Genomic DNA, 72,089 nt, shown 5'->3' on the forward strand with positions numbered 1-72,089 from the left:
CAAAAATTTGGGAGAATTGAATTGAAAATGACCTAGAACCTCTACCATGAGAAGTGGCTTTCTTAAAGTGAAAAGATGCCAAGGGAGATGAGCAATCAATCACTTGACCTGTACAGATAGGATTTCTCTGAGCCACAACAATAACTAGATTAGCAAAATATCCACAATGGCGAAATAGTGGAACTGTCATGTTGGAGGTTTCAAGTGCTTTACAAATAGACTTAGGGCACTCTAAACAAGAGGTAAGACAACCACTTGGGCCTGGAGAGGGCAAACATCCAAGAGGTGAACCTGCTACTGCCAGCATCCGAAACAAGTATACTTTCTAAATATCTATCTCTATACACACAGGCAGATATAGTTCTCACCCCTCATCAAGGAAACTTCTTTTTACAATATATGAAGACTATCATAAATTCCCACAACTTTTCAAAATGCAGAGAATAATTGTCTATAAGATGGTGAATCCCAACGATGCACCAGCAATGAATCCCTTTAATCTAAGGCTTGGGAAAACACAGAAAATGGAACAGAAAGCCCCCAGAGGTCCATGACCCCTGTTGATAGGATATATTCCCTAGATGTGACAGGGAAATATACCTATGAACTCAGGAAAATTTTACATGGTCTTATACATAGATGAAGGAATACAGCAAGTCAATGTGTGTTGAAAGAAGGAGAAACAGGTGCTTCAGGAGGATAAATCCCTTATTTGTTATCCAGTGCTCAACTCGGGATAAATTTATGTACAAACAGAATTTAATGGACTCAGTAGTTTATATATACATATGATCATATATACATAGCAGTGAAAATTAAAGAAAGAATCATAAACATGGGTGGGGATGAAGGCAATGGAGGGGGAAAGGGAGAATGGAAATCACATAGTACAGTGAAGGCACTATGAGTTTCTCAAAAATAACCACTACTGAAAAAAAAGAATTGTACAGAACAACACATTTTATGATCTCAGTAATTGATTTTGCACGTGAAAACATTCTGAAAGCTAAATTGTATTAGAAAACAGTTTAAAGTAATCATCACCTCTAATTCAAAGTACTTTTTACTGAGTTTCTGGTTTGTGGTCATGACCTCAGGTTCACAAATCTCCAGAATGATCTCTGAAAAAATTCACAATTTCTCAATACAGCAACCTTTGTACTGGTGTTACAATATTTCTTCCAATCAGAAGCTCACTTCAGAACAAAGTTGGGGATGTTAATGATTTTGTTGCCTTCAGTGTATTTTTTCCTCTAATTATTTGCTATTAGCTGAACAGGTGGCCAAGACTGAAATCCTAACAGCACCCACGATTAGTTCTTTCCAATGTCAGACTATGTTTGGTTTGAAGGAATACCTTTCTATGGTATATTTTTTAAAAAAGAAATAATTAAAGAATGTCATGATAAATTTGTGATCAGAGATGAAGACACAGTCATACTAACTTACCCCAAATCAGGTAAGGACAATCCATGAAACTTATCCTGAACTGTCTGGGGGAGTTTAGGCTTTTGATCTTCATTGATTTGGGTGGTGATTAATAATGAAATAAGTAATTTTGGGGCATGGAGAGCTATTTGAGAAAGCATTTCCACTCAGAGAATGATCTCTAACATAATCTGTGTAATCAGAGGCATGGTTAGTGTCTTAGCTGCTCCTATGAGCAATGAGAGTGGATCTTAAAGCAGACTCTGGAAATGGTATGTCTCTATATGGAAGAGAGTAGAAGAGAAAGAATGATGAGAATAAACAGAAGAAATAAACAGCATAAAGAGCATCAAGAGAAAAAAAGAATGAATGTAAAAAATATATGATGGAAAAGACAATGTCAGGTAGAATAATTAGTGTGAACACTGTCCATGTAGAAGAAATTGTCTCAAAATTCAAAAAAGAGGTATCATGGGCATTTGATGGATGGTCATTCATGGGAGTCAGAAGCAGGAAACATTTGGCAAGTATTAGGTTGCTGAAATCAAAGGGAAATGACATGAAAAACCCAAAGGTGGTGGACATAGGAAAGAGATTTAGACAATAACCCAGGGAAAGAAGCTAGAGAAAATTCCATTGATAAAGGAGCATAAAATCACAAACACAAATCTGTTTAGTAAATAGTGAATCACTAAGTGATTTTTTTGCCTTAAAAGTAAGTGGCACTCATACCTACACTGCATCATAGATGCATCTCAATGACATTGTATTAAATGAAAGGAGCCAGTATCAAGGACAGAGTCCATGATTCATCTCTGGCAAATATTTGGGATAGTCAAATTCATCCAGAATGTAGAGCGCTGATGGCTTAGGACTGGGAGAATGTTTAATAAGCAGATTGAGTTTACTGAGTATAGAGTCTCAGTTTTGCCAGGTGAAGCATTGGGAGCATGCTGAATAAATATACTTTGTAGTCACACCCTGTGGATATTGTGAACAACACATGTCTGTGTGCATGGAAACAGCTGTTGTGTAAATTGTATGGTTGCTTGTATATTACACTCTAGGCTTTTCAAAAGTACTCTTGAAATAAGTGACCATAACTTTTTTTCTTGTTCAGGAACTAACTGGATAATTGAGACTGTCTGCTTGATTCAGACCAAGGGGAATCCCAAATGGTTGCAATCTGTGCCCATCTGGGAACGCTCACCCTGGATAGAGACTCCACAAGGATATTCACTACTAATGAATAAGGAAGGACCACGCCTCATCACCTCCCACCTTCCCATCAATCTTTTCCCCAAGTCTATCTTCAGTTCCAAGGCCAAGGTCAGTATCCAATAGTTGTTGAAAAATATTTGACCAAATGTTCATTTAACTTATTCTATCTTGATGGGCCCTGGAGCTCTGCCTGAAATGCACTCTGATTGTATATGTTGGTGGAGGGAAGCTGGGATTCTCGTGCACTATTTGGTGTTGCTGTGTCTCTTCCTCAGACTACATCAGAGTGCCAGGATATCAACCACCACACAGTGATGTTGGGCAGATATCTGAGAGAAAGTTCTGATATCACACTAGAGCACTCAGGAACTACACATACAGGTCAAGCAGAGTTCAAACTCTAGTGGATAGTTGATATTGCTGTTTTGTAATCAAAGACAGTTAGCTAACCTTGATTATACATATAGAAAATGCCTAGTGGGTAAATTATCCGAGGCAGAATTGCTCATAGAAGATGCAGCCTGACCAGGCATCAGTGCTCTAGTCATGGGGATTTTTCAACAGTCATGGCTTATCTTTTCCCACTTTATCTTGCTGTGTCTAGCTGTCTACTGAGATGAGTAGCCACAGGAATTACCTACATCACTCACAGAGGATCTCCAAAAGAGATCAGATGTATCCAGTTTCTGGCCTATCATAGCTCCTTATTATTAAGAAATTTTTCTGGAAGTTCCTCCACACTAGAACCTGAAAGTATTTTATGCTTAAAGTACAAAGGCATACTTAGAAAAAAATTATCACAATCAAGTTGTGACCATTAACCTATATGTATTTGTCTTTTTTTTCTTATTAAGAAAAAAATTTATTCATTTTACATACCAATCACAGATCTCCCTCTTCCCAACTTCCATCCTTCTAGTGTCCCTTCCCCTAACCCATCCCCATACCCTACTACAAAATGGTAAGGCCTCCCATGTGGAGTCAGAAGAGCCTGATGCATTCAGTAGAGGCAGGTCTAAGCCCCTCCCCCTTCCTCAAGGCTATGCAAGGTGTCCCACCATAGGTAGTGGGCTCCAAAAGGCTTGCTCATGCACCAGAGATTGATCCTGATTGTACTGCCCAGGGGTCCCTAAAGCAGATTGCACTATACAATTGTCTCACTCATGCAGAGGTCCTAGTCCAGTCCTGTGGAGGCTTCACAGTGTTGGTCTAAATTTCATGAGTTTTCATTTGTTTGGTTTGGCTGTCTCTGCAGGTTTCCCCATTGTAATCTTGATGTCCCTTGTTTATAGAATCCCTTTCTCTCTCTTCCACTGGACTCCTGGAGCTCAGCCTAATGCTTGGCTGTAGATCTCTACATCTGGTTCCATCAGTTACTGGAGAAAGGCTCTATGCTGATAGTTAGGTTATTCACCAATCTGATTACTGGGGGACACCCTCTCCATTATGGCTAGTTTTCTAAGCAAGGATCATCCTTGTGAATTCCTGGGAACTTCGCAAGGAAGTTCTCCCTATTCCCATTTATCATGATATCTCTTTCCTTACTCCCCCGCTATGTCCCTATTCCAGCACGAACCTCCTGTTCCCCTATGTCCTCATCCCCCATTCCTTGCCGTCCATTAACCCCCCTTCATCCTCAATTTTCTCATGTAGTTCTCATCTATTTCTCCTTCTCTGGGTAATACATGCATCCTTCCTAGGATCCTCCCTGCTAGCTGGCCTTCCTGGAGCTGTGGGTTGCAGTCTGGTTTTCCTTTGCTTTACATCTGGTATCCACATATGAGTGAGTACATACCATGTTTGTCCTTCTGAGTCACTCAGGATGATATTTTCTAGTTCCATCCATTTGCCTGCAAACCTCATGTCATTGTTTTTCTCTGTTGAGTAGTACTCCATTGTGCATATGTGCCACATTTTCTTTATCCATTCTTCAGTTGAAGGACATCTAGGTTGTTTCCAGGTTCTTGCTATTACAAATAAGGATGATATGAACATAACTGAGCATGTGTCCTTGTGGTAAGATTGAGCATTCCTTGGGTATAAGTCCAAGAGTGATATAGCTGGGTCTTGAGGAAGAGTAATTCCCAATTTTCTGAAAAATTGTCATACTGATTTCCAAAGTGGCTGTACAAGTTTGCACTCCCAACAACATTGGAGGAGTGTTCCTCTTGCTCCATATCCTCTCTAACATTACCTGTCATCAGTGTTTTTGATCTTAGCCATTCTTACAAGTGTAAGATGGTATCTCAGATTTGCATTTTGATTATAACTAAGGATGTTGAGCATTTCCTTAAATGTCTTTTGACCATTTGAGATTCTTCTGTTGAGAATTATCTGTTTAGCTCTGTAGCCCATTTTTTAATTGGATTGTTCTGTATTTTGATATCTAGTTTCTTAAAGAGACTATATATTTTTGCTATAAACCCTCTGACAGATGTGAAGATCTTTTCCCATTCTGCAGGCCATCATTTTGTCTTATTTACCTCCTCTAATGCCTTGCAAAAGATTCTCAGTTTGAGGAGGTCCCATTTATTAATTGATTCTCTCAATGTCTGTGCTACTGGTGTTATATTTAGGAAGTAGTCTCCTGTGCTAATGAGTTCAAGACAACTTTCTATTTTCTCTTCTATCAGGTTTAGTGTAACTGGTTTTATAATGTTGTCTTTGTTCCACTTGGACTTGAGTTTTGTGCATGACAATAGATATGAATCCATTTGCAATCATCACTTGTTGACATCCAGTTATGCCAGCACCATTTGTTGAAGATGCTTTCTTTTTTTACATTATACAGTTTTGGCTTCTTTGTCAAAACTCATGTGTTCATAGGTGTGTGGGTTAATGTCAGGGTCTTCCATTTATTCCATTGGCCTACATGTTGGCTTTTATGCCTATATCAAGCTGTTTTTATTACTATAGCTCTCTAGTAGAGCTTGAGGTCAGGGATCATGATGCCTCCAGAAGTGGCATTATTGCACAGGAATGTTTTAGTTATGCTGGGTTTTTTGTTTTTCCATATGAAGTTGCATATTGTTCTTCCAGGTCTGTGCAAAATTACATTGGGATTTTGATGGGGATTGCATTGAATGTATAGATTGCTTGTGGTAAGATTGCCAATTTTACAATGTAAATTCTACCTATCCATGAGCATGGGAGATCTTTCCATTTTCTGATATCGTCTTCAATTTCTTTCTTCAGAGACTTAAAGTTCTTGTCATACAGGTCTTTCGCTTACTTAGAGTCACTGCGAAAAATTTTATATCATTTGTGGCAATTGTAAAGGGTGCTGTTTCTCTGATTTCTTTCTCAGACCATTTATCATTTGTATATAGGAGAGCTACTGATTTCTTTGATTTAATCGTGTATTCTGCCACATTACTGAAAGTGTGTATCAGCTGTAGGAGTCCCATGGTAGCAAAAGTTTGACTTCTTCCTTTCCAATTTATGTCCCCTTGATTTCCATTTGTTGTTTTATTGCTCTAGCTAGGACTTTAAGTACTATATTGAATACATAGAGGGAGAGTGAAGAGCCTTGTGTTGTTCCTGATTTTAGTGGAATTGCTTTTAGTTTCTCTCATTGTCATTTGATGTTGGCTATAGGCTTGCTATAATTGCCTTTATTATGTTTAAGTGTGTTCCTTGTGTATCTAATGTCTCAAAGACCTTTATTGTGAAGGGGGTTTGGATTTTATCACTGGCTTTTCAGCATATAATGAGACAGTCATGTGGTTTTTTTCTTTCAGTTTGTTTATTTGGTGTATTATATTGACACATTTTCATATGTTGAACAATCACTGGGATAAAGCCTATTTGATCATGGTGGATGATTTTTTTAATGTGTTCTTAGATTTGGTTTGCCAGTATTTTATTGAGATTTTTTTGCATCAATGTTCATGAGGGAGATTGTCCTGTAATTCTCTTTCTTTGTCATATCTTTGTGTGATTTGGGTACCAGGGTAACTGCAACCTTATAAAAAGATTTTGATAATGTTCCTTCAGTTTCTGTTGTATGGAACAATTTGCAGAGTATTGGTATTAGCTCTTCTTTGAAATTCTGGTAAAATTCTATACTGAAATCATCTGGTCCTGGACATTTTTTGTAGGGAGACTTTTAATGGCTGTTTCTCTTCTCTTAGGGTTTATAGATGTATTTAAATTGTTTATCTGATCTTGCTTTACTTTGGTATGTGGTATCTATACAGAAAATTGTCGGTTTTTTTAAGGTATTCCAATTTGTAGAGTACAGGTTTTTGAAGTATTACTTTATGATTCTCTCAATTTCCACATTGTTGTTATGACTCTCTTTTCATTTCTGATTTTGTTAATTTGGATGTTCTCTATCTGCCTTTTGGTACTTTTGAATAAGGACTTTTCTATCTTATTTATTTTCTCAAAGAACCAGCTTTTTGTTTCATGATTCTTTGTACTGTTCTCTTTGTTTCTATTTTATTGATTTCTGCTCTCAATTTGATCATTTCCTTGCATCCATTCCTCCTGGGTGAGTTTGTTTCTTTATGTTCTAGAGCTTTTAGGTGTACTGTTAAGTCACTAGTGTGAGATTTCTCCAACTGATTTATGTGGGCATTTAGTGATATGAATTTTCCTCTTAGCACTGCTTTCATAGTGTCCCATAAGTTTGGAAATGCAGTATATTCATTTTTATTAAATTCTAGGAAGTCTTCAATTTCTTTATTTCTTCCTTGACCCACTGGTGATTCATTTGATCATTATTAAGTTTCCATGTAATTGTAGGCTTTCTGTAATTTTTGTTGTTGTTAATCTAACTTTAAGCCATGGTGGTCCAAAAAATAAGGGAGTTTATTCCAATTTTTTGTATCTACTGAGATTTTCTTTGTGACTGAGTATGTGGTCAGTTCTAGAGAAGATTCCATGGGGTACTGAGATGAAGGTATATTCTTTTTTGTTAGGGCAGAATGTTCCATATATATCTATTAAGACCATTTGAGTCATAGCATCTGTTAGATCCCTTATTTCTCTGTTAAGTTTCCATCTGCTAGATATGTCCATTGATGAGAATCAGGTCTTGAAGTATCCAACTGTGAATGTGTGGGGTTTGATGTGTGGTCTAAGCATTAGCAATGTCTTTTACATAAGTGGGCACCCTTGTATTTGGGGCATAAATGTTCAGAATTGAGACTACATCTTGATGCATTTTTCCTGTGATAAGTATGTAATGTCCTTCCTGATCTCTTTTGATTGATTTTATTTTGAAGTCTGTTTAGTTAAATACTAGGAGAGCTACACAAGCTTGCTTCTTAAGTCCATTTGATCAGAAAGTTTTTTGCCAGTCTTTTACTCTGAGGTAGTGTCTGTCTTTGAAGTTGAGGTGTGTTTCTAGTATTCAGCAGAAAAAATGGATGCTCATTGCATATTCACTCTCCTAGTTTGTATCTTTTTACAGGCAAATGGAGTCCATTGATATTAATGGATATTAATATTGTGATTGTTAATTACTGTTATTTGGTGGGTAGTGGGTGTGTATTTCCCTTCTTTGTGATTTGCTGCTGTGGGATTATCTATTGCTTGTGTTTTTTGTGGATGTATCTGACTTCTTTGGTTGGAGTTTTCCTTCTAGTCCTTTTTGTAGGGCTGGATCTGTGGATATGTGTTGTAGAATAATGCTTTGTACACTGGTTTGATAAAACAAACCAGTAGCCAAGCAAAAAGTATAGGTGGGCCAATCAAACTCAAGGAATGCTGGGAAGAGGATGAGCGGGGACAAGAGTCACCAGCCAGACACAGAGGAAGCAAGATGACAAGGCAGAACTGAGAAAAGGTACCAAGCTATGTGGCTAAATATAGATAAGAATTATGGGTTAATTTAAGTGTAAGAGCTAGTCAGTAATAAGCCTGAGCTAGTGGCCAAGCAGTTAAAATTAATATAAGCTTCTAGATGATTACTTTATAAGCCTTTGAAGAACCACATGGATGGGTAGGACACAGAAAAGCTTCCAACTACAGATAGGTATTGTTTAAGTCTAGTTTTGTATTACAATGTCTTGTTCACTCCATCTATGGTGATTGAAACTTTTGCTGGATATAGTAGTCTTGTCTGGCATCCATGGTCTCTTAGTGTTTGCATTACATCTGTCCAGGACCTTATGGTCTTCAGAGTCTCATTGAGAATTCAGGTGTTATTCTGATGGGTCTGCCTTTATAAGTCAATTGGAGTTTTTCCTATGCTGCTGTTAATATTCTTTATTCTGTATGTTTAATGGTTTAATTATGATGTGGCAGGGGACTTTTTGGGGGGTGGTCTAGTCGATTTGGTGTTTTATAAGCTTCTTGTATCATTATAAGTATTTCCTTCTTTAAGTTGAAAATGTTTTCTTTTGTGATTTTGTTGAAAATATTTTTGGTGCCTTTGTGTTGGTATTCCTCTCCTTCTTCTTTCTCTATCATTCTTACATTTGAGCTTTTCATGGTGTCCCAGATTTCCTGAACATTTTGTGTTTTGGCTTTTTTGGCATTGGTGTTTTCTGTGACTGAGGAATCTATTTCCTCTATTATATCCTCTATGCCAGAGATTCTCTCTTCCAGCTCTTGTTTTCTATTGGTTATGCTTGCATCTGTACTTCTGTTCATTTACTCAAATTTTCTGTTTCCAGTATTCCCTCAGTTTGTGTTTTCTTCATTGTGTCTATTTCAATTTTCAGGTTTTGAACTCTTTCCTTCACATTTTTAATTGCTTTTTCATGGTTTCCTTTAGGGGCTGTATTAATTTCTTCCAATTTTTTGTTCATCTTTTCCTCTATTTCTTTAAAGTAATTTTTTATTTCTTCTTTGAAGGAAATGAAATTAAATCATCTTCAGGAACTTATTTTTAAGGTCACTTTCTTCTGCTTCTTCTTTTTTATTTAATAATTTAATTTTACATATCAGCCATGGATTCCATTACTCTCCCCTCGCAACCTCTCTCCCCAGCTTTCCCCCCAGCTCACCCCTCATTCTCATCTCCTCCAGGACAAAGACTCCCCTGAGGATTGAGTTCAACCTAGTAGATTTGGTCCAGGCAGATCAAGTCCCCCTCCTCCCAGGCTGATCCAAGTGTTCCTGTATAATCCCAAGTTTCCAAAGAGCCAGCTCATGCACTGAGGACAGGACCTGGTCCCACTGCCTGGATGTCTCCCAAACAGATCAACCTAATCAACCGTCTCACTTATCCAGAGGGCCTGATCCAGTTGGGGGCTTCTCAGCTATTGGTTCATAGTTCATGTGTTTCCATTCATTTGGCTATTTGTCCCTGTGCTTTTTACAACCTTGGTCTCAACAATTCTGGCTCATACAAAGCCTCCTCTTTCTCACCAATTGGACTCCTGGAGCTCCACCTTGGGCCTGGACCTGGATCTCTGCATCCAGTTCCCTCAGTCATTGGATGGGGTTCCTAGCATGACTATTAGGGTGTTTGGCCACCCTATCACCAGAGGAGGTCAGTTCAGGCTGTCTCTAGACCATTGCCAGTAGACTATTGTGGGGGTATCATTGTGGATTTCTGTGGACCTCTCTAGCACTTTGCTTCTTCCTATTCTCATGTGGTCTTCATTTACCAAGGTCTCCTATTCCTTGTTCTCCCTCTCTGTACTTGATTCAGCTGGGATCTCCCGTTCCCACAAGCTCACTTTCCCTCATCTTTTGCCCTTCATTACTCCCACTCATGTCCAGGTTTTTCATGTAGATCTCATTCATTTCTCTGTCATTGGGTGATCGTTGTGTCTTTCTTGGGGTCCTCTTTTCTAGGTAGCCTCCCTAGAGTTATGAGTATCAGTCTAGTCATCTTTGTTTTACATCTAATATCCTCCTATGAGTGAGTACATACCATGTTTGTCTTTCTGAGTCTAGGTTACCTCACTCAGGATGATTTTTTCTAGATCCATCCATTTGGCTGCAAATCCCATGATCTCATTGTTTGTCTCTGCTGAGTAGTACTCCATTGTGTATGTGTACCACATTTTAATTATCCATTCTTCAGTTGAAGAGCATCTAAGTGGTTTCCAGGTTCTGGCTAATACAAACAATGCTGATATGAACATACCTGAGCATGTGGTATGATTGAGCATTCCTTGGGTATATGCCTAAGAGTGGTATAGCTGGATCTTGGGGGAGATTGATTCCCAATTTTCTAAGAAAGCACCATATTGATTTCCAAAGTGGTTGTACAGCTTGCATTCCCACCAGCAGTGGAGGAGAGTTCTTTTAGTTCCACATCCTCTCCAGCATAAGCTGTCTTCAGTGTTTTTGATCTTAGACATTCTGATAGGTGTAAGGTGGTATCTCAGAGTTGTTTTGGTTTGCATTTCTCTGATGATTAGGGATGTTAAGCAATTCCTTAAATGTCTTTCAGCCATTTGAGTTTCCTCTGTTGAGAATTCTCTGTTTAGTTCTATAGCCCATTTCTTATTTGGACTGTTGGTCATTTTGATGTCTAATTTCTTGAGTTCTTTAAATATTCTGGATATCAGTCCTCTGTCAGATGTAGGGTTGGAGAAGACCTTTTCCCATTCTGTAGGCTGTCACTTTGCCTTGTTGACCATATCCTTTGCTCTACAAAAGCTTCTCAGTTTCAGGAGGTCCCATTGATTTATTGTTTCTCTCAGTGTCTGTGCTACTGGTGTTATGTTTAGGAAGTGATCTCCTATGCCAATGCATTCAAGACTACTTCCTACTTTCTCTTCTAGCAGGTACAGAGTAGCTGGATTTATGTTGAGGATTTTGATCCACTTGGACTTGTGTTTTGTGCATGGTGACAGATATGGATCTATTTGCAGCCCTCTATAGGTTGATGTACAGTTATGCCAACACCATTTGTTGAAGATGCTTTCTTTTTTTACATTGTACACTTTTGGCTTCTTTGTCAAAAATTATATGTTCATAGGTGTGCAGGTTAATGTCAGGGCCTTCAATTCGATTCCATTTGTCCACATGTTGGTTTTTATGCCAGTACCAAGCTGTTTTTGTTACTATATCTCTATAGTAGAGCTTGAGGTCAGGGATCATGATGCCTCAAGAGGTTGTTTTATTGGACAGGATTCTTTTGGCTATCCTCGGTTTTTTGTTTTTCCATATGAAGTTGAGTACTATTCTTTCCAGGTCTGTGAAGGATTGTGTTGGTATTTTGATGGGGATTGCACTGAATGTGTAGATTGCTTTTGGTAATATTGCCATTTTTACTATGTTAATCCTGCCTATCCATGAGCATGGGAGACCTTTCCATTTTCTGACATCTTCTTCAATTTTTTTTTTCAGGGACTTAAAGTTCTTGTCATATAGGTCCTTCACTTGCTTGGTTAGTGTTACCCCAAGGTATTTTATAACATTTGTGGCTATTGTAAAAGGTGATGTATCTCTGATTTCCTTCTCAGCTTCTTTGTCAATTGTATATAGGAGGGCTACTAATTTTTTTAAGTTGATCGTGTATCCTGCTATGTTGCTAAAGTTGTTTATAAGCTGTATCAGTTCCTTGGTTGAATCTTTAGGATCACTCAAGTATACTATCATGTCATCTGCAAATAGGGAAAGCTTGACTTTTTCCTTTCCAAATTGTACTCCCTTAATCTCCATATGTTGTCTTATTGCTCTGGCTAGAACTTCAAGCACTATTGAATAAGTATGGGGAGAGTGGACAGCCTTGCCTCTTTCCTGATTTCAGTGGAATTGCTTTGAGTTTCTCTCCATTTAATTTGATGTTGGCTGTTAGCTTGCTGTAAATTGCCTTTATTATGTTTAGGTATGTTCCCTGTATTCCTGATCGCTCCAAAACTTTTATCATGAAAGGGTGTTGGATTTTGTCAAATGCCTTTTCTGCATCTAGTGAGATGATCATGTGTTTTTTTTTTCAGTTTGTTTACATGGTGTATTACATTGACGGACTTTCATATGTTGAACCACCCTTGTATCCCTGGGATGAAGCCTACTTGATCATGGTGGTTAATTGTTCTGATGTGTTCTTGGAGTCTGTTTGCCAGTATTTTATTGATTATTCTTGCATCAATGTTCAAGATGGAGATCGTTCTGTAGTTTTCTTTCTTTGTTGTGTCCTTGTTTGGTTTAGGAATTAGGGTAATTGTAGCCTCATAGAAGGAGTTTGATAATGTTCCTTCTGTTTCTATTGTGTGGAACAATTTAAACATTATTTTTATTAACTCTTCTCTGAAGATCTGAAAGAATTCTGCACTGAAACCATCTGTTCCTGGGCTTTTTTTTTTGATTGGGAGATTTTAATAACTGATTCTATTTCTTTAGGGGTTATTGGACTATTTAAATAGTTTATCTGGTCTTGATTTAACTTAGGTATGTGGTACCTATCCAGAAAATTATCCATTTCTTTTACATTTTCCAGTTTTGTGGAGTAGAGGTTTTTGATATATGACCTGATGATTCTCTGTATTTCCTCAATGTCTGTTGCTATGTCTCCTTTTTCATTTCTGATTTTGTTAATTTGGATGCTCTCTGTGTGTCTTTTGGTTAGTTTGGATAAGGGCTTGTCTATCTTGTTGATTTTCTCAAAGAACCAATTCTTTGTTTCATTAATTTTTTGTATGTTCTCTTTGTTTCTATTTTATTGATCTCAGCTCTCAATTTGATAATTTCCTGGCATCTATTCTTCCTGGGAGAGTTTGCTTCTCCTTTTCTAGAGCTTTCAGGTATGCTGTTAAGTCACTAATGTGGGATTTCTCCAACTTCTTTATGTGGGCATTTAGTGCTATGAAGTTCCCTCCTAGCACTGTTTTCATAGTGTCCCATAAGTTTGGGTATGTACTGTCTTCAATTTCGTTGATCTTTACGAAGTCTTTAATTTCTTTCTTTATTTCTTCCTTGACCCATTGGTGATTCAATTGAGCATTATTCAGTTTCCATGAGATTGTAGGTTTTCTGTAGTTTTTGTTGTTGCTGAAATCTAACTTTAAGCCATGGTGGTCTGATAGAATGCAGGAGGATATACCAATTCTTTTGTATCTGTTGAGATTTGCTTTCTGATCAAGTATGTGATCGGTTTTAGAGAAGGTTCCATGGGGGTGCTGAGAAGAAGGTGTATTCTTTTTTGTTAGAGTGGAATATTCTGTAGATATCGAGAAAGTCCATTTGAGTCATAATATCAGTTAAGTCCTTTATTTCTATATTAAGTTTTGATTTGGAATATCTGTCCAGTGGTAAAAATAGGGTGTTAAAGTCTCCCAGTATTAATATGTGGAGTTTTATATGTGGTTGAAGCTTTAGTAATGTTTCTTTTACATATGTGAGTACCCTTGTGTTTGGGTATAAGTGTTTAGAATTGAAACTTCATCTTGGTGGATCTTTCCTGTGATGAGTATGTAATGCCCTTCTTGATCTCTTTTGATAGATTTTAGTTTGAAGTCTATTTTGCTGGATATTAGGAAGGCTACATCCATTTGTTTCTTAAGACCATTTGATTGGAAAGTCTTTTCCCAGCCTTTTATTCTTAGGTAGTGTCTATCTTTGAATTTTAGGTTTGTTTCTTGTATGCAGCAGAAAGATGGGTCCTGCTTTCATATCCATTCTGTAAGCCTGTGTCTTTTATAGGTGAATTAATCCATTGATATTAAGGGATATTAATGACCAGTGATTGTTCATTCCTGTTACTTTTTGGTGGTAGTGTGTGTGTACTTCTCTTCTTTGGAGTTTACTGCTGTGTCATTATCTATTGTCTGTTTTTGAGGGTGTATCTGATTTCCTTATGTTGGAATTTTCCTTCTAGTGCTTTCTGTAGGGCTGGGTTTGTGGATAGGTATTGTTTAAATCTGGCTTTGTCTTCGAATGTCTTGTTCCTTCCGTCTATGATGATTGAAAGTTTTGCTGGGTATATTAGTCTGGGCTGACATCCATGGTCTCTTAGTGTCTCCATTACATCTGGCCAGGTCCTTCTGGCTTTCAAAGTCTCCATTGAGAAATCAGGTGTTATTTTGATGTGTTTGCCTTTATAAGTCACTTGGTCTTTTTCCTTTGCTGCTCTTAATATTCTTTCCTTATTCTGTATGTTTAGTTGTTTAATTATTATGTGGCAAGGGGACTTCTTTTGGGGGGGGGGTCTAGTCTGTTTGGTATTCCTTGTATCCTGATAGGCTTTCCTTCTTTAAGTTCAGAAAGTTTTCTTCTATGATCTTGTTGAATATATTTTCTGGGCCTTTGAGTTGGTATTCTTCTCCTTCCTCTATCCCTATTATTTGTAGGTTTTGTCTTTTCATGGTGTCCCAAATCTCTTGGACATTTTGGGTCATGACTTTGTTGGCTTTAGTTGATTGATGAATCTATTTCTTCTACCATATCTTCAATGCCAGATATCCTCTCTCCCATCTCTTGCATTCTGTTAGTTATACTTGCATCTGAAGTTCCCATTCGTTTACTCAGATTTTCTATTTCCAACATTCCCTCTGTTAGTGTCTTCTTCATTTTTTCTATTTCTCTTTTCAGGTCTTGGACTGTTTCCTTCATCTCTTTCATTGCTTTTTCATTATTTTCTTTCAGGACTTTATTGTTTTCTTCTGCTTTAATTGTCCTCTCCTCTGGTTTTTTATATTGTTCTTCCCATTTTTTTGTTTGACTTTTCCTCAACTTCATTTGTAATTCCCTTTATATAAGCCTCTACCCTCTTCATGATGTTATTCATAAGGCTGGTTTCTTCTGCTTCTTCCATTTTGTGATGTTCAGGTCTAGTTGTTGGAGGAGGGCTAGGTACTGGTGATGTATTGCTCTTCCTTTTGTTGTATGTACTTCTGCCTTGACATCTTTCCATTTCCATGTGGATTTGTTTTTGGTCTTATCAGCGCACTTGGTCCAGACAGAGTTGACAGATTCAGGAAGTCTCTCTCTTGTCCAGTTTGGAGCTCCAGGGCAGGATGGTAGCTTGGGGCTGGTCTCTAAGACTCAAGAAGTGGCTGGGGTATTGGGTGGATGGGCTTGGGGCAGGGTGTGGAGATTGCAGGGTCTGCCAGGGGGTCTTGGAGAATGGGAGCCTTCCCGGTGAGGGTGGAGAGGATCCTGCTCAATGGCCAGAACCTGGGGCCAAGTTGGGCAGATCTTCCCCGGAATGGCTGGTGCTCAGGGATGGGATCTAGGCTAAGCCCAGGCACTCACCTCTTGTCCAGATGGGAGGTCTGGGGCAGGATCTTCTTCTGCTTCTTCTATGTTGTGATGTTCAGGTCTTGTTGTTGTAGAACCACTAGGGTGTGGTGATTCCTTATTGCTCTTTATGTTGTTGTATGTATTTTTGCACTGGGGTCTACACATCTCTTCCTCAAACACATGTAAGAGGTGCCTCTGTATGAGTAAGCAGCTCTTATTTCAATGGTCCAATCTATGCTTCCTGTGTCTGTGTCTGAGGGCACCACTCTGGGTCCAATCTTAGCTCTTGTTCTAATTGCAGCTGATGGATTCTGTGTCTCAGAGAGCTGCTTTTGGTCCTATCAGGCCTCTTGTCCTATCAGGGCTCTTGGTCCAATGAGAGCTTGCAGATTCTGTGCCTCATGAAGCCACTTAGTTTGCAGGGAGATGGGTAGGTTTGGGGTAGGGAGTGGGTCTTATAGATTCCAGGGTTCAAGGGGAGGTTTTGGTGAGACAGCATGCCCTCAGGATTCTCCCTGCTTGCCAGCAGCTGTGGCAGCCAATGGTGGAAGTTCCTGGAGACTGATTGTTTCCCAGGGCATAGGTTCTTGTGGTGTGACTCTAGGTGGGAGGAAAGTCACTCACCTCTTGGTCTAATGAGAGCTGGCAAATTCTGTGTGTCAGAAAGCCACTTGGGTCACAGGAGGATGGCAGTATTTAGGGTATGTCATGGGTCTTATAGATTGCAGAGTCAGATGGGGAGTTTTGGTGGTGGTGCCTGAGCCTGCCCTTGGAATTCTTCCCTGCTGGCCAGGCAAGTGGGACAGTTGGGTGGGTGTTCATGTGTGTGTCTTATCTGGATTTGACAAACGAATGCTTGTAGAAATTAAGGCTTAAGAGATGAATTCTAGAATAATATCACAAAGAGCATCAGTATAATATGTAAATTTCCTTTTATTATTTTTTTTGTTTCTTCTATTTCTGAGATTACAATGTAAAATAATTACAAATATCATCCCCATTCTTCATCCTCCCCACATGGTCACCCTTAAAGCCCTCCTTTCACTTTTTCAAATTTATGCTCTCTTTTTCATTATTTGTTGTTATATATATATGCATATGTGTATCTACATATTCCTGAATACTTTAGTACAACAAACTTAGTCTGTACAATGTTACTTTTATGTATATTTTCATGACTAAGAAATTGGCATTGCATAACTAGTTGTGATGTGATTCCCAGGGCCAATCTACATCTCTAACTTTCAGCATTTCTTAGTTGCTATAGGTTTTTATGTTAATCATTGTACAAAGAAACATTAACATTAAACTGCATCATTATTATTTTTGAAAGTTATATTTGGTAGTTACAATTACAGCAACCAATTTTTCAGATAGATTTAGCACAGTACTCATTATTCTGTGTATATAGGTTGCTCTTTCACAGTGGATGGATGGTCTTTCACACTTTAAGATATTGATCTTTACAGCTATTGAATCAATCTTGGCTTTTGTTGTTTGTGTGGTTTTTACAGTATTAGTTTCCTCAGTAATTTTGCTGTTACCTCTTTGTAAATCAATAAATTTAGAAAAGCAGATTCTGACTATAGATATTTTGCACTTCTCTTTATATTTTATCTGAAGAAAAATAACAAATGTTTTTAGAAACCTCATTAGTATTTGGTTTTCAGTTTATATAAATTGTGTCATTTAAAAGGTTGGGACTGATTATATTGACCTTCATGTACATATTTTTCCATTTAAGGTGATCTATGTCATCAGAAATCCCAGAGATGTTCTTGTGTCTGGTTTTTTTTACTATGGTAAGAAAAACTTTATGAAGAATCCAGTGTCACTGGGGACTTATATTGAATGGTTCCTCAAAGGAAATGGTAAGTGTCCTCTTAAATATAGAAGTTGAGGTAGGATCACCTACATTTTTTAAGACATGGTAAGATACACTATAAGCTGGCCTTGAACTCCCCATATAGCCAAGGATGTCCTTGAAGGTCTGGTCTTCCTCTATCCACCTCTTGAGTTCTAGGGCAATAACCACCTACAACTATGTTCTGTTTATTTAATGTTATTTATTAAGTTATTAATAAATAACAATGTCATTTATGTTATCTAAATTGGTTACAGTGCTATCCTATAGTATACTCATTAGTTTTCACTTGGCTCCATCCTATTCCTCCACATTAAACCAATCTGTCGATCTGAGGCTCATTACCATTTCAGACCTAACTGTCATATTTTTCTGTTCTCACACACCACCATATAACAGAACAGACAGACCTTGGTCCATGACATACTATCCTGGCATCATTTGTAGTATCTAGTCTTTCCAGCACTAATGTAGATGTTATAGTTTCTGGTAGTTTGAATAAGAAATTTTCCATATAAACTCATGTATATTAACAATTATTTCCCAGCTGATGGCACTTTTTCAGAAGACTTATGAGGCACAGCCTTGCTGGCACAATATATCATTGAATGTGGGCATTGATAGGTTAAATTATTTTTTTGGCAGGGGGCGTGTTCCAGACAGGGTTTCTCTGTGTAGCTTTGCATCTTTCCTGAAACTCACTCTGTAGCCCAGGCTGGCCTCGAACTCACAGAGATTTGCCTGGCTCTGCCTTCTGAGTGCTGGGATTAAAGGCATGCACCACCACTGCCTGGCGAGAGGTTAAATTCTTAAGCCACCTCAGTTTCCTGCCTCTACTTGCTGCTTGTGGTTTAGGAGATGAAGCCCTAGCTTCCAGTTTATATAGTGCTGATGACTACTTGTTGTCATTGCCTACCTTCTCCCATCATTTATTCTAACCCCTCTAAATATATAAGAAAAAATAGGCTCTCTTTTCCTTTCTTAAGTTCTCTTTGTTAATAGTGTTTTGGAGATGAGTCTGGCAGCAGTGACAAGCAGAAGCAGGTAGGCCCACGGCAGCAGACAGCAGAGACATACAGGCCTCACAGCAGCCCACAGAGGTAGACAGGCCCGGCAGCTGTGGCAGAGAGACATACAGGCCCGGTGGCGGCCCGCAGAGATAGACAGGCCTGGCAGCAGCGACAAGCAGAGGCAGGGATGCCACTAACACCAACAGCTGGGGAAGAAGCTCTCTCCATGGGACAGAACCAGAACGAGTCTGAACACTCCCTCTGAGGACAACCCAGGGCCCAGCTGCTGATCCTGTGAAACCCAACAACTTGGAGGTGTTGCTGAGACTACCCTGCTCAACTGAAACCCATCTGGGAGAGGATTCAGATGCCTACAGTTTGAAGTCTGAAGAAGCAAGATCAGCTGAGGAGTTAACAAATGAACAAAACTTGACCTGGGAACACAGAAGAAGGCACTACCCAGCCACCAAACCAGATCACCAGAATCATAAGTATATAATTCACCAACTGAAATCAGCTGCCCCTGAAGAAATAGCCCAATAGCACCAATATAACCAAGAACCCCTACTAAACCAAGACTAAAAATTAGAACAAGGGAGGCACTCTCAGACACAGACACCACCTGCACTGAGCAGAGGAAGAGATGAGTAGACGCCAGTGCAAAAATACAGGAAACAACATAGAGACTTATATGGCAACATGAGAACCTAGTGATTCCACACCTGCAAGACCTGAAAATACCAAGACAGAAGAAACAGAAGAAATTAACACTAAAAATGACTTTAATAAGATAGTAGAGGCCCATAAGAAGAAATAATACATTCCCTTAAAGAGGAAATAAAAACTTTCCTTAAAGAGGAAATGAAAAACTCCATTAAAGAAGAAATAAAAAACTCCCTTAAAGAAATGGAAGAAAAAACAAACAAAAAATGGGAAGAAATCAAAGAAAGCCAAGAAAAAGCAATTAAACAGTTGAAAGAAACATTCCAAGATCTGAAAAATGAATTTGAGACAATAAAGAAAACACATGCTGAGGGAAAGCTGGAAATAGAAATCCTGACTAAACGAGCAGGAACTACAGAAACAAGCATAACTAACTGATTGCAAGAGATGGAACAGAGAATCTCTGACACTGAAGACACAATAGAGAAAATAGATTCGTCAGTCAAAGAAAACACTAAAGACAAAAAGTTGTAACACAAAACATCAAGGAAATTTGGGACATCATGAAAAGACCAAACCTAAGAATAATAGGGATAGAAGAAGGAGAAGAATACCAACTCAAAGGCACAGAAAATATATTCAACAAAATCATAGAAGAAAACTTTCCTAACCTAAAGAAAGAAATACCTATGAAGAAGATACAAGAAGCTTACAGAACACTGAATAGGCTGGATCCAAAAAAAATCCCCTCATCACATAATAATCAAAACACTAAACACACAGAACAAAGAAAAAATATTAAGAGCCACAAAGGAAAAAGACCAAGTAACATATAAAGGCAAACCCATCAGAATAGCACCAGACTTCTAAATAGAGACTATGAAAGCTAGAAGATCATGGACAAATCTTATGCAGACACTAAGAGACCACAGATGCCAACCCAGAATATTATACCCAGCAAAACTCTCAATCACCATAGGCGGAGTAAACAAAATATTCCAGGATAAAACCAGATTTAATCAATACCTGTTCACAAACCCAGCCCTACAGAAAGCACTAGAAGGGAAAATCCAACCCAAAGAAGCTAAACACATCCATGAAAAATCAAGCAATAGATAATCCCACAGCAACATACAACAAAGAAGGAAAACACAACACAACCACAAAAAATAACAGGAGGTAACAATCGCTGGTCATTAATATCCATCAATATCAATGGACTCAACATACCTATAAAAAGACACAGGCTAACAGAATGGATAAGAAAACAGGACCCATCCATCTGCTGCATACAAGAAACACACCTTAACTTCAAAGACAGACACTACCTCTGAGTAAAGGGCTGGGAAAAGGCTTTCCAAGCAAATGGACCTAAGAAACAAGCTGGTGTACCTATCCTAATATCTAATAAAATAGACTTCAAACTAAAATCAATCAAAAGACATCAGGATGGACATTACATATTTATCACGGGAGAAATCAACCAAGATGAAGTCTCGATTCTAAACATTTATGCTCCAAATATAAAAGCACCTACATTCATAAAAGAAACACTACTAAAGATTAAAACACACACCAAACCCCACACATTAGTAGTGGAAGATTTTAACACACCACTCTCACCAAAAGACAGATCTACCAGACTGAAACTTAACAAAGAAATAAAGGACCTAACAGATGTTATGACTCAAATGGACTTAAAAGATATCTGCAGAACATTCCATCCTAACACAAAAGAATATACCTTCTTCTCAGCACCCCATGGAACCTTCTCAAAAATTGACCTCATGCTTGGACACAAAACAAATCTCAACAGATACAAAAAATTGGAATAACCTCCCATATTTTATCAGACCACCATGCCTTAAAGTTAGACCTCAACAACAACAAAATTTATAGAAAACCCACAAACTCATGGAAACTGAATAATGCCCAACTGAAACATCAATGGGTCAAGGAAGAAATAAAGACAGAAATTAAAGATTTCCTAGAATTCAATGAAAATGAAAGTACAACATACCCAAACTTATGGGACACTATGAAAGCAGTGCTAAAAGGAAAATTCATAGCTCTAAATGCACACATAAAGAAGATGGAGCAATCCCATACCAATGAAATAACAGCACAACTGAAAGCTCTAGAACAAAAAGAAACAAACTCACCCGGGAGAAATAGACTCCAGGAAATAATCAAATTGAGGGCTGAAATCAACAAAATAAAAAACAAGAGAACAATACAAAAAATCAATGAAACAAAGCGTTGGTTCTTTGAAACAAACAACAAGATAGACAAACCCCTAGCCAAATTAACCAAAAGGCAAAGAGAGAGCACCCAAATTCACAAAATCAAAAATGAAAAGGGAGACATAACAACAGACAATGAGGAAATCCAGAGAATCATCAGATCATACTTCAAAAACCTGTACTCCACAAAAATGGAAAACCAGGAAGAAATAGACAATTTTCTAGATAAATACCACATACCAAAATTAAGTCAAGACCAGATAAACCATTTAAATAGACCAATAACCCCTAAAGAAACAGTCCAAATAAAAATGGGCTAAAGAGCTAAACAGAGAATTCACAAAACAAGAATCACAAATGGCTTAAAGATATTTAACGATATGTTCAACATCCTTAATCATCAGAGAAATGCAAATCAAAATGACTCTGAGATACCACCTTACACCTGTAAAAATGGCTACGATCAAAAACACCAATGACAGCCAATGTTGGAGAGGATGTGGAGCAAAGGGAACACTCCTCCACTGTTGGTGGGAAGGTAAACTTGTACAACCACTGTGGAAAGCAGTATGGCAGTTTCTCAGAAAATGAGGAATCGAACTACCTCAAGACCCAGCCATCCCACTCTTGGGCATATACCCAAGGAACGCTGATTCATACCATAAAGATACATGCTCAGCTATGTTCATAGCAGCACTATTTGTAATAGCCAGAACCTGGAAACAGCCTAGATGCACGTCAATGGAAGAATGGATGAAAAAAATGTGGTACATATACACAATGGAGTACTACTCAGGAGAGAAAAACAATGAAAGCATGAAAATGCAGGCAAATGGATGGAACTAGAAAAAATCATCCTGAGTGAGGTAACCCAAACCCAGAAAGACAGTCATGGTATGTACTCACTCATAAGTGGATTCTAGATATAAAATAAAGAACAATCAGACCACAACCCATAGAACCATGGAGGCTATATATATAGTATGGAGGTCTCTAGGACGACTGTGGCTTATAATAAATTTTGGTTTTACTCAATTATTGAAAAAAATAGCCAAATGAATGGAAACACATGAACTATGAACCAAAGGTTGAGGGGCCCCCAGCTGGATCAGGCCCTCTGAATAGGTGAGACAGTTGATTGGCTTGATCAGTTTGGGAGGCAACTAGGCAGTGGGACCAAGTCCTGTGCTCATTGCATGAGTTGGCTGTTTGAAACCTGGAGCTTATGCAGGGACACTTGGCTCAGTCTGTGAGGAAGGGCCTGGACCTGCCTGGACTTTGTCTACCAGGTTGATTGCAGTCCTCGGGGGAGGACTTGTCCTGGAGGAGGTGGGAATGGGGGGTGTGCTGGAGATAAGGGGAGGGGGTGGGAGGGGGGATAATAGGGGAACCCGCGGCTGATATGTAGAACTGAATGATATTGTAAAATAAAATAAATAAAATTTAAAAAAATAATAGTGTTTTGATCACAGCAATAGAAAAATAACAAATAAGGTTTTCTTCCTACCACACATCTCATTTGTGGGTTTCTTAGTCTTTTTTTTCCACATTGGCTTCCCATAGTCTGGCCATGCACCATTTTGTTAAGATTTATAGTTCCCAATATAATAAATCCTGTGTTTTTATTTGTCTCAAAAATAATTTCATAGACAACTATTTTTATACTTTGTCCTTATTTTAACTTTTATTGGGATATTTTAATTATATATAGTAAAGTTTTTCATAAATGACATTTCCACACTTGTGTGCAGGTGTTTTCTTAAGAGTAATGGCCCAATAAACTATCTTGTCCTGTTTCCACACTTTCTTATCCTTTTCCTCTTCTCAACTAGCTGTCCTTTCTACTTTCATGTCCCTTTCCTTCATGTGTGTGTTTGTGACACACTGAATCCCATTGTGTTTATGAGAGGTACTAATGAAGGAATCATTTACAGGAACATGGGTACCTTAGCTTAGCTACTTTACTGGAAAACTACCTCTTCTTTCACCAGCACCCATTAACTACCTATAGATTCTGAAGTGAGGGTGTCTCCTGAGTCTTGCCCTATAACTAATCTTAACTGCTTATTAATCCCAAGGAAAAGGGGTGGTGGCTTTGGAATCACATTCTCTCTCTTTAATAGAATATTGAAAAGCACTGTCTTGCCTAGGTCTTGAGCAGTAATCACAGATAACATGGGTTAAATGTGCTATGTCCATGTCATGTCTAGAAGACAGTATTCCACATCATTCTATCCCATCTTTAAGATTTTACATCATTTCAATCCCTTCTTCCTCCATGTTTCTTTAGCCTATATGGGAGTACAGATATCTCATTTAGAGTGAGCACAGAAAAGGCACTTATTCTCAGCCATTTGGCCATTTTTGAATCTCCAAAATTACCCCCTCCAACTACAAGAAAAATCTCCTTTGACAAAGCTGACATTAAAGCGATATAAGTATAAGCAAAGCTATTTAGGAGATAATTTGATGTTCACATCATATTCATTTAGCAGAACAACAGTGATCTTCGACACTAAGACCTATTCCCTTTCCAGCATGGACAGCCATCATTGTTGATCATATGAAATGTAACATCTCAATCAGAAAATTATTGGTTGCTCTGATACCACAATTGCCATTATCACACCAGTGGGCATACATTACTCAGGTAAGCCTGAGTGAAGTATAGATCACAGTGTCCATAGATGACTAATACTATTGATGACAATCTGCCACTAGCAGCTTACATAACACCTTCTGGTAATATGAGGTCTATTCAGCAGAAAGGCATATTTCAGCCCATTCCCTGCTTGCTTTCTTTATAATCTGTGACAAGAATATGAGGATGTCTTTAGAAATAGGATCTTACCAACTAGTTTTTGTGGGCAACTCATAACAATGACAATTTCCTATGTTATTTGGATCTTTATGCCCTTTCTAGGCAAAAAACTCCTAGGCCTAGTACTAGCAGTGGAATTTTCATTTAATAACCTATGACTTCTGGGAGCAGTAGTCTACTTATGCAAGGTGTCTTAATTTAAACTATTTTATGTTTTTTTAAATGAGCTTATAAAGTAATGAGTTTCCTTAATGCATTTTCATATATTCTTGGTTCTGGTTAATTCTATCTACTCATCTTTCCAACCCATCTTTGTGAAAGCACACTCCACCTCATATTCACTCCCTTTATATTGATACCATATAAATTCTTATTGATAAATTCTTACTGATAAATTGATACCATAAAAAAATTTATCATTCCCCTTTTGCTGGCTCCTTTCTACATTCCTAGCCTTTATATACTCTTCAAGCTAAACACACTAAGAATCTGTCTAGGATCCACATAAAAGAGAAAACATGCATTGTTTGTCTATTTGTGTCAGTGTTACCTCATTAAGTATGTTTTCCAGTTCCATCTATTTTACTGAGAATTTAATAATTTCATCTTTAGAGTTGAATGAAATTCCCATTGTTTGTACATATCAAAATCTCATTATCTATTTTTAATTGATGGGCTTCTAAGCTGAACCTGTTTCAAGCTATTGTGAATACAGCTGCAATAAGCACAGATGTTCAAGTACCTATGTAATGGTTGTAGCTAGAGTTTTCCTGCCTTGCCCACAGTCAGGACAAATCTCTGTCACCTGCCAGTCCCACAGCCGCTCAGACCCAACCAAGTCAACACAGAGACTTATATTGCTTACAAACTGTATGGCCATGGCAGGCTTCTTGCTAACTGTTCTTATAGTTTAAATTAATCCATTTCCATAAATCTATACCTTGCCACGTGGCTGGTGGCTTCCTGGCATCTTCACATGCTGCTGGTCATGGCGGCGTCTGCAGTGTCTCTCTCCGTCAGCCTTCCACTTCCCAGAATTCTCCTCTCTCCTTGTCCCACCTACTTCCTGCCTGGCCACTGGCCAACCAGTGTTTTATTTATTGACCAATCAGAGCAATTTGACATACAGACCGTCCCACAGCAAATGGTATGTTCCTAAATCTAAGGTAGTATATACTTACCTAGTTTGAGTGTAAGATTCAATAGTTTGGTCATATGAAAGGTTTTTTTTTTCAGTTTTTTGAATAAATCCCACAATGATTTCATTAATAGCTGCATAGTTTCCCCTCCCACCAGTGTTTCTCTTTCCTCACATTTTTTTCTTAAAAATTTAAAAACTAAGTTTTATTATAAAGAATCTTGCAAATGAATAAAAATGAGATATGCCAAAATTATGGAGACTCAAAGTCTCTACAGCTTAATGAACTTATATTCAGTTAGAATTGATATTCAAAAGAGAAGCTGGAAACCTTCACATTAAATGTTACACTTTCAAAGTCACTTATATTTCTCTCTAATTTATAATACAAAACCCCCAAAACGATGAGAAATTTAGAACTAGAAAAACATTAGCCATATATTCTCTTTGAACAGTCTTGTCCGTTATCTACATCATTCCTTTCTCACCCCTTTATACTTAATTTTTCTTCTCTTTTCAAATGTTTCCAATATACACTTCAACATTTATCTGTTTTCTTTCAATTTTGCCTTCTTTGTTTTTGCTGTTTTTGAAACAGGTTTTCTCTGTGTTACAGCTCTGGCATCTTTTGTTGTATTAACAATGGGCATTCTAACACAGATAAGATGGAATCTCTAAGTAGATTTCAGTTCTTATTTGTTTTTCCCTAATGGCTAACGATAATGAGCACTTAGAAATTCACATGAGACATTGTATGTCCTTTATGGTAGCACTGTTAAATTACATTACCCAGGTTTTGTTCCAATTTTTTTCTCAATATTGAATAGTTTTTATTATTATTAATTCTTTATACATCCAAGGTACACATTGTCTGTGTGCACATATCTGGCAAAGTGTTTCTTACACTATTTTAGCTGAACCTTCACAAAATTAATAATTTCTTTTGATGAATACAGGTCGTTTTATTTCATGGTATCCCACTTGTTGATTATTTGCCTTATTTTCTGAGTGAGATGAGTACTATCTAGTAAGTCCTTACCTGTGATTTCATCTCAAAGTGCACTTTGGGTATTTTCCTCTAGCAGTTTCAGAGTTCTGGATCTTGAGTTAAGAATCTTGATCCATTTGGGATTGGTGTGAATGTGTGTGTGTGTGTGTGTGTGTATGTGTGTGTGTTTGTATGTATGTATGTGTGTGTGCATGATGAGGGATTAATATATAGATTTGAATCTTCTGCATGTAGCTATCAAATTTCCAAAATATCTTTTACTCAAGTTTCCATCATCCTCTAATGCATATTTTTGGAATTTTTTTCAAAATATGGTAATTGCAGTTGTATAAACTTATTTTTTGGTTTTCCATTCAATTAATCTAAATGTTTGTTTTTATCAGTGCTAAGTTATTTTTATTACACATCTCTGTAGTACAACTTTAAATAAGATACTGTTGTTGCTCCAAGATCATTTTGATTTTGGGGGGGTTTATGCTTTCATATAAATTCATTATTTAATTTCTTCTTTGGAAATTTCAAACATGTATAAATTACATTCTGATTATTGATCCCTTCACACTTTCTGATCTCCCTCTCATCTTTAGTAACAGTCATTCCATGAAGTTCTTTTAAAACTTTCTTGTCTCTTTATTGGTGAACCATTTATTTTAACTTTAATTTCTATCATCTGTGGGACTGTGGGTTTTGAACTACCAATGGAAACATTCTTGGTACCTCACTGGGGACAGAACTGAGGACAGTAACTGTCTATCACCGAGAATCCTAGAGTATCCATAATTTCTTTGGGGAAATGTAATATCCCATGAGTATCCTCTTCAACCTATGATGCATTTTTGATGGGCCAGTCTCATGCAGGTTCATTGCAAGCAACCTCATTTGCTTTGAGATGATGAATACACTTACTCTGTCATGCCCACACATCAGCATTTTCTGGCTCTTCTCTTCCTCTTTTGCACCTCATCCTCATTTAGAAAAGAGCATCCAATCATTTTATATGGACTTTCAGGTTTTTTATTTCTCTGGATAATGACAATAAAGTCTTAATTGGTATTATGTTCAATATGTACATTGTTTTGGTAGATGGCCATTTTCATAATAGTAATTCCTCTAGTCTATGACCATGGGAACATTTTCCATCTCCTAATATATGCATCAATTTTTGTCTTCATTGTGTTGAGATTTTCATTAAAGAGGACTTTGCATCCTTGGTATATTCGTTACTTGTATATAATTGTGATAAAACACAATGAAAAAGGCAACTTCTTGAAGGAATTCTTTGTTTGGGGCTTATGTTGCCTGAGTGATAAGCATCCATCATCACCATTGCAGGAAGAATGTCACCAGAAAGGCAGGCATGCCATTGGGGTAGCACCTGAAATCTCACACCTCATTCCAAAACAAGAAGCAGAAGGAGAGCACTCAAAATGATGCTAGTCCTTTAAAACCTTAAATCCCACTGCAGTAATGTATTTCATCCAGCAAGTTCACACTTTCTGATCCTCCCAAAACATACACCAACTGTGAACCAAGTATTCAAATACCTGAACATTATAGGGGAACTCTTTTACAAGCAGCACACTTGTATATATATATATATATATATATATATATATATATATATATATATATATATATATATGGCATGTTCCTGAGACAATTATGAACAAATTTATGTCTCTGGTTTGTTTCTCAATTTGCTCTTCACTGGTATATAGAAAAGATATTTATGTTTGTATGATAATTTTTTTACCCTGTCACTTCAATAAAAGTCTTTATCAAATCTAAGTGTTTTCTGGTAAACTCTTTTAAGTTTTCTTATTAATAGAATTGTATCATTGAAAACAAAGGTACTTTGACTTCTTTTTTATTTGTATCCCCTTTATTACTTCCATTTGTATTTTTATTCTAGCTTAGATTTTGGTACTATAATGAAATAGAGTGGAGAAATTGAACATCTTTGCCTTTTTGTTTTTTTCTTTTTTACTGGAAATGCATTGAATTTTATTCTACATACTGGAACATAAATTTAAGGGTTTTTTTTACATATGTCCAGTATTATGTTGAAATTTGTTCCTTCTATTCCAAATCTTTTCAATGTCTACAAAGATTACAATGTCTTTTCTGTTCTGGAGCTCATTTATGCTATTTAATTTATATTTATTGATATTGGTGTATCAAATCAGACTTTCCCTGAGTCTCTGTAATAAAGTCAACTTGATCATGGAGAATGGTTGTTATGGGATAGTGTGTGTCTGTACTTGTGCATGTGCATCTATATATATTGCGTGGGTACATGTGTGCCAAAGTGTACAGCTAGAAAATAGAGAAAAACTTACAAGAATGTGTTATTTCTTTCCACCATATGGATTTAAGTCATCAAGTTTGGCAACAAACACCTTTACCTATTCAGCAATTTTACTATCCTATGAACAGACCTGAATTTGTTTTTAAAGTATTTAGTGGAGAAGTTTTGCATCTACCTTAATCATGGTTCATTGTTGCTACATTTTTTTGTTGACTACTTGTTTGTTTTTGTACCAAAGTGTTACTTCAAAAAAATGCACTGGTAATGAGCCTTCTTTTCCTTCTTTTATGTAACAGTTCAAGAATCTTTGGTGTTCTTTGAAGTTCTAGAAAAATTCATCTGGCCTGAACATTTTTTTTTGATTGGAGTTTTTTCTTAAGTACTTTTACAAACACATTCCCTGCTATAGGCCTGAGTATATTTTTTAAAACATAATTTCTATTGATCATTTGGGAATTTCCTATCATGCACACCACTCCCACTCAGTTCACTGTCATTTCATATCTAACCTCCACCCTTGTATTCTGCTCCCCCAAGAGAAAATAAATAATGAAAATAAAAGTTAAGAACAAAAACAAAAACATATGTCGTGCCAAGACCTGGGTCAATAGCCTGCTTCTCTATCAATCAGCAAACTTTTCTAATACTAGTCACAGCTGTCTTATCACCAGTTCCACCATACTTGTACCACTTCACTCCTCTGTATTTCCCATCTGTCCATCACATATTTGTTCATTGTAATTGCACTGGGGTCTCTGGTGTATCTTGCAGTATACCCTGTTGCCCACACAGCTTTACTATCAAATGTTCATTGCAATAAATGGTTGGTCTTGTTCAGGACATCTTGCTTCTGCTACACTAGCAATACTGGAACCCTATCCAGAAACCTCTTGGATTTCTTACTGTTGCTCAGAATCATGGAGATCCTGTGTCTATGGTTCCACAAGACCAGTCTTTTTCATCTTCTCTAGCAGCTCATTGATGGGGTAGATATTGGAGTGAACCAACTCAAGGCCCCAAACTAGATTTCTAGATATGAAAAATAATGTCATCTCTTTTGAAATCCTCACAATGCATATCTACTCATCAACAATTTTTTTATATCAGGAAGCTGTGGTCAGATATGGGCATTAATTAATCACTATCTTTGAAGTAATTATCAGGATTTAAGGAAATATCATCATCATTTGATCCTTTGATTACCAATAAAATCCATTCTAACAAAAATGATGCATCAGATAATAATAACCAGGCTATTTTGTTGTTTCTTGACCTCATTGAGTTCCTCACTCAACTATCTGCCTTTCTAAACTTTATATGCTTTCCCCGGCTTTTTCAGCTCATAGCTATTGACAAAGACATCTTAACACAAATTTAAGTCATATTTAAAGCTTTATTTTAGCTATGATGCACACTGAAATCCATGGAAACAGCTCTCAACATTACAATTAAAAGAAAATGAGATATCTTAAATTCTGGGATGCAATTGTATTTCTTAATCATTAACCTAAGCAACACTCTATATGGCTCCTCAACAGAAACTAGCTGTGTGACATTTCCTTGTTCTAATTTCTATCCTCTGCTGTCCATGCTTTAACATAGGTGGGGGCAACGGATATCTTCCTTTTACATTTATTAGTATTTGACTAACTCAACTCTGTCACAATCACTTACTCTACTCGTTAAAGACCCTGAGTCATCAAAATCATATTTAAACTAATCATTGTTTTAGTTAAACAGTATTAGGAGGCAATTACCTTCATAACAATCAACAGGTAAAAATGCCCAGTAGAACAGGATATTTCCATGAGATAGTCACACTACATTAATGGCAGTGGGGATTTCCCCACACCCATTCATACCATGCAAGATACCAGAGGAAAACATCAATGGTAAACATGTAACAGCACAGCAGCAATGGCAAGAGACATTCTGGGGCCAAAGCCACCAAGGTCTTGCCTATCTATGACTCACCCATCAGAGCTTTGCTTGGAAAACTAACCACTTGAACTTCAACTCCCAGTTGCATATCCTATAACATGGCCACAGGCAAAATATCACATTGAATTCTGTAAATACTGGATTTTCTTAGTAAAGCTGTCTATCATTTTCAGAGATGTGAAGAATATCAGGCAGACCTCACTTTCATTATTTGTAATCAACACTTCCCTACTCCATTCACACAGTGATATATGGATCATGGTTTGAGCACACCCGTGCCTGGCTGTCCATGAGAAAAAGAGACAACTTCTTGTTACTGAGCTATGAAGACATGAAAAAGGTAACTGTCATTCCTACAAGAACAACATTTCCTATCACAAACTCACCCCATGGAGACCACACATTCCTCAGTTTCCCCTTTTCAGTGTTAAGCTCATGAAGTGTCATTAAAAGTGTGATTACGCCCTATGTCCTTTATTGACCTGCATCTGTTGTTTTTCTCCAGCACTCTTGTCCATCATTCACATCTTCTTTACCCTACTCCAATCTGAGGTATGTTGGGATAGCTCACACCTGCACTTCAGGTTTTTTAATTCTGTCTATGAAACACATTCATTATAGCTTATAAGCCTGTGGTCAGTGGGGAATGGGTAAAGCAATGTCATTCTACTGTTGTGCCCAAAGGTATGTCATCCCTTCTTGATGGCAAGAAGACGGACAAAGGCAGGAAATCCACCTGTGAATCCTGGGAGATCGCAAGTGCTGGAGTCACATGAACAGCACTGAGTCATACCCAAATCTGATGAGGCAAGTACAGGGTTGAGCCAGTCAGGAAGGATTGTGCCCTGTACTCTGTAGTACAGAGGGTTGTGCATGGTGGGCTATAATATGATGAGATTTAGAAAGTCTTAGTAGAGAATATCTAAAATGTTTAAACATAAAAGAATTACAAATGTCTAAAAAGACTGATAGGTCATTCCCTTATCTGATCTCTGCAAGTTTTGTTTCATTGAAATGCCCTAATGAAGGTTATAAATATGTTTATGAACTAGGTATGTGTCTCAAATATCTCTTCTTTTAAAAATTAATATCTTTCCAGGGTGTCACATGACTCTAAACATAAAACTTTGATATAGAGATATTTTCAGGGATTCTAAGTCATTCTTGGCTGTATGGTGGGTTTGAGGCCAACCTTAGCTACAAGAGAAATTGTTTTAAAATGCCATTATGAAAAATAATTTAACATTCATTAGTATATTTTATTTTCTTTCAGTTAAAAATCCCTCTAATGATGAACACATAATAATGACACCAAGTATATAAGTACAAAAATATTCTAATTTGATCAGCAACTCAAAAAATTAAGTAGTTTGGAAGTTATAGGGGAAAATAACCATCATTTACATGTCACAGATAAAGCCATCAATCCTACATTTTACTGGGCAAAAATTTTGCACTGAGCACATAGTCTGTCAGAGAAAATACTTGCTCATCTTTAGTTAAAGCCACTGTTTATCTTATAGAAATAGACTCTCGTCATGACAAAGGTTACTGATAGTTGAAATTTCTTTGTTTTTGTTTTGATTTTTCTTATTATATTTTTATTATTTAAAACAATTTTTAAATTTAAATAAACTTGATCATATTCTTCCACTTCTACAATTCTTTCCAAATCTTCTCCCCATCCTTACCCATGCAACTTTAAATATTTTCTCCAAAAACAAACACAAAATCAATTAACCCCCCACATTGAAAACAGTATTAAAAAAAAGAAAAACACCAAACTGTAAATGAATGAAGCACCCATGCCCTCCCACACACACATCAAAAAAAAAAAAACTGTGGAGTCTATTATATGTTAGTCAACTACTGCTGAACAGGAAGACTGTCCTGATGTGATTTACATATGAAAACAGCACAAGAGAAGGCAAAAGAATCAGAGACACATATGTTCTCACATTCAGGAATCTCATAAAGTCACTAAAGTGGAAGTCCTAATATATAAACAGAGAACTGGTGCAGATGTGCAGCACTATGCATTCTGCTCCAGTCTGTGGGTTCACATGTGCTTTTCTCATGCTGATGTGGATAATGTGGAAAGCCTTGTTTTCTTGGTGTCCTCTCTCCTCTCTGGCTTTTATACTCTTCCTTCTCTTACTCCTTCTCCTTCCTCCTCCCCTTCACTTCCCCTCCTCTTCCCCTTCCCCTTCTCCTCCTCTTCCTCCTCCTCCCTCACCTCCTCTTCCTTCTACTCCTTCTCTTCCTCCTTCTCCTCTTCCTCCTCCTTCTTTTTCTCCTTCTTCTGAAACGTTCGTTCTCTGAGCTCTAAAGGGAGAGATTTTGTGGAGAAATACCATTTAAGGATGATTGTTCAAAAGTATCTCACTCTGTGTATTGAGTCTGAGGCTCTCTATATTTGTTCCCAACTGCTTCAGCAGAAAGCATCTCTGGTGATGGCTGAACAAAGTACTAGTCTGAGCATAGCAGAATGTCATTAGGAGTCATTTTTTTTACTATTTTTTACACCAGTATTACTTGATTTTACCCAAAATCCCCAAGCTATCTAGTCTCTGGTCATGAAATCAGTGTCATGTATGGGTCCCATCTCATTAAGTGGGCCTTAAATAAAATAAATTACTGGTTGTTTCTTCCAATGAGCTTTGTGCCATCATTGCCCTAGCATTTCTCTCAGGAAGGACAACACTGTGTAGATCAAAGAATTTGTGGCTGGCTTCATGTTTCTATTTCTTTTTTGATAGTCTGTAGAGAAACTTCCTTTAACAAAGGTGCTGGAAAATAGGGGTTTGAAAGCTCTATGTAATCACCAGCCCAAACTATCCATGTTGGATGAGTGATGAAGCTGTTGTGTTCAGGAATGCGGCCTTGCCATAGGTTTGTGGACAGTAACCGATACTCTTAGCAACAGCCTGTGTTCTTTATGGATTCCCATGGGATCTCTTTGTGCAACAACTCAATTAGATGTAAACCAGTCCCAGTACAGAAAGCTTCCTTTGGTGACAAGAGATGGTTATTTTGGACACTAACTCCCACATTATTTGGTAATATTTTTAGATTTCCATCATATGTGTATATGCTTTAAGAAGTTGCTACTGTACTAAATTTCCATACATTCCCTAAATATCCCTTAATTTTAGCTGTCTCTTCTCATATTTCCTCCTTCAAGTTCCTCTCCTCCTCCCCCACTTGATCATCCCATTCAAGTCCTTGCCTATCCATCCATAATTTGTCCTCTGATGATGATGATGATGATGATGATTTGCTGAGGAGACTTTGATTCCTGATCAAGTCTATTTGTTGTTCTGTATGTTTCTTTTACTTTGATAGGCATATTCTTCTTAAGGTTAAGGAATTTTTTATGATTTTTTTAATTTCTTATTTTACATCCCAACCAAATTTTCCCTCCAACCCCCCTTCCTCGCTCTTCCACCACTCCCCCGACCTGATCTTCTTGTCCTCCACTCTTTCTATTCAGATACATGTGGGCCTCCAAATGATATCAGCCAGCAATGATCTACCAAGTTGAAGTGTAACTAGGCTCTTCCACATCTATTAAGGCTGGAAGAGGCAATCTGGTAGGAGGAATGAGTCCCAAAAGCATGCACCAGAGTCAGAGACACCCCCTGTTCTCATTATTAGGAGTCTTGAATGAACACTAAGTTACACAACTGAATTCATGCAGAGTACCTATGTCAGTCTCATGTATGCTCTGTTGTTGGTTCAGTCTCACTGATGCCCTATGATTAGTTGATTCTGGGGTTTTTTTCTAGGTGCCATTGACATCACTGGGTCCTGCAATGCCTTCTTGCCCTGTTCTGAAGGATAATGTGAGCTCCACCTAATGTTTGGCTGTGAGTCTCTGTATCTTTTCCCATCAGTTGTTTGGTGGTGAAGCCTGTGGGATGAGAGTTGTACTAGCCATCAATCTATGAGAATAGCAGAATAACATTAGGAATCATTTCATTGACTTTTTGCCATTCATATTTAGTTCTATTCTAAGTATCTGGGGTATCTCACCTCTAGGTCCTGGCACTCAGAGTGGAGAAGCTCTCAGGGTATGGGTCTGCAGCTGTGCCAGTTTTCAGATGGTCACTTCCATAATTTCTGCACTCTCTTTACCCATGCACATTTTGTAGGCAGGACAGATTGTAGGCTGAAGGATTTGTGATTGGGTTGGTGTCCCAGTCTCTCCACTGGAAGTCTTCCATGGAAACATGAGATGGCCTATTGCTGAGAATCTTAATTAGGTTCACTATCATAGATTCCTGGAAGTTTTTTTTCTCTAGGTTTCTACCTCATCCCAGAGATGCCCATAGATTCCAGTGTCTCTTCTAATACTTTCTCAACACATCCTGCTCCCACCTCATCCCTCCTGTCACAATTTCCATCCACTTCAATGCCCCCCATCCACTGGAAATGCCCATTATACTTCTCCTTCACAATGAGATTCATGCATACAACCTTGAGCCCTCCTTGTTACTTAGCTTCTTTGGGTTTGTGGTTTGAACATGGTTCTCTTTCACATTATAGATAATATACTCTTTTTTTTTTTTTTGGTTTTTCGAGACAGGGTTTCTCTGTGTAATTTTGCGCCTTTCCTGGAGCTCACTTGGTAGCCCAGGCTGGCCTCGAACTCACAGCGATCCGCCTGGCTCTGCCTCCCGAGTGCTGGGATTAAAGGCGTGTGCCACCACCGCCCAGCTAGATAATATACTCTTATGATTGAGTACATACTATGTATTTCTGGGTCTGTTTTACCTCACTCAAGATTATCTTACCTTGTTCTGTTCATTTGTCTTCAGTTTTCATGGTATTGTTTAAAAGCTGAGTAATACTCCATTGTATATATTTAGCACAGTTTTATTCCTTTTTCAATTGAGGGACAATTATGTTATTTAGAGTTTCTTGTTATTACAAATAAAGCCTCCATGAACATAGTAAAACAAGTGTCCTTGTGGTATGGTGGAATGTCCTTTGGCCATATACCTAGAAATGATATAATAGATCTTGACATAGATAGATTTCCAATTTTCAGAGGAACTCTCATATTGATTTCTAAAGTGGCTTTATAAGTTTGACTTCCCCCTAACAGTGGAGGAGAGTTCCCGTTGATCCACATCAGAAGCTTTCACTTGTGTTTGTGAACTTATATTCTGACAGGTATAAGAGGAAATCTCGGTGTTGTTTTGATTTACATTTCCCTAATGGCTAAGGATTTGAACCTTTCTTTACATGTTTCTTAGTCATTTGATATTCCTCTCTTAAGAATTATGTTTAGATCTATATCTCATTTTTAATTGGATTATTTATTTTATTGATATCTAGTCTCTTGAGTTCTTTATATATTTTAGAGAACATGTCTAATATGGTTAAAATGTTTTCCCATTCTGCGAACTGCCTTTTTGTCCTATTGACAATATCCTTTGCCTTACACTAGGTTTTCAGTTTCAAAATGTCCTGTTTGTTAATTGTCAATCTTTGAGCATGCTGAATTGGTGTTCTGCCAAGGAAGTTGTCTCTTGTTGCAATGTGTTCAAGACTATTTCCCACTTTTGTTTTATCAGGTTTAGTGTATCTATATTTATATTGAGGTCTTTGATCCACTTGGACTTGAGTTTTGTAGCTAATGATACATAAAGATTTATTTGAATTCTTCTAAATTCAAACAGTCAGTTTTAGCAGCATCATTTGTCAAAAATAATGTTTTTTATTGAAATTTTTTGCTTCTTTGTCAAAATTCATATGTCCATGGGTGTGTGGATTTACTTCTGGGTATTGATTTGCTTCCATTGAATAATCTGTTTTTAATGCCACATTGAATAATTGATAATGTGTTCATAATGCCAATGCCATGTGATTTTTATTTCTATTGTTGTGTGGTACAGCTTGAGATCAAGGGTCGTGATTCCTAAGGAAATTCTTTTATTGTGCATGATTGTCTTAGCTATCCTGGATTTTTATTTTTCCATACAAAGTTGAGTATTGTTATTTAAATGTTTATAAATAATTGTGATGAGATTTTGATGGGGATTGCTTTGAATCTGTAGAAAGCATTTGGTAAGATGGCCAGATTTACTATGTTAATCCTGATGGTCCATGGATAGGAGACATTTCTATCATCTGATATTTTCTCCATTTCTTCCATCAAATTCTTGAAGTTCCTGTCATACATATCTTTCACTTCTTTGGTTAGAGTTAACCAAGAAGTTTCATCTTATTCGTGGCTGTTGTGAAGGGTGTTGTTTTCTTGATTTTTTTTCTCACCCCATTTATCATTTGTATATAAGAGAGCTACTTTTTTTTCTAGTTAATTTTATACCTAGCCCTTTCGCTCAAGATATTTATCAGTTTTGGAGTTCCTTGCTAGAATTTTTTGGGTAGATTGTGTACGGTATCATATCATCTGCAAATAGTGAGTCTTTAACTTCTTCAATCAGGTGCTTAATGCTATGAGCTTTCCTTTTAACAGAGCTTTAATTGTGTCCCATTAGTTTTGTTAGGTTGTGCATTTATTTTCATTGAACTCCAGGTACCTTTTAATATCTTTATGTCTTCTTTGACCCATTGGTAATTCACTTGGGAGTCATTCAATTTTCATGCGTTTGTAGTCCTTTAGTTGTTTCTGTTGTTGAAATCTGTTTCTATTTTGTGGAATAATTTGAGGAGTATTGGTACAAGCTCTTCTTTGAATTTCTAATAGAATTCTGTGTTAAAATCAGCTGGTGTTAGACTATGTTTGGTTGGGAGATTTTAGTGAGTACTACTATTTCATTGGTGATTTCAGGTCTATATAAACTGTTCACCTAAACTTGATTTAACTTTGGCAAGTGGAATCAAGAAAGTTGTCCATTTTTCTATAGTTTCCAGTTTTATGGAGTACACATTTTTGAAGTGTGACACAAAGATTCTTTGGATTTCCTATGTGTCTGTTGTTATGTCTCCATTTTCATTTTTTTGCTGTGGGATGGTCTGTATGTCAAATGCTCTGATTGGTCAATAAATAAAACACTGATTGACCAGTGGCCAGGCAGAAAGTATAGGCAGGACTAACAGAAAGGAGAATTGAGAGAACAGGAAGGTGGGAGGAGTCACTGCCAGCCGCCTCCATGACAAGCAGCATGTAAAGATGCCGGTAAGCCAGGAGCCACGTGGCAAGGTATAGATTTGTGGAAATGGATTCATTTAAGCTATAAGAACACTTAGCAATAAGCCTTCCATGGCCATACAGTTTGTAAGCAATGTAAGTCTCTCTGTCTTTACTTGGTTGGGTCTGAGTGGCTGTGGGACTGGTGGGTGACAGAAATTTTTCCTGACTGTGGGCAAGGCAGGAAAACTCTAGCTACAAAATTTTGTTCATTTGTATATTCCCTCACTCTTTTAGTAAGGTTGGATAAGAGTTGGTCTATCTTATTGTTTTTCCTCAAAGAACCTATGTGTTTATTTCTTTCTTTGTACTGTTCCCTTTGTTTCTATTTTATTGTTTAGTCCTCCTTTTGATTATTTCTTGCAGGGTACTCTTCTATTTGTGTCTGCTTCTTTTTGTTCTAGAACTTTCAGGTATGACATTTAGTCTCTAGCATTAGAATTCTCTAATTTCTTCAATCAGGTGCTTACTGTTTTGAGCTTTCCTCTTAACACAGCTTTAATTGTGCCCATTAGTTTTGGTAGGTTGTGCATTATTTTCATTGAATTCTAGGAAGTCTTTAATATATTTATTTCTTCCTTGACCCATTGGTAATAAGGTTGGGAATTTTTCAGTTTTCACAAGTTTTGGAGGCTTTTTATTGTTTCTGTTGTTGAAATCCAACTTTTGCTCACAGTGCTCTCAGAGGATAGAGGGGGCAATTTCATTTTTCTTGTATCTGTTGAGACTTAATTTGTGACTGAGTATATTGTCAGTTTTGGAGAAGATTCAATGAGGAGCTGAGAAAAAGGTATAGTCTTTTTGTTTGGGTGAAATGTTCTGTAGATATACGTTAAGTCAATTTGAGCCATAATATCTATTACTTTGATTATTTCTTTGTTTAGTTTCTGTCTAGATGACCTGTCAATTGAGAAGAATGGGATATTGAAGTCTCCCACTATTAATGTATGAGTTTTGATATGTGATTTAAGCGGTAGTCATGTTTCTTTTACAAATGTGGGTTCCTTTGTATTTGTGGAATAGATGTTCAGAATTGAAACATCATCCTAATGATTTTTTCCCTTAATGAGTATGAAATATCCTTCTTCTTTTCTAATTAATTTTTAAGTCTAATTTGTTAGAAATTGGGATGACTACACAGTCTTCCTTGTTAGGTCCAATTGATTACAATATATTTTTCCAGTGATTTACTCTGAACAAATGAATATATTTGATCTTGAGGTATGTTTCTTGTATACAGGAAAAGGATGGATCCTGTTTTTATATCCACTCTGTTAGCTTGTCTTTTTATTAGCAAGTTGAGTGCATTGATATTAAGAGATATTACTGACCCCTCATTGTTAATTCCTATTATTATGTTGTTGTTGGTTGTAGTAGTAGTAGTGTGTGTGTGTGTGTGTCTGTGTCTGTGTGTGTGTCTGTGTGTGTGTTTCCTGTTTCCCTTCTTTTGGTCTTGATTGTATAAGGTTATCTGTTGTCTGGAATTTTGTTGGTATATGTAATTTCCTTAGATTGGAGTTTTCTTTCCTTCTGATACCTTCTGTAGGGCTTTATTTGTGGATCTATATTGTTTAAATTTGAATTTTCATGAAATATCTTGTTTTCTCCATCTACAATGATTGAAAGTTTTGCTTGTTATAGTAGTCTGAGCTGACATCTTTGGTCTCTTAAAGTCTGAAGCACATCTGTACAAGCCCTTCTGGCTTTTAGAGTCTCTATTGAGAAGTTTGGTGTAATTCTAATAGGTCTGCCTTTATATATTACTTGGTTATTTTCCTGTGTAGATTTGAATATTCATTCTTTCTTCTGTATATTTAGTGTTTTGTTTAACATGTGACATGGGACTTTGTTTTCTGATCCCATCTTCTTGGTGCTTTGTAAGCTTCTTGTACTTTTATTTGCATGTATTTTGTTAGGATAAGGAAATTTCTTCTGTGATTTTATAAAATGTGTTTTCTTGATTTTTGTGATGAGATATTTCTCCTTCTTCTATTGCTATTATTATTATCATTGGGTTTGGTTTTTCACTGTGTCCAAGATTTCCTGGATGTTGTGTTGTGAGTTTTTTAGATTTAACAATTTCTTTGACCAATGAATCTATTTCTTCTATTGTATCTTAAATGCCTGATATTCTTTTTTCCATCTCTTTTATTCTGTCAGTGATATATGCATCTGTAGTTCCTGTTTCCTAATCCTGATTTTCCATGTCCTATATTCCCTCAGTTTGTGTTTCCTTTATTGTTTTCATTCTAATTTTCACATCATGAATACTTTCCTTCACCTGATTTTTTTTCTTAGCTTTCTTGGCATTCTTTAATGAATTTATCAATTTGCTCTAATGTTTGGTTGTCTTATTCTTGATTTCTTTATTGGAATGTTTCACTTCCTCCTTACAGACATCTATCATCTTCATAAAGTTGTTTTAAGGTTCTTTTCTTTTTTATATATTTTTTTTTAATTTAAGAAATTTATTTCCTTTTACATACCAACTCCTTGTGCTTCAGTTGTGTTGAAGTATTCAGGTTTTACAGTGGTAGAATATCTGGACTCTGGTGGTGCCATATTGACCTGGCTTTTGTTGATTGCATTTTTATATTGGTATTTAGGTGTCTGTGGTTGGGATGATTAGCTCCCATCTCTGAATTATGAGTTTGTCTTTGTTGGATTGATGTTTTGTTTCTTTGTTTCTGTTTCCTCTCTGGTTTTCTTGTCTTTATGCCCTGAATTTTTGGCTGGCATAGCCTCTGTTTTAGTTAGAAGTCTTAGTCCAAATTGGGAGTTGGCCTTCTTTTGATTAGTTTGGTCTTTGGTGCAAGAGGGGTGTCTCTGTTCTTCTGATTGGTGTGGCATGCACCTGAGCAGCTGAATTCTATTACAGCTGGTGTGGCTTGTGCCTGTTCTGATTGTGTGCCCACTGTGAGTTTCATGTAAAATGTGTTTCTGGATACAAAAGCTGACATGTAGGGCTGGGAGTGGCCTAGGTGGGGTTGATAACAAGGTCCACAGGGGGGAAGAAAACAGAGTTTTCCAGGAGAATTGCATAGATTGTCACCTGGGAATGGGAACACTAACCGAAGATAGGCCACAGCAGAAGAATGGATATAAAGCTTTGGGTGAAACTGAAAGACTGGACATGGAATAATGGAGGTAGAGTTGAAGATCTGCAGTAAGTCTACTTGCTTTCCTGGATAGAGTAGCCTGTGAGATCTTAGGAAGTGAGTTCTGGATTTGGAGGCCAGGCCAAAACAATAAGGACGGAGAAGGAACTTAGGAGGTTAAAATATGTTTTATCCACTTGAGACAGGGGCTTTTGTGTGAAAGAGGCCACAGCAGATGTTCTACACAGAGAAGGGGATGAGACTAGGAGACTGAACTTGGGGGACCAAATCAGGGGGAGAAGATCTGCGTTTGGCCTATGTCCTTCCCTGCCACATGCTTATCCTCTGGGTTTCCAGGAAATGCTAGATTGAGGTAAGGTGAGAGACAAAGCAATGAGCTGTAGTAGAGGTATTAGTGGGTCTTTAAGATCCACTAGCTGTCAGGTGGTGGTGGCAGCGGCGGCGGCGCGGCGGCGGCGGCGGCGGCGGCGGCGGCGGCGGCGGCGGCGGCGGCGGCGGCGGCGGCGCATGCCTTTAATCCCAGCACTCGAGAGGCAGAGCCAGGTAGATCTCAGTGAGTTCGAGGCCAGCCTGGTCTACAGAGCATAGCCAGGACAGGCACCAAAACTACACAGAGTAACCCTGTCTTGAAAATCAAAAAAAAAAAAAGTGATCCACTAGCTATGGCAGTGGCTGCTACAGGTACTCCAATGCAAAGCTGGGGATAAAACTGGGGGATTGGACTCAAAGGAATGGAGGGTGAGATAAAATCTGCAGTAATCTTACCTCTTCCCTGGCCAGCATAGTCTGTGGCTTCCCATGTAGGGCCTGTTGGAGATGAGGGTTGAGATAGTGCCATGAGTTGAAGGAGTGAGATTTGGGGGATAAGATCTGTGTGATCCACTCTAGATGGGGAAGTTGCCACAGATTTTCTGTGGCAGGACTGGCCATAAGAATAGAAGATTGGATCTGGAGGGCCAGAGGAAAAGGAGAAAATCTGTCATCAGCTTACCTGCTTCCCTGGCAGGAATCAGAAAAATAATTTTTAATGAAATATATTTACTACCATCAAAACCAGGAAAAATTGAATCACTCAAAAATAATTTGATCTCTTAATTTTGTCTTCCAGAGACAAAAAGTTTCCATGTATGAAGCAAAACCACCCATCAGACTCATTTGCCTTTTGTAAAACCTTTTAATTTCCCATCATACAATTCAGTTTTCCCTAGGAAGCTTCATTACCCTCCTCTGCTGCATGCTAGTGCAGTTTCCTATAAGTCTTCTTTCCAACCATTTAATGCATTCTTTTCAGTTACTGCCATGGTTGTTTACTTTCACATTAAATATTAACTGAATCTGTGGTAAAATATATATTAAAAGTTTTGAGACAATGATATCTTTATAAACCCAGAAGAGGAGATTGGACTCCAAGCAAAGTCTTCATCATTCCAAAGTTCTACCTTTACATGACTAGGATTGAGCCAGTTGTGGCAGTGCAGTTTTATTTCCAGAATATGGGTATCTGAGGCAGAAAGACTTTGATGCCCATCTAAGTTACAGCATGAGATCCTAACTCAAAACAAAATAAAATCTCCAAGTTGTACTTCTCAAGTAAAGATTATTGAGAACAGTTTTGCAAAAGTTTTGTGAAACTGTATTATTATCAGCTACCCATAGGAAATGGTGTTATCTGCTGTAGACATGAGCCTTTATCAAACTGTTTGTGGATATTGCCTTCATTCCCATTGATCACTCTCTAGAAATATTTCTATAAGTATCTTTAAACATCTCAGGGCAGGTTGGATATGATGGTGCACATTGGTAATGCCAACGCTTTGGAGGCAAAGCCAGGGAGATGTATCTCTGAGGTCTGATTTGCAGTTAGTCTGGTTTCCATAGCAACTTCCATCACACCAGACAGGGCTCCCTCCATATCAAGATCCTGTCTCAAGAAAAAATATCCCAGTTCATTTAGTGGGTGTGTTACCACACATGTGTTAACACAGCACTTCATAGATGGAGGCAGGATGATCAGATGTTTCAGGTCTTCATTCTCTACAAAATAAGTTTGAGGACAGCCTCAGTTACACAAGATTTTTTCTCTAATATCCTCTCCTTTCTATAATAAATCCCACACTCTGTCTTTTAGGGCCCCAACATCAGGCACATGAGATCAATGAGCAAATGCTGTGTGTGATGTCTGGCTTCTCTAAATGGCCTATTTCTTTCATAAATCCTATTCAATGATTTCTCATTTCATGGTGCCATTTCTTTCTTCCTGTCCATTTTTCATCCCCCATCTGTAGTTCTCCGCTCTGCATCTATTCTCTCAGAGCTGTCTGTTCATTATCCTCATTATTCTTTCTTCTTCTTTTAGGACACAAGGAGAACCATAGAGAAGATCTGTGATTTCCTAGGAAAGAAATTGGAGCCAGATGAAATAGATCTCATCATCAACTACAGTTCATTACAAGCCATGAAAGAAAACAAAATGTCTCATCTTAGTCTCATACCACAAGATGTGAATACTAATCCTTCGGTCCTCATGAGAAAAGGTGAAGAGACTTTTTAGTTCCGAAATATGTCAGAACATATTTTTGTTCCAATTGGACTTTAAAAATATTGTTGAGAATGTGTCATCAGTCATTACCCATCACTCTTAGTTTCTCAAAGACCTTACAGGTGAATCTTTCAATGGTAATGAGATGGGCATCAGGAACTCCAAAAAGAGTGATTTGTTCTTGGAGGCAATCTTGGGATTTCAGAGGGTTTTGTCCAATAACCTCAATGTAAAATGAGAAAGTAGATTTGTTTCTATGAGGCTATGTTAGACTCCATGAATCATAGCGCTCGACTTTAAATAAAATATTCAATGCATGGGACCAAAGATATATATATAGAATGATAACCACAGATTCCACTTCAGTTAATTGATGGCAAAGATGTTAGCAGGTCAAGATTGCTGATCCACATCAGGCTAATTTCAGACTCCTAAGGACTAAGTGAACTTTTATCCAGTGTTAAAATCCAACCTAAATTTGGATTGTTTCAGGCTCATATCTGTTCAACTTGTTCTGAATTGGTTGTCTTGGGATTGGGATATCCATCTTCTCTATGTCTGTGCTGCCTTTCTATACTGGAAGCAAATTACAGATGGGGTTTCATGGCTTTGAAGTTGAGGAGTGACGGCCAGAATAAATCACACCTGGAGTCTCACCCACACTTAATTATTGGAAAATTGGTTAGATGGGACTCAGGGTTGAAGAAAGAATGAATCAGATGTCAGGTCTTTTGTGATGAGTAAAGAACTTGGGTATATATGCAGGAAGCAGAGAGTTGAGGGTTAAATTTTCATCTTCCAAGTATTTACATGCTTCAGCCTTAAGCTTCAGTCCTCCTCCAACCTATAGTGTAAGGATCAGGTTTAAAGAATGTAAGGATATGAGGAATATACATAGAGATAATTAAGGTAAAGTGGTTAGTGGATTGCACTTAACCCAGTACTCCTGGTATTCTTATAAGATGAAGTTTGGGCTAACATTTGAACACACATACATGTCACCTCAAGAATATGGTCACCTGCACACTAAGGACTTATGCCTGTGAGAGATTCCACTGATGTTGACAACTTCAGTTTCCTATGTGCGCCAGACTCTGTGGAGACAGTACATTGCACTGGATCCAAAGGTCTCATGTCATAAGAGAAGTTGCCCATTCTTGGATTTCCTGTAATGAATCAGGATTTGGTAGAGGTAAAAGAGTATGTGTACATAAATGGCATTAATGAAATGGCAAAAGAAATGAAGTGACTTGTTTAATAGAAAAAGTCTGTGTAAACTGTCCAAGTTTTTATCAGAGACACACTGGAAGAGATGCAATAGAGTTTAAGACACAATCCCATGAGGACAACTGACAGTTCCTTTTTTCTCTGTAGATTCTTCTAGAATGATACCACAGTGGGGTTTTAGTTTAGTCTCTTTCAAAACATACTATTTTTCATGTTTCATGTATTGTAGGAGGAATATATATATATATATATATATATATATATATATATATATATATATATAATTTCTGTCAAAAAAGACTCCATAAGACATTCATAATTTAACTATCATAGTAATTATATATGAAATCCATTTCTTTCACCTTTGAAGGTAACTTTTACTCTTGGAATTATTTTCCTTGTACTCTCACTCATTGTAAGCCACTGAAGGGGAGACCAACTTCATTTGTATCCCCACCCTGATTCATGACTTCATTATAGAGAATGCCAACACCAATATTTTGGGAAACACTTTTGAAAGAATAAAATACATGAGGATAATGTTGGTCTTCTCAACTTCTACATCAGATTGGTTCCCTTTTTAATCTTGAAGGTATGAGCAGATCAAAGATTAATACTAAAATTAATGTCATTACTTACCATTAAATATATAATTCCCTAAATCTTAATGCATGAAAAGTTGTGTTAAGTGCTATACTGGCCTTAAGTGGGAGGAATTTTTTAGAACTATTTTCACTGTCCTTTGGTCGCTCTTCTCAGGACAACTTTAGTTGCCCCTGGAGAACTACTCTGAAGAGTTACTCTTTACCTGGGGGATTCAATCAAATGCCTATATGGGATTAATCTGGTTTTAGCTCCAAGTAATAATTTTCCACAGACAATTTTAGTAATTATGATTCAATATTTATATAATGCATAAAATGCAGACCAGTGAGAAGTCCATCCTCACTCAGCCACTGTTTAGTTGACAGAAATTTAAAAAGACATTGTCACAATCAAGACACATGGGAGGAAATATCTTCTAAAAAACTTCAAAGGGTTTGACCCTCATTACTACATAGTGGATATTCCTTCAAACGAGTGCTTGAGTCATTATCCAATTTTACTGGTGTCTGAGAAGACATTAATCTGAGACACAGTGGAAAGAAGACCTAGGTAGAAGCCTACTATCTACATGCCAAAAAAGTCAAGGAATGTCTAGACAACAACCTTTTGTGAGCTCTGCATCTTCCAGAACTATAAGGCAGTCACTTTCCAATAAAAATTAAGCCACCATTCATTAAAAATATCCTGTCCCCTGACACAGTGAATTAGAGGAGGTTTTTAGAAAGTATGTGCTGGGGACCAGCCTTAGCAGTTTCAGGGGTCCAAAGGATGGGATACCTGGAAGGCGTAGTAACAACTCAAAGACAGTGCTCAAGCAAACTGACAGGTCACTTCAGGCTTCTGCAGTTGCTAAGTATCTTTTGCTACAGCTTCTGTTTTTGCCTTGGTAGCCTCAGTCTTTTATTTTCATGAGCAAGGGGAAACAGAAAGAAAAGGGAAAATTACCCAATACGGAGAATTCTCATGATTCCAAAATTTATTCTTAGAAAAATCACCAATATATTCTTCATCATCTTTTACTAAACACAGGAACTATCACAGGCTTAACACCAAAGTAAACATAATCTATTTTTATTACTAATGATTATACAATCTTCTGAGCACTTGACCCAGAGGATAGCAACATGAATTTTGCAAAAAAGGTAAAAATAAGAACAGTGGTTAATATACCAGACAGCCATTTCCTTCTCACACATCCTGCAGCTGCCTAAGTTTCTCCTCAGCCCTCTGCAAACACCAAGTCCCATGACTGGTTGGCCACAATGACCTCAGACAAGAAATCTGTTCCTGCAAGTCAGTGACTTTTGTCCCTCTTATCCCAACTATTCCAAGGAAGACTGTAGCTAGAGTTTTCCTGCCTGACCCATAGTCAGGACAAATCTCTCTCACCCACCAGTCCCAAAGCCGCTCAGACCCAACCAAGTAAACACAGAGACTTATATTGCTTACAAACTATATGGCCATGGCAGGCTTCTTGCTAACTGTTCTTATAGCTTAAATTAACCCATTTCTATAAATCTATACCTTGCCACGTGGCTCGTGGCTTACTGGTATCTTCACATGTGGCTTGTCATGGTGGCGGCTGGCAGTGTCTCTGACTCAGCCTTTCACTTCCCAGAATTCCTCTCCTCCTTGTCCTGCCTATACTTCCTCCTGCCTGACTACTGGCCAATCAGTGTTTTATTTACTAACCAATCAGAGCAACACATTTGCCATACAGAACATCCCACAACAGAAGACCTGATTCAATTATCAGAGCTTCCATGAAAGGAAGCTCACATTTCCTGGCAGCTCTTTTCAATTTAGGAATGCAATAAATTTGCAGCAATCCCTCTAACCACTGCCACATTGTCCCCACACTCCTTTAGGAGGAATCAAAATATCAGAATTAAAGTTGCCATCTCTCTTTCTTGGTGGAGGCCACCATTTTTCTCCTATTCTAAGGTTCCACACTTTCCATTTGTCATCCCATCTATATGTTACTCCATCCACAGTCTTCAGCCAATACCCCTTAGGTCTCAAGTTTTACACAATGCTCTTGGAATAGCCTCAGAAACTGAATTATTCATCATGGCCAATTTGAGTTCAGTGTGCTGATACACATCATACCATGTGCTAGAGGTGACCACACATTTGGTACAGTTTATCCAAGCCTGAAAAGCTTTCCCGTCTGCAGGTTCTTTCCCATGACCTGCATAACTGCTTTAATCCCAGCCTGAGTGATCATCTCTGTATAATTTTCCTTGAAATTTACTTCACTCCTTTCCTGTATCACAGAAATCACCATTGACCTGGGAACACAGAACATGAATATCAGATAAAAGAAAAAGACTAGCATTACAAGAAGTAATTATATGGAGAACATGACGTGTGCATGCCATAAAGCAAGGCCTTGGGACACATAGGTACTTCTGTCTTGGCCCTCTAAAGGCATGCTAAGCAGAAGATTCAGAGGGGAATATACAGAGGATTGATGGTCCACAATCTCAGGTCCCTCATCTCCAATCTCTGCTGGCAGCACGCCTGGCATCTTATGTGCCGTCACCAGCAAGAATAAATGAAGTGAAATATATGCTTACAATGTGCACAGGATTTTGACATAGTTGGACTTAGAACTTCATGTGTGTATCTCAAAAGGCATGTTTCTTGCATCTGGACTGATTCATCCAGTGGACAAGCATATTGAATTTGCAGAGATTCCAGTAGCTCAACATGCAGTCTGGCTCATGGAGCCAGGTGTGTTGTGGAAAACAGTAACAAAACTTGTTCCAATGATGAAGATAATAACAAAGCTGAGAGTAGTAATGGATGCTGATAGGGTCCCATCTTAACAGGTGACACTCTTACAGTCATATCAAGTAATGATACATTATGGGAATATGGGGTATTAAGAATTGCCTTTTATTATGAATTCTTTATGTTTTATTTAGTGTATACCATTGAGGAGTTAAAGTTAACTTTTGTGATACACAAAGAATGTAATGTGATAAGAAGAAACATGACTTCTATTGTCAGTCTTTTTGGTTTAAAAGATATATCCATCACTATCATGCTGGGTAACATCTAAAGGACTAATTTTTCCTCATCAGCACAGTGGAAACAAGGCCAATATTTTCCTCACACATTCATGTATGCTTTCGGCAATTCCATACTGAATATGTTCTGTACATCTATATCATCTATATCTTTGATAAAAGAAGCTTTTGGTAATATCAGAAACATTTTATTTTTTCAAATATATTAGATACATATTTCAGGAATCTTTACAAAAAAGAAATTCATCAATGTGTCACTGCCACGAAAGAAAATACAGCAAGGATTGGGGCTGCATAATTCTACATGGAGGGAAGACAGGAAGAGATAGTTACAGTCACATAAATAAGGAAACAAAATAACAAAATAACAAGAAGTGAATATGGAGGACATCAGCACTCCAGGTTAAGGGAACACAAAATGCAATGTAAGCAGTTGGACAACTTGAGATCTCTGAGGCCAAATCTAAAGACCTACAGAAATGGAGTGATGAAAACCAAGGTATGGTAAAAAGGACTGGGGGTGAAATCATGTAGATTTCCATGCATCATGAAACACCACACTAACTGAACATAGAAATTCTGGGATGTCCTCAGCTGGCAGTAGCTGTGTCCACTATATCTGATGGAAGCATCAAGATGACTGACAAGTAGCTCACCACAGGATGAATCTCCAGCTCCATGGGATCTAATGCCTTCAACCACTGCAGGCACATGCATTCATATGCACTTATTCACACATAATTAAAATTAATTTTAAAAGACCTTTTAAAAGTTGCTTGCATACTTTGCAGAACTTTTAATTTAAACACTAAAATGTAGAAATAACAATTGAAGTCTGTTTGGATAGTTGAGATAAGATGTAGCATGAAGTCTAACTGGTATTATTAATAAAAACCCAGACACAGATATCAAGATGAAAGCTGAAACATCAGAGAAACAGAGCAGCTAGCCACAAGAAAATTGCCAGCTGAGACTCCCTTCTACTTTCTCCTCCTGCCTTATCTTACTCTCTCCACCCAGCCATATCACTTCCTGTCTCCACATGACTAGTGCTGGAACTAAAGGCATGAGAATCCAAGTGCTGAGAACAAAGGTGTGTGCCCCCACTGCCTGGCTCTGTTTCTCCTTGAAACTGCATCAATTTTGTGTACCCCAGGAGGGCCTTGAACTCAACAGAGATCCTCTGACTCTGCCTCATGAGTTCTGGGATTAAAGGTGTGTACCACCACTGCCTAGCCTCTGTGGTTAACTTGTGGCTTAGCTTAATACTCTGATTTTCAAGCAATATTTTTCTGTTAGATCACAAACAAAATACCACCACATTAAGAAACTCTGTTGCATTGGATGGTGTGATGGAAGCACATGTAGTAAGCAGCAGGGATAATCTGGACATATAAAAATGTAGATCCAATATTGATACTGTTAGATTGTTCAGTTGATATGTTGGTATAGGAGAAGGTTGACATTATTTCTACAGAGGTAGAAAACTGTTTGCATATTTTTTCAGGGCATAAGAAGTGTTCTCCACAGAGTCAGTGGTAGTTTCACCTTATTAAATGTGTGGTCCTTGTCAAGCACATGGTAATAGCATGTCAAGGAAAGAATGAGAGCAGGTTTAAGATCATAATTAACCCATTTTTGTGTCTTCTTCATATTTTCCAGGCATAGTTGGGGACTGGAAGAATCACTTTACAGTAGCCCAAGCTGAAGCCTTTGGTAAAGTATTCCAAGAGAAAATGGCTGGTTTCCCTCCAGGGCTGTTTCCATGGGAATAAATTCTGAAAACATTTGAATCATGTATAGACAGTGGGATTTAATTTCCTGCTGTTGTACATGTGAATGGTTGGATGTTGTCATAGAATAAATCTTGATAATGAATTGTGGAGTTTTTTAAATGAATTATTAGTAGTAACAATAGCAGTATGTTAGTACTGGTAATAGTGGAGTAGTGGTGGTTGTTTTTCTGTATTTTTTGTTGGTTTATTTGTGTGTGTGTGTGTGTGTGTGTGTGTGTGTGTGTGTGTGTGTGTGTGTACACTTCTGTGTATAGTATTTTTAGGGACCTTAACAGTACATTGGTTTCCAATCAATTTCAGTTACATGTGCTGGAAGCCCTCTGCCTTGTATTTTAGGAACTAAACTCATTTCCTATACAGGAGTAGTACAGCGCACATAACCTGTGAATCATCGCTGTAGCCCTGAATCTTGGAGTCTTGAGTCATCAAATATTTGCTGCTTTCATTAGGGGTTTGCTCTACATTGTCAGTTTTGTTCAACTTGCATCATGCAATTCCAGCTTAAAAATTATCCTCTAATTTCTGAAATATAAAACAGAACACTACACAAATCTGCAAGGAATTTTTAGTCTGTGACATTCAGGCAAAAAATAAATAAGTTGGAATTACCGAGAAGAAGGTATATTCTTTTTTCTTAGAAAGGAATATTCTGTAGATATCGAGTAAGTCCATTTGAGTCATAACATCAGTGAAGTCCTTTATTTCTCTGTTAAGTTTTGATTTGGCAGATCTGTCCAGTGATGAAAGTAGGATGTTGAAGACTCCCACTATTTTTTTTTTTTTTTGGTTTTTTGAGACAGGGTTTCTCTGTGTAGCTTTGCGCCTTTCCTGGAACTCACTTGGTAGCCCAGGTTGGCCTCAAACTCACAGAGATCCACCTGGCTCTGCCTCCCGAGTGCTGGGATTAAAGGCGTGTGCCACCACTGCCTGGCGAAGACTCCCACTATTAATGTGTGGAGTTTTATATGTGGTTTAATTTTAGTAATGTTTCTTTTACATATGTGGGTGTCCTTGTGGTTGGGGCATAAATGTTCAGAATTGAAACTTCATATTGGTGGATCTTTCATGTGATGAGTATGTAATGCCCTTCTTGATCTCTTTTGACTGATTTTAGTTTGAAGTCTATTTTGATGGATATTAGGATGGCTACACCAGCTTGCTCCTTAAGAACATTTGATTGGAAAGTGTTTTCCCAGCCTTTTATTCTTACACAGTGTCTATCTTTGAATTTGAGGTGTGTTTCTTGTATGCAGCGGAAAAATGGGTCCTGCTTTCATATCCATTTTTTAAGCCTGTGTCTTTTATAGGTGAATTAATCCATTGATATTAAGGGATATTAATGACCATTGATTGCTCATTCCTGTTATTTTTTGATGGTAGTGTGTGTGTACTTCTCTTCTTTGGGGTTTACTGCTGTGGCATTATCTATTGCCTGTGTTTCCATGGGTGTATCTGACTTCCTTAGGTTGGAATTTTCTTTCTAGTGCTTTCTATAGGGCTGGGTTTGTGGATAAGTACTGTTTAAATCTGGCTTTGTCTTAGAATGTCTTGTTCACTCCGTTTATGATGATTGAAAGTTTTGCTGGGTATATTAGTCTAGGCTGGCATCCATGGTCTCTTAGTGTCTGCATTACATCTGTCCAGGTCCTTCTGGCTTTCAAAGTCTCCATTGAAAAATCAGGTGTTATTCTGATGAGTTTGCCTTTATAAGTCACTTGGCCTTTTTCCTTTGCTGCTCTTAATATTCTTTCTTTATTCTGTACATTTAGTTGTTTAATTATTATGTGGCGAGGGGACTTTTTGGGGGGTCTAGTCTGTTTGGTGTTCTATAGACTTCTTGTATCTTCATAGGCATTTCCTTCTTTAAGTTAGGAAAGTTTTCTTCTGTGATCTTGTTGAATATATTTTCTGTGCCTTTGAGTTGGTATTCTTCTCCTTCCTCTATCCCTGTTATTCGTAGGTTTGGTCTTTTCATGGTGTCCCAAATTTCTTGGACATTTTGGTTCATGACTTTGTTGGCTTTAGTTGACTGATGAATCTATTTCTTCTACCATATCTTCCATGCCAGAGATCCTCTCTGTTAGTTATACTTGCATCTGAAGTTTCCGTTTGTTTACTCAGATTTTCTATTTCCAGCATTCCCTCTGTTTGTGTCTTCTTCATTTTTCTATTTCCTTTTTCAGGTCTTGGACTGTTTCCTTCATTGGTTTCATTGCTTTTTCATGATTTTCTTTCAGGGCTTTATTGTTTTCTTCTGCTTTATTTGTCCTTTCCTCTAGTTTTTTTTATAGCATTCTTCCCATTTTTTGTTTGTCTTTTCCTCAATTTCATTTTTGATTTCTTCTATATAAGCCTCTACCCTCTTCATGAATATATTCATAAGGTTGCTTTCTTCTGCTTCCTCCATTTTGTGATGTTTAGGTCTAGCTGTTGGAGAAGGACTAGGTTCTGGTGATGCTGTATTGCTCTTCATTTTGTTGTATGTACTACTGCCTTGACGTCTGCCTATCTCCTTGTGGATTTGTTCTTGGTCTTATCAGCACTCTTGGTCCAGACAGAGCTGACAGATTCAGGAAGCCTCTCTCTCTTCTCCAGATGGGAGTCCAGGACAGGATGGGAGCTGGGGGCTTGTCTCTAAGTCTCAGGAAATGGCTGGGGTCTCTGGCCGGATGGGCTTAGGTACAGGGGGTGGAGATTGCAGGGTCTGCTGGAGGTCTTGGAGAAGGGGAACTTTCCTGGTGAGGGTGGAGGGGATCCTCCAGATGGCCAGAACCTGGGGCCAAGTTGGGCAGGTCTTCCCTAGAATGGCTGGTGCCAGGGATGCGATCTAGGGGCAGAGCTCTCTGGGTCTGAGCCCAGGCATTCACCACTTCTCCAGATGGGAGGTCCAGGGCAGCAATATCCACTCTTGAGCAGGTATATGATAAAAAACAGAAGACAGAAGTTGATTGGGTAGAAATTGTTCTAAGAAATTATCTTAACTGAGGGCTAGAAAACTGTCAGGGGGCACTGATTCCCGCTGATACCTAGACAGCAGTTCAACCTAACAGACAAACTGTTCAAACTCCACTGTGTGGATTCATATGGGCAATTTATTTTAACAAGTTAGAAATGAAGAAAACAAGAAGCTATTCCAACAGCAGAAAGTGTCCATAATACAACATAATGAGGAAATGAAACCAGCTCCAGCTATAGCAAGGAAAAGATACTAACTGATGTCACTGCATTTTTAAATTTATCTTGTATTTCTGTTCCAACTTTTTAGTTTAGTGTAGAGACTGGTGAGTTTCAGATGTTTCCATACATGAGAGCCACTGTTCTTTGTCTTTCATATATTCTTACTACTTTAAAAATATTTATTTGCCCTGGAGGAGGTGGGAATGTGGGGTGGGGTGGGGGTAAGGGGAGGGAGTGGGAGGGGGAGAATAGGGGAACTTGTGGCTGATATGTAGAATTGAATGGTATTGTAAAATAAAATAAAATAAAATAAAAAAGAAGAAAAAAATATTTGTTTTTGGCGAGGGTTGAGGGAAAGAGAGCCTGTGGGAGCGGGAGATCCCAGCTGGATCAAGAACAGAGAGGGAGAACAAGGAATAGATGGCCATGGTAAATGAAGACCACATGAGAATAGGAAGAAGCAAAATGCTAGAGAGGCCCACAGAAATCCACAAAGATACCCCTACAATAGACTCTGGCAATGGTCGAGAGACAGCCCGAACTGACCTACTCTGGTGATGGAATGGCCAAACAACCTAATTGTCATGCTAGAAAGAAACCCCATCCAATGACTGAGGGGTCTGGATGCAGTGATCCACTGTTAGGCTCTGGGTGGAGCTCCGGGAGTCTAATTAGCAAGAAAGAGGAGGGTTTAAATGAGTGAGAATTGTTGAAACCAAGGTTGGATAAAGCACAGGAACAAATAGCCAAACGAATGGAAACACATGAACTATGAACCAATGGCCGAGGGCCCCCCAACTGGATCAGGCCCTCTGAATGGGTGAGACAGTTGATTGGCTTGATCTGTTTGGGAGGCATCCAGGCAGTGGGACCTGGTCCTGTGCTCATTGCATGAGTTGGCTGTTTGAAACCTGGGGCTTATGCAGGGACACTTGGCTTGGCCTGGGAGGAGGGGACTGGACCTCCCTGGACTGAGTCTACCAGGTTGATCTCAGTCCTCGGGGGAGGCTTTGCCCTGGAGGAGGTGGGAATGGGGTGTGGCCTGGGGGGAAGGGGAGAGGGGCAAAAGGGGGGAGAACAAGGGCATCCATGGCTGATATGTAGAACTGAATTGTATTGTAAAATAAAATAAAAAACTTTCAAACTAAAAAAACATATATTAATGGATAATTATAAAAAAATAATAATGTGGGAAGACATGCAAGCAATTAAGCGTATATATTTGTGTCGCTGGTACCCTCAGAAATAAGAAAAGGGCATCAGATCCCCTGGAACTGGAGTTACACATGGTTATTAGCCCTCATGTGGGTTTAAGGAATCAAACCCGTGTCTTCTGAAAGAGCAGTAATAATTTTTAAGACTTGTGTTTACCTAATGGGTATGTGTTTTACCTGCATGTATCTCTGTGTGCCATGTGTGTGCCTGGTAGTCATCAAGGCCAGAAGAGAGCATCAGATCTGTAAAACTGATTGGTTGTGAGATACATTGTGCATGCTAAGAAATGAAATCAAGTACACTGAACTTTCTCTTCTGCCTCTTCTTTTACATCTGATCTTAATGTAATTTTTGGGAACTTCAAAGTCTCACCAACAGAGCTGCCTAAATATGAGCTGAACACAGTGGACACTGTACATAGGAACTTGTACACAAAGAACAACAGACAACTAAGGAATGCTGAGAGCAGGTGGAATAGTCTTCCCTACAGTAGAGCTCACAATTTGGTTTACAAGTATCCTTGAAAAGATACAAGGGAAATTATATAGATAGAACAGGTTGTACTTATATAATTAAGAATATACACATACACATATAACAATAATTAATGAAGAAATCAAAGGAGGGCAAGAAGAGATAAATGGGTGGGTTCAGAATGAAGAAGTAGAGATGTAAAATAGTGTGATTATAATCTCAAAAAGAAAATAACATTTTTAAAGTTTTTTGTTTGTTTGTTTGTTTGTTTTGTTTTGTTTTGTTTTAAGACAGAGTTTCTCTGTGTAGCTTTGTGATTTTCCTGGATCTGGCTCTGCAGACCAGGCTAGGCTCTAACTCACAAAGATCTGCCTGGCTCTGCCTCCTGAGTGCTGAGATTAAAGGCATGCGTCACCACTGCCCGGCCTATTTTTAAAGTTTTATCTTAATTTTATTTCTGTCTGTGAGTTTGTCTGGGTGTGTATATGCAAATGTTGATAAACTGCACATAGAGAGCAGAAGTGGATCATAAACAAACACATAGGTGCTGTAAACCCCATTCTCTGGAAAAGTAGCAAGCACCCTTAACCTCTGAACCCTCTCTCCATTCCCAAATTTATTTTTTGATTAACTGGCAAAAATTGTCACTCTTATAGAGACTGTGTTTGACAGAGTGCTTGTCTATTCTTCATGAAGCTCTTTGTTCAATATCCAGCAACACCTGTAGGGGGAAGGAACTCACTCTGTCAGGCTGCTTCCAAAAGCCTACTCTTCCTCGCCCACCTCCATTCCTGTACAAGAGAGGGACATCCACATTATCCATTCAGATTCCCCAGGCCCCAACTCACCTTGGAAATCAGTAGGCTCTTGCATCTTTCCACATTCTGTTCTGGTGTTTAGGATTCTGTCACAGGACTTGGGGCTTAAGTCCACTCTGGTTATTGGGCCCTCTCTTCCTACTCACTCCCCAATTCCCCATCCTGCAATCCTGCAACTCTGGGCTTCCTCAGTTCCACTCTCTCTATATGCAACCTACTCTTCAGTCACAACCTCTGAAGGCATGACCTTGACGGCTTCAGCCTTTCTTTCCTGGTTTTGCAGCAGGGTCTCACAAGCTCCAACTTCCTAGAGCTCCCTAGATACCCAAAGGGATCCCACAGGTTCCCAGAGACCTGCCTGACACTGCCTCCCTCCCAAGTGTTGGGATGAATGGTGTGAGTGACCACGCCCACCAGTAAATCTTTTCTCCTTGAGCAGCTTCTGAGTGTTGCTTTATACTGAGAACTGGGAAACGGAAACTGACTTGGCTCCACCACCTAAGAACTCAATAATTGATATTTACTAAGCAAATGCCCTGCCAGTGGAGCCAAATCCCTAACCTGTTTTGGGTCTTGTTTTTCTGAGACAGGGTGTCTGTCAGTCATAACCACACTGGCCTGGAATTTGCTGAAGTCTTGACTGAGCCATGAGACATGGCTTTTTGTTATTGTTTTACTTTTTGTTTAGTTGGTTTGGTAGAGCTGTGTTTTGCATTGTTTGTGTCTATGTTTGGGGAAGTTGTTTCTTTGTTTTGTTTTTGTGTTTTTGAGGCAGGATCTCACTATGTAACCTCGGCTGGCCTAGACTCACAGACGTTGTTCTGCCTCTGCCTCCTTTGTGATAGAAATAAAGGCATATGCCACCACACCTAGCTCATGTGTTTGTTCTTGATGTACAGTCTCATTGGAAACAGAAAATTAAAATGCACATTGTTACGTGCTACACAGAATGTCTGTTCCCCGTGTTGCCCCCATTTTTGGGGCTTCCCTACTGACTGAAATAGGTCATTCAAAACATCTACACACCAGATTGGTACAGTATGCCTGTAACCCACTGCTTGGGAGGTTGGAATAATGCTGGAGAAAGGTCTTGACTCTGTAGCACCTGGAAAGCCTGCCTAGATTACAGGAGGCCCAGTCTCAAAAAACAGACAAACAAATCACCAAAGAACTAAAATGGGGAAAAGCCAACTTTTAGGACTGAAGAGATGGCCAACAGTTTAAGAGCATCTGTTGTTTTTGCATAGGACCCAGGTTTGATTACCAGCACCCACATGGTGGCTCATAAACAACTGTAACACCAGTTCCAGGGGATCGAATGACCTCTTCTGACATATATGAGCACATAATGTATACATAAAATAAATAAATCTAAAACATATAGTACAAATGGGAAAACTTTCAGTGCTGAGTAGATACAACACCACCCATCTGAGGAACTTCAGAGCAGCACCAGGTGGAAATCTGACCAACAACATCTCAGGAAATTCCCCAGGCCCAGCCTCCCTACTGCTGGAGTTATCAACCTACTTCCCATTCTGCTGTATCTGCTTAAGATCCATGTCCAGCTTCCCATTGCCTCCATAGTTCACAAACCCAAGCATTCATTAATATCGGCTGTGCTTCATAGATTAATATGAACATTATCAGAAAAGCAGTTATACAAAACCCATAGCCCAGGGAGCTCATGATCTCTGAAGTACATAGGGCACGGAGGACCAGGTGCTGTTTCAGTGGCCACACCCACTATGGTGAGGTGCATTGAAAAGGAGGGATCTAACACAAGATCCTAGGCCGGGGATCTGAAGCATACAGCAGGCAGAGACCCACACCCTACATTCAAAAATGCCCCAGAGTCATCATTCCTCACCTGAAGTGCCATCTCTTCTTTGCTCCAGTTAAGCCTTCTCAAGACCAAAGCACCAGGAAGTGGCATATGGGTAGGTACAGGGGCCTAAGGGCTCTGTGGAGTCAAGATATAAGGCACTGTCTAGAGCCAGGCAGTGGTGGCACATACCTTTAATCCCAGCACTTGGGAAGCAGAGGCAGGAGGATCTTAGTGAGTTCAAGACCAGCCTGGTCTACAAAGCCAGTTCCAGGACAGATAGGAATGTTACACATAGAAACCCTGTCTCAAAATAATAATAATAACAACAACAATAATAATAATAATAATAATGATAATAATAATAATAATAATAATGGCTCTGTCTGTAGACATGGAGACTTAGAGTCTGCTTGAGCCCAGAACTGGGATGAATCTGCAGCTGGAGCTATGATAGGGTCATGAGTTGAATCTGTCTGTGGTTTTCGTTGAGGCTGAAGCTACCATATAGACTGTTTCTGTTTCACTACAGCTGATATAACTTTGGGTTTAGGCAACACTCCTCAGCAATATACCTGAGACACCCCAACCCAACTCAGGCCTGATAAAGACTGGACCAGGTTGGTCTCAAGACTGAAAAGATACTTAACAAGTAATTGACTTCAGAGAGGTAACTGTGACTCTATGCATCTAGGTACACAGGATCTCCACTGACGGGATCAGTGACAAGGACATGGCCTTTGAAAGAGTAGGGCCAAGCATGAGCTTCCTTACTGTTAAGGCTAGTTTGTCCCCCTCTCTCTCCAAATAATCAACCATGAGATTTTAAAGTGCCTAGGTACCCAGAGCTCTGCTCCCAGAGCCCACATGGTGAAATGAGAGAAACTACCCCTGTCAGTGGACTTCTGACCTCCACATGCATGCTATGGCCCCTAAACACATAAACATTTTTGAGACAGGTCTCCCTTTGTAGTCTTGGCTAGACTAGAACTAGCTTTGTGGATCTGACTGACTTCAAATTTACAAAGAGTAAAGGGATTAAGGTGTGCACCACCATATCTGGCTAATTTTTTTTTTAATAATTAAATTTTCTTTACAAAAAGGGAGCTAGGTAGTGTAATCCTCTATAACAATTCTGAAGCACTGTCTGAGTTGACAGTACCATCATCATAAATAAAATGAATCTCTTTCTGTGGTCACTTGGAATCAGGGTTGTTTTTCAGTATTTCCCATTTTCAATACAATCTCAGTCAGATGGCAAAACATGCAATACTGAAATTTTTTACATTTTTGTCACAATTCTCTTATATAGTTTTTTTTTTTATTTTCCATCTGGTTCACAGTTTCCCCTCTTTCCTCTCCTCCAGTCTAGAAAACAATAGTCTGTCAATAATGAAAAATATGTAAATATGTTTGTATATGTAAATTATATATGATTTATATATTATATTATTTTAATATATATTAAAAATCACAGAACTTACATATAAAAAAAACTGAGAAATTTCTAATTTGGGGAGTGGTTTAAAGACAGGGATTCTCTGTATAGCCCTGACTGTCCTAGGACCAGGCTTGCCTCAAACTCATAGAGATCCAGCTGACTCTACCTCTAGGCAATGGTTTATGCAGGAAGATTTCTCTACTACCAGCCCATTCTACTCTGAGCGTTCAACTTCTTCATTGCATGACCTAGAAATCCACAGAATTGTTCCTGTGACCACTCCCACAAGTAACCAGTAGAGACATTCATCTAGACTACCTGAATGAAAATTTAAAATGTCCCCAGGCATCAAATGAGAGTTAATACATTCAGAAAGTTCAAAAAGACACCAGGATATGTCCTAGAGTCCTTAAGACACAGGAGCACCCATCTGTCTGGCCACCTCCTCCTTACTACCCACTGATTTTTTTGAAAGAACAAGATTCTTGGTCCAAGGATGAGATTGGCCAGGTGGGATCAGGACTTAACAACAGGTCTAGAAGAGTAACCATGTAATAAAGGACTTTGGGCCAGAGCCCTCAATAGATGGAACTGAGTCTTGAGCATCTCCTGGGCTTCAGGCTCAGCTGAGGTGGCAACTGGGGCTTTAGCTGAGGCTGGATCTTCAGCTATGGATAGGTCAGTCTCAGCTTCAAATGCTGCAGGTTGAACTGAGACAGCAGCTATATGTGGCTAAGCCATTCAGCAGGTATTCCTGGGAACAATACACAGCACACACATAGGTCTGATCATCATGGTGAGGAAATTATAGGATGAATTTGAGTTTAGAAATGGAGCCCATTCAGGATGTGCCTAGACTTGACATCTACATTGACAAAGGCAAGGATAGTTAATCAATTAAGGAAATGGGATGATGTAGAAAAACATTTTCAATTTCCAATTATCATAGACACTGTTCTGGAACATCTTGAGAATTCTCCCTTTCGTACTTACCACCATGGTTCTTGATCAAAATCTAGAAAGACAAAGGAGAAGTCAGAGGAAGAACTGGGTGCCCTACCTGGGTCACATGGTGAAAATGCTGGATAGATAGCTTGACTATCACATACCCCCCCATACACACAGAGTTCCGAGGCTCTTGATGCCAAAAAGGAGGTAGGAAGGGAGCATGAGTATGACTTGGCACCAAAGGACTAGGGAAGCTTCAGCTAAAACAGTGGTTCTAAACCTGTGTGTTGGGTTCCTTTTTGGAGCTGATGACCCTTTCATTGTGATGACCTAAGACCATGGGAAGCATCAAATATTGATACTTATGATTCATTTCAGTAGCAAAATTTGTTATGAAATAGCAACAAAAATAATTTTGTGTTTGGAGGTAACCACAACATGAGTTAAAGGGTAGCAGCATTATGACCACTGAAAACCACTGAGCTAGAAGATCCATGGATTTACTAGAAGCCCTGATGTCTACATCTCTGAGACCCTATATGGCAATAAATTGACTCCATGGTTGTACCCCAGTTGAAGCAGAAGGCAAGTGACAGCACCAGATGCATATATATATATATATATATATATATATATATATATATATATACATTCTCCAACTGTCCCAAGCTGCCACCCACATGTAGTAAAGTATCACAAAGGCTGTAAGATTCTGATATGTGTACTGGTGGCTAAGGGAAAAGCATCCATTCCAGTTGGAGAAAAGAGGGTCTGATAGGGTCAGACCTGGATTTGGTACTCAACCATGATGATCCTATCTTCCAGATCCATGCATTGCTCCAAGCAGGGGTACATGCACTGAATATCAAAATATTCTTGCAGCATAAATTTTGTTTCTTGGTGTAAACACTGTTTCATTGAAGTCTTTAGACAAACTTGCCAGTGGCAGTGTTTGTCTGTGTGCATTAGAGTGCCCAGGGAACCCTGCCAAACAAACATCCCAAGGACATTGGAAGACTTGGGTACACGGGGAGGTTACCCAATCCAATGTTTGGGAACATGGTGAAATTATGCCACATGGTTGCATGTGAAAAGGGCAGTTCACATCTGGGGGCACTTGAGGACTTGGAGACCTTTCATGGTCTGGGTGCCATTGGAGACTTGGTAGCATTTGGTTTCCTGGGAGCATTAGGGTACTTTGAGACATTTGGACACATAAGTTTATTTCAGGCACTTAAGGCATTTGGAAACTGGTTCCATGGATACCTATAAGGACATTTGGTAACAAACTTGCAAGGAATGATATTAAAACCCTTAGGGAACTAAGGTCCTTGAGTGGAATGGATTTAGTAAGGAAACTTCAGGCACTGGTAGACAAGGAAACATACTTGGGTGGGAATCTACTGGTGTACCTTTCTATATTGGAGAAAGTTGGAAGAGGGAAATGAACCAGAGTAGCTCTACACTCCCTAGGTCTTACCCATCAAGTTTTAACAGCATTTGCTGCTGATTTTCTATGCAGCTGGGAGGACTCAGGGGTCTCATTCTTTCTCTTCACCTGTCATTCTGTCTCCTGTATATCTATGTTTTATGAACAGTGGAATAAGTATACAAATAGTTCCTGTGTTGATATAAGACTGTCAGCCCCAAATGGCTGAAAGACATTTGAAGAAATGCTCAACATCCTTAATCATCAGAGAAATGCAAATCAAAACGACTCTGAGATACCACCTTACACCTGTCAGAATGGCTACGATCAAAAACACCAATGACAGCCAATGTTGGAGAGGATGTGGAGCAAAGGGAACACTCCATTGTTGGTGGAAATGTAAACTTGTACAACCACTGTGGAAATCAGTATGGTGGTTTCTCAGAAAATTAGGAATCGAACTACCTCAAGACCCAGCCATCCCACTCTTGGGCATATACCCAAGGAACGCTGATTCATACCATAAAGATACATGCTCAGTTATGTTCTTAGCAGCACTATTTGTTGTAATAGCCAGAACCTGGAAACAACCTAGATGCCCGTCAACGGAAGAATGGATGAAAAAAATGTGGTACATATATACAAAGGAGTACTACTCAGCAGAGAAAAACAATGAAAGCATGAAATTTGCAGGCAAATGGATGGAACTAGAAAAAAATCATCCTAAGTGAGGTAGCCCAAACCCAGAAAGACAGTCATGGTATGTACTCACTCATAAGTGGATTCTAGATATAAAATAAAGAACAATCAGTCCACAACCCATAGAACCATGGAGGATATATATATATATATATATATATATATATATATATATATATATATATATATATATATAGCATGGAGGTCCCTAGGATGACTGTGGCTTATAATAAATTTCGGTTTTACTCAATTATTGAAAAAAATAGCCAAATGAATGGAAACACATGAACTATGAACCAAAGGCTGAGGGACCCCCAGCTGGATCAGGCCCTCTGAATAGGTGAGATTGGCTTGATCAGTTTGGAAGGCAACTAGGCAGTGGGACCAAGTCCTGTGCTCATTGCATGAGTTTGCTGTTTGAAACCTGGAGCTTATGCAGGGACACTTGGCTCAGTCTGGGAGGAAGGGACTGGACCTGCCTGGACTGAGTCTACCAGGTTGATCGCAGTCCTCGGGGGAGGATTTGCCCTGGAGGAGGTGGGAATGGGGGGTGGGCTGTGGGTAAGGGAAGGGGGTGGGAGGGGGGAGAATAGGGGAACCCATGGCTGATATGTAGAACTGAATGGTATTGTAAAATAAAATAAAATAATAATAATAATAATAATAAGAAGAAGAAGAAGAAGAAGAAGAAGAAGAAGAAGAAGAAGAAGAAGAAGAAGAAGAAGAAAGACTGTCAGCCCAACAGAAGACTGGCTCACCCGGAGTTTACAATTCCTAAGTACTCTCTCCAAATGCTGGTGACCTCTGTCTCTGACCTAGGAATTAAGGCATGCTGGTGAAGGCAGCAATATGGTGTCCCACTCCTCCTTATGTATCTACACAGGAGCTTTTTCTTTTTTCCTTTCTTTCTTCTGTTTAATTGAGGCTAGGTTTCTCTACATAGTGCTGGCTGCCCTAGACTCACTATATAGACTAAGCTAGACTCAAACTCAGATAGATCCTCCTGCCTCTACATCCTTTCTTCTAGGATTAAAAGTTTAGGCTACCCTGCTCCGTTTAATCAATCCTTTGAGGTAGCCTAGGTCCTGATCAGTCTTCCGTCATTCTAATTGTGTGGATGAATGCAGTATATGCAAATGACACTGTAGGTGCCCACAACGTCCAGAAGAGTATGTCAGATCCTTGCAGTGGAAGTATGGGGCTACAGAACATGGATGCTGGGAACTGAAGTGTATCCAGAATACATGTTCTTTACTTCTGGGCCATCTCAAGTTCCCAGATTTATTAATTTTCTTAATGTTGTGGCACATTATAAACTAGTAAGAGAGACATGTGAAATTTGATTAAAATCACTTTATTGATTGAAAGATAAAGTATGAAAAACAGTAGATTAATACAACTCACTAATTCAGGAAAGAAGCTCATAGGCCAGGTGTATTAGCTCAAACCTGGAATCTCATAAATCAGGAGGAAGAAAAATGATAGTCAGAATGTACAGACCAGCCTGAACTACATGAAGAAATGCTCTATCAAAATATATGCTCAATTTTTTATATTGTATATACATAATACACAGTTAACTCCAAAAAGAAACAAAAACAACATAAAATACTGTCACTGGAAATTTTCCACTGTCTTGTCCAAATTCTCAGCCAGAATTGTAATCACAGACTTGTGAGGACAAATACAGGCAGTTAACTGAAGATTCAAGCATAGCCTGGGTTACATAGAGTTAGAATTTTATCTCACCAAAGACAACTGTTTGTGGTGGCAAGTACCTATGATCCCTATACTCTGGTTGTTGAGGGCAGGAATGCCAGGACCCTCAGGATCAAGACTTTTAAAAGAAATTGAAGAGTAAGACGTGCTCAAAGAGGTCAGTTTGGAGCACTTGGTCTAGAGAGGCACTCAGTTTACAAATATGTTCAATAAAGAGCTGGCCCTAGATGGCAGTGGAGCCTTGATCACTCTCTGTGGCTTGAATCGTGTTGATTGATGGAGTCTCCCTTACTCTTTGAGCAATTGTGGTGGCTGCCTCCAGCTTTACTCTTTAAGATGTGCTGGAAACATGAGAATTGGCTGGGTCTGGATCTTGATCTGGTGTAGGTGTGCAGATAATGCAAAATTGGTGAAATGGCAAGGGATTCTGTATACTGCTGCTTGGGCTTGATGAGCTTGTGCACACTTATGAGTTTCATGTAATAGACACTCATTGGTCTGATCAATGGAGAAGATGGACTCCTGCTGTGGAAAAATACTTGGGATAAGTCAAGGAGGAGAGCTGCACCCACAGGGTGAAAATGGATTCTGTGCCTGGAGAAATAATAGAGGAGTTGATTTGAGGAGGAGACCTAACACCAGACTATCTCTTGGACAAGGAATCCTCACAAGCAGACGCCATGAGGACGGATTTAGCATGGGAATCCTGGCCTCCCTTCTTCTGCTGCCTCTGCTCCCAAGATCTTTTATTCTTTTTGTTGATCTCTTCACAGGTCCAATCAATGTTAGAAAACATGGGTTTCTGGTCTAGCAAATTGCTCAAGGGACTGAATTGAGGAGGAGAGCTCACAAGTGATTTTTCTCTGACATATGGAGAAGATGGGTTCTGATTTTAGGGCATTATTTAAAGGGCTGAGTAGAGGAGAATTGCTGGCACCCTATGGTCTGTCATGCATAGAATCTGAGCTAGATAATCCAGTAAGAGGGACACACACTTTGGGAAGGCCAGACTACCATGTTATTGGTGCCCTGTCCTTGTAGATAGTTCTCTCCCCTTCTGTCTTTCCCTCTGTTGCCTCGCTGGGCTCTTGCTGAAGCAGAGGCCTTCAAGGACCTGATCAAGGATAGAGAAGTTAGAATGCTGGTCTGGGAAATGCCCTGGCACCGGAATTTTACACTGGTTGGGGTGACAATGGTGACACAACCTTTGGGGCAGGCAGACCTATCATGAGATCCACAGCCAGGCTTCCTAGGAAGTTCTTGAACCTTATTCCAGTTATCCTTAGTGTGTGTTTTTGAACAAGATTTGGAGAGACAAAGGAAAGAGAAGATCAGGAGAGGCCAGGTACTCTATTTAGGTCCCAAGTCTGAAGATTTTAGATGAAAAGCCTGGACATTCATCTATACCCAGCACCTATCATAGATCTCAAAGGTTCTTAGACCCAAGAAGGAGGAAAATAGGACCTGAGACACACAGACTAGGTGACCTTCTACTAGAAGCTGAGAGTTTAGAGGGAAGCCCTGATGTCTATGCCACTAAGACACTTTGGGGCACCATTAACCCTCTGCATTGCACCAGAATTCTGCACTAAGGGGCTAAGGGGCATTTAAATACAACCACAGTAGCCGGGCGGTGGTGGCGCACGCCTTTAATCCCAGCACTCGGGAGGCAGAGCCAGGCGGATCTCTGTGAGTTCGAGGCCAGCCTGGGCTACCAAGTGAGCTCCAGGAAAGGCGCAAAGCTACGCAGAGAAACCCTGTCTCGAAAAACCAAAAAAAAATAAAAAAATAAAAAATAAATAAATAAATACAACCACAGATACATCATCCTTACCCTTCTCCAACTGGTTACTGGAAAAGTAGCCCCGATAATGGAGGGGCAATGGAGGGGCAATAGAAGTACAGGAGTCAGGGAAGTGTGTGGTTGGCTTCTGGGGAAGACACTATCTGACTAAAAGAAAGGGAGACATGAGAGGGGTCATAACTTGATATGGTACTCCTTCAAACCAAACCTTTGACCCAGTGCCATGCATTGCTCCCAGCTTGGGTACATGTACTTATCAAAATGTTCTTGCAGGGCTAGCTTTTGTTCCTGGGTGAACACTATGCATTACTTCTGCTCACTCTTTGGATCATTGGATGAATCTTGTGATCTTGGAGGGAATTCAGAAGCTAGGAGACCTTGTAGACATAGTGTAACTGAGGTGCTTGTGGAACTTTGGAAGTATGAGTTCACTGGAAATATAGGATTTGCTACTTGGAAGTACAATGGGGCCTCCAATCATTTTTATACCAGGTGGTAATGGAAAGCCCTGGGGAATATAACATCCTGGGATCATATGGGAATTTGATCACATTGTGAGGATTTCCTACAATGGAGAACATGGGATTAAAACCAGAAATTAATCAAAGATGCTCCAGAGACCTGAGCTCCTATACACAAGCCTCCACATCAACTGCTACAGGATTATTATACAACACCAGGCTCAGGCTTGTGCCTTGGCTGGAGAACAGTGCACAAAAGCATAGTAGCTGGAACAGCATCCTGGTGCCTCATCAGCACTCTTTGCCTGGTCACCCCAATCTCTGCACTAATCCGGTTCTCAGTGTTCACATCTACAGAGGAAACTTGCAAACAGCTGAATTTTCACAGGGCCCTCTACCCATCAAGTTGGGAATGTGGTGAACTTCAAACTCCAAATGCACGTACCAGCTCCATAGTGTTACCAAGGCAACTCCTCTAGCTCCCTCTCGTCCCCATCAAGGTATGTCCCCAACCTAACTACCTGTCATACACACACTTCCTTGAGGCTTCAACTCACCAGGAAATCAGCAGGTTGGTGTAATTTGCTCAGATTTCTCTAAGTGTTTGACCACTACCCCAGGACCAGGGCTTAAATATCTTTTTCCAGGTGGAAATTCAAAAAGTCCCACCCAATCTTGGCTTCTCCCACCCTGTAGGCCCTCTAATTCATTACCCACACCCACGCTTTTATGCCCCTCAGAGTGAGCTCCACCCTAGGGAGTCCTAATCTTACTGATTCAATCATAATTGTTTTGTTTCCTTTCCTTGTTTTAAGTCAGGGTCTTTCCATTTGCCCAGAATGTTCTATAATTCACTATGTTGACCAGGATGGCTTCAAACTCAGACATTTCCTTGCCTCATTCTCCTGAGTGCTAACATGAAAGATGTGGATAACCATGACCCTTTAAAGTTTAGTCATAGTTTTCCAAATGATTAAAGAGTGACAGGATTGTATGGAAAATGGTAACTAAGAGAATCATTGGCCCTGCCCTCTTAGTTCACAAGTCCAGAAGGAATTTGGGCTCCATACATTGCCCTCTTTTGCATCCTTTACAATTAACTGCCAAATCTTAGAAAAGTTATGTAAGTTAGGACCATTTATTGCTTCTACATGCCAGGTTGTGACAACATGACTATTTGTATTGGAGATAGAGAAAGAAGGATCAGAAGTTGAAGGTCAGACTAGACTAAGTACATAATAACTCTAAATCCTGCCTGGGCTACAGGAGACTCTCTCTCAAAAGGAGAAAGGCCATCAAGCAACAACAGACAAAATATCTCCATGAGTCTCTAGGTGTTCAAAGGGGAAGAATAATCATACACTCTTAATGTTAGATCTGTGAGCATAGACCTGCAATCCCAGATACTTGGGAAGCTGCACTGGGAGAACTGAATATTCAAGGACACCTTGAACCTCAGAGTGACTTTGACGGCAGCCAGGGATAGGAAGCTAGAAGTTTTCATTTGAAAAAATAGGGAATGAACACTGGAAATTTATCTGAGTGAGACAGATGCCTTTTTCCATTTTTACTATGTACATGATCCAGATTAAATTCCAATTCTTTTGAAGAAAAGGAAAGGTAGGAAGAGAGAAAACAGGATACGATTAAATTTTGTGAGGAAGCCATGACAAGAGGCAAATGAGATGGACCTTCCAGCCTCATCCTTGTTCCTATTCCAGCACCCTAAGACTCAGCAATACACCCGGTCCAAGATTTCTTTTTTCTCTTTAGTTACTTTTTACATTACATTTTCTACAGTGATGGTTGTGGAGTCACTTATGGAGGTCAGTGGACAAGTTTCTTGAATTTCTTTTCTGTAAATGCTTTTTCCTGCTGAGCCATCTTGGTGGGCCCAGAAAAAGAATTACTGGCTCATTAGGAGAAGATTCATTAAATGTATTTTAATCACCTTGGCATAGGGTCTACCGTTAATACTAGGACTCAGGAGGTGGATCATTGTGGATCATTGTGAGTTGGCTAGCCTAATCTACAAAATGCTTTCCAGGAGAGCTGGAGCTACACAGGAATACCCTTCTCAAACAAGAAATGTATATGGGGCTGGAGCGATGGCTCAGAGGTTAAGAGCACTCTGTTCTTCCAGAGGTCCTGAGTTCAATTTCCAGCAACCACATGGTGGCTCACAGCCATCTGGAATTTGATCTGGTGCCCTCTTCTGGCATGTAGGCAGAATACTGCATACATAATAAATAAATAAGTCTTTAAAAAAAAAAGAAATGTAAAAAAAAGGAAAAAAAAGAAAAAAACACATCTTTAATCCCAGCACTAGGAAAGAAAAGGCAGGTGAATCTTTGTGAGTTCCAGAACAGCCTGGTCTTCATAAACAGCTAGGGCTACAAAGAGACAAATAATAATAAAAAAATAATTTTTAAAATTATAATAAAATAGGAAAAAAGGTTACCAAATTTAAAAAAGGGGGAAAAAACTAAATTGAAATTTTTCAAAAGATGAAACACAAATGCCCGAGAAACACTTTTAAATAAAGTAAAACAGCTACCTGTGGTCATAGATGTCTTTAGTCACAAAATTCAGAAGGCCAAGGCAAGAGAATATCTGTGAGTTGGTGTTGGGCCCCATAAGGCCCCCAGTGTGAGGCCCAGTGTAACTTGCTGAGCCTAGCTTGAGTTTGGCGACCTGTCCTCGGACATGATTTCCTCATAGCAGTGACTCAGCACTACCCAACCTAGAATCGACTCTGCCTAGTGACTGCTGAGATGGCATCATCTCATTGGCCGGCTATTCTCAACCACACCCCCATCACTCCAACCTGTATAAGTCCACTCCTGATGCAATAAAGCAAGTTCCTGCTTTGGCAAGGCTCCCAGCCCAGTGTGCATGGGGAGGTCTGGGCTGTCAACACTCACCATCCCACTCTGCCCCAGGGAGAGACCGGCTGGACTGGTCAGACCAACAAATTTCAGACAGACCTCTGAAAGACCCCCCACCAAAGGCCTAGACACAGTGCCCCAAAAAACCTGAAAGAGCTGAGGGAAGAGATACCTTTTTTTTTTTTTTTTTTGGTTTTTAGAGACAGGGGCTCTCTGTGTAGCTTTGCACCTTTCCTGGAACTCGCTTTATAGACCAGGCTAGCCTTGAACTCAGAGATCCGCCTGCCTCTGCCTCCTGAGTACTGGGATTAAAGGTGTGAGCAACCACCGCCGCCCGACTGAGATATCTTAAAATAAACAGAAATGAGTCAATTTCCCCCTTCCTGGAGAGGGTGAAGTCAGGTGTTTTCAAAAGAACAAAGTCAGGATGTCTGGTGGTGACTGATTAACCATGAGATGTCCCTCTATGGCCAATAACATGACCAGACCCCAGAGATGGGTTGTAAAATTCCTGACAGGGAAAACAGATAAGCTGAAATAAGACAAAGTCCAGGCCTGGGAAAAAGTGGACCAATCAAGGATGGACCCGTACTAACCCCCTCCCCTCTAAGAAATTTTGTGGGTTTTGCCTATAAAAACCAACTTCCCCAAGAAAGATTAACTCCTCTTTGCCTTACTGCACTGTGGCCAGTGAGTGCTTAAGATGAGTTCCCTGTCACATCTTGTAATGGAAATAAACCTTGCTTTTGCATTCTGGTATGCTCGACCTCGGTGGTCTCTCTGGGGGTCACAATCTGGTTACAACAACCTCCTCTGCATAGTAGGATCAAGGACAGCCATGTCTCTAGATACAGTCTTTGTCTCAAAGAAATAAAAGAATAATAGTATTCAGAGCACCTGTGTGGCCTGGGCAGGTCATGGAGACACCTGCTGACATCCCACCCAACCTAAGTCAGAAGTTCATTTTTTAGTAAAAGGGGGACCTGTAGGGCCCTGGCTCCCATTTTGGGTAACTGTTGCCTTGCTTGCTGACCTTGACCTTGATATCCTCCCTATGCTAATTCCCTGCCAAGTCCACCCTCCTGAATGATTAAGGAAAGTTCCTTAAGCTGCTAAACCAGGGCTTGGGTTACAGGTCTGTAATGCCAGCCACTCAGTATGAGGCAGCCAGACTGCATATCAGGTAGTGAGACCCTGTGTCAAAACAAAAAATGGAAGGGAAAGGATAGCCACAGAACTTGGTATTGAGGTAAAGGAGTTCACCAAAAGGCTGGTGACTTGTGTTTGATCCCTGGGATGAACAAATTGGAAGCAACAAAAGCAACTACTAATGCTGGAGGTGCTCATGCACACCATTAATCCCAGGACTCAGAAGGCAGATGAAGGCAAATCTCTGAGCTCCAAACCAGCCTAGCCTACAAAGGACAGTAAGGACTGTTACACAGAGAAACCCTGGTATACAGAGACATAAGTAAATAAAGTAGCATTAACATAAATTTGGTAAGGACAGGTTTTTAAAAAAATACTGAAAAAATATTTTATATATTTTTTTTTTTTGGTTTTTCGAGACAGGGTTTCTCTGTGTAGCTTTGTGCCTTTCCTGGAGCTCACTTGGTAGCCCAGGCTGGCCTCGAACTCACAGAGATCCGTCTGGCTCTGCCTCCCGAGTGCTGGGATTAAAGGCGTGCGCCACCAACGCCCGGCATATTTTATATTTTTATTGTAACTAACATACAATCTGACAATAGGTAATGAATTTCTAAAATTGTTTTTGAAATTGAAATTTTGAAACAGTCTCACTCTATGGGCCACACTGGCCTGAAACTAGTACAGATTAGCCTGCCCCAGTTTTCAAATTCCTGGGATTAAAGGCACATACAACTACATCCAGTGTATGCTTTTTTTAAAGATTTTTTTGAATTTTTATTTATGTTTCCGGGATTTCTGTCTGCCTTCCATGGAATGGTGCCTGAAACCTAGAAGAGGGCTTCAGAGTTCCTAGAATTTTAGGTACATGCATTTAAGGGTCTCAGGACCAAGGTTCCAGAAGAAAATTTCTGGGCTTTAAAATCAACAAGCAATCTGTTCTTTTGTTGTGTGCATATGTGTTTGGTCTGTTCATGTGTGTGTACAACCTTAGCATGCCCGGGATCCTAGGATGATTGTGAGCCACCTGGTGGTACCTGAGAACTGAACCAAGCTTTCCTGGTAAAACAATGATCCATCTCTCCAGCCCAAGGAAAGAAATCTTTAGTGGCTGGTCATCTCTAGCCACAGAATTAATCTAAACATTTTAAGGTTTGCAATGAGAAGTAGCCAAATTTGTCATATGAAATTGTACTCAAAAAGCACATTATTTTAGGAAACAGACAAGCAAAATGATAGGATAATTTTACAACACATTAATTGCCAAGATAAATTCATGGTAACCCACACATTTAACACACACCTGAATCTCAACACTCAGGAGGCAGGACAGATAAAGGCAGAACTAGTGACCAGCCTAGGCTACATTTGGTTGGAAATATTGGATATATATAATTATTTTATAGATCACAAAAACTGAGCCCATTGAGCTCCCCGAGGAACATATAATTCCTCTCCAAATCTCAGTCAGAAGCTAGTAGCCCAGCATTAAGGAGATAAAAAAAAAGTGAGTTCAGAAAAATGTCGAACCATCCTTCCCGAAATAGAATTGGAACCAATGTCACAAAGAAAAAAAAAACTGATCTGGGTGCCGTGGCAGCTTTTGACTGTTACTTCTATACTCTGAAACGGGGAGTGAGGAGTGCCAAGAGCTCCAGGACAGTCCCTCCCATATAAAAGTCAAAAGAAGTAAAACTTCAGCCAGGGCACAATTAAGTCATCAGGTAAAAACTGAAGCACGAGTGAGGTGCTGATTGTACAAACCAACACAAAGACATCACCTGCGGTACTTATGTCACAGGAGCACCTAATCCTCCACC

The 72,089-nt window shown here is 39.0% G+C and overlaps 1 protein-coding gene across 2 annotated transcripts; it reads left to right on the top strand.

Annotated features, from left to right (window-relative positions):
• The first annotated feature begins 1,228 nt into the window (after positions 1-1,228).
• Positions 1,229-50,307, top strand: LOC114703956 (bile salt sulfotransferase 1-like). Of its 2 annotated transcripts, XM_028885002.2 has the most exons (6): positions 1,232-1,459; positions 2,549-2,757; positions 17,489-17,615; positions 30,987-31,081; positions 43,379-43,556; positions 50,092-50,307. In XM_028885002.2, exons 1-6 carry the CDS (start codon positions 1,327-1,329, stop codon positions 50,202-50,204), a joined length of 855 nt encoding a protein of 284 aa, XP_028740835.1. In that variant the 5' UTR covers positions 1,232-1,326; the 3' UTR covers positions 50,205-50,307. The 2 variants fall into 2 exon arrangements, with proteins under 2 accessions (XP_037057970.1, XP_028740835.1); XM_037202075.1 differs by lacking the exons at positions 43,379-43,556; positions 50,092-50,307 and adding an exon at positions 31,247-31,375 and having other exon boundaries at positions 1,229-1,459.
• Positions 50,308-72,089: the final 21,782 nt, after the last annotated feature.

This window comes from Peromyscus leucopus, chromosome 1 (assembly GCF_004664715.2).
Source record: "Peromyscus leucopus breed LL Stock chromosome 1, UCI_PerLeu_2.1, whole genome shotgun sequence".
In the NCBI taxonomy this organism is placed as follows: Eukaryota; Metazoa; Chordata; class Mammalia; order Rodentia; family Cricetidae; genus Peromyscus; species Peromyscus leucopus.

Coding starts and splice junctions, on each gene's coding strand:
- LOC114703956 (XM_028885002.2), top strand. CDS start 1,327: ATGTCAGACTATGTTTGGTTTGAAGGAATACCTTTCTATGGTATATTT. Junction 17,616..30,986: donor ATGGTTCCTCAAAGGAAATG/GTAAGTGTCCTC, acceptor CCATTCACACAG/TGATATATGGATCATGGTTT. Junction 43,557..50,091: donor TTCGGTCCTCATGAGAAAAG/GTGAAGAGACTT, acceptor CATATTTTCCAG/GCATAGTTGGGGACTGGAAG.